Raw genomic sequence first — 72,089 nt, forward strand, 5'->3', positions numbered from 1 at the left:
TGCTCCCAGAGACTCCAGAGTCTTCTAGGGCTCTGCCTCTAGAGCACCCTATGGCTCTGCCTCCCGAGCCTCCTACGGCTCTGCTCCCAGAGACTCCAGAGCCTTCCAGGCGTCCACCTCTAGAGCTGCCTATGGCGCCACCTCCTACGGCTCCACCTCCCGAGCCTTCTAGGGCTCCGCCTCTAGAGCCTCCTACGATGCCACCTCCCTCGGCTCCACCTCCAGAGCCTTCCAGGGCCTCGCCTCTAGAGCCTCCTACGGCGCCACCTTCCTCGGCTCTGCCTCCAGAGCCTTCCAGGGCCTCACCTCTAGAGCCTCCTATGGCTCTGCCTTCCTTGGCTCCGCTTCCTGACCCTTCCTCGGCGCCGCCTCCTGAGCCTCTGCCTCCTGAGCCTCCCTCAGCTCTGCCTCCTGAGCCTCCCACGGCTCCGCCCCCTAAGCCTCTAGAGCTTTCCATGGTTCTGCATCCCTCAGCTCTGCCTCCTGTGCCTCCCACGGCTCCGCCCCCTGAGCCTCCAGAGCTTTCCATGGTTCCACCTCCCTCGGCTCCGACCTCCTGAGCCATCCAGGCCTCCGCCTCTCGAGCCTTCCATGACTTTAACCCTAGAGCCGTCCAGGGCTCCGCCTCCAGAGCCTCCTTCGGCTCTGCTTCCCACGGCTCTGCCTCTCGGGCCTTCCACGACTCCGCCTACCAGGGCTCTGCCTCCAGAGCCTCCTTCGGCTCCGCCCCTCGAGCCTTCCATGGCATCTACCCCAGAGCCTTCCAGGTCGCCACCTCCAGGGCCTCCCTCGTCTCCTCCCACGGCTCCGCCTCTCGAGCCTTCCACGACTCCGCCTTCCACGGCTCTGCCTCCAGAGCCTCCCAAGGCTTCGCCTCCCTCGACGTCACCTACGGAGCCTTCTACGGCTCTGTCTCCTGAACCATCCATGGCCCTGCCACCTGAGTCTTCCACGGCTCCAATCTCCTTGGCTCCACCACCAGAAACTTCCATGGCTCCACCTACCCCGGCTCCGCCCTCGGAGTTCCCCATGGCTGTGGCCCTGAGACCGACTCCCAGGCCCCCTGATCCAGTCCCTGTCCTGAGGCCACCTCCCAGACCCCCTGATCCAGTCCCTGTCCTGTGGCCGCCTCCCAGGCCCCGATCATCCTCCTGGGATCATTCTTCCCCATTTCCTCGTGATGACATCTTGGATCCCACCCTCCTTTCTCACTTCCACGATCGTCCTGCTCCTCGTGGTCGTGGGCGCCCTAGACGCCGGATTGCACGCCCCTTGGGAGCAGCCCCTGGAGGGGGGGTAATGTAACAGTTCAGCCTGACACTCCCAGCACTTTCACTCCACGTTCCCTCTCTCCAGAGTACTAATCACCCGCACCTGAAACCTGTTCCCACATCAATCTGCCTCACAACATATAAGCTCCACTCTCCTTTCACTCTTGGTCTGATCTCACACGTGAACATAGACTCACTTACCTGCTCCTACTCCAAGACGTTTCCTGGCTTTCATCTAACGCTCCTCGCTCCTTCGTTCCAGCAACGTTCTACGAGATTCTCCTCTCTAACGCTCCGGCGCGTTCGAAGCTCCTAACTCCAGTGCTCCAGCATCACGTTCCCGTGATCACTATTCCGAGCTCCTCGCTCCTTCATCCCAGCTACTTCCTATGAAGTACTCCTCTCCAACACTCAGGTGTGTCCAAGCTCTTCACTTCATCGCCCCTTCATCAAACTCCCTTCATTTCCACTCCATTGCACTGCAGTGTGCACTCAGTTTCTCCAACTCCCCTTTTCCTTTCAATAAACTACACCTCCGGGTTCAACACTATCTTCGAGTCTGTGGTTCCGTTACAACCACAGACTCTGTATTTTGGCCGATGGGGCAGTCATACATTTTGGGGATTAACAAATATAAATTGGGTTCTGATCGGTATTATGGTTGGCAGGCTAATTATTTTAAGGGGATGGAAGTCGAATAGAGCACCCTCATTTCCAGAGTAGTGTGCGGAGAAGGGGAGGGTGGATGCTTTTGAAGAGATGTCATACAGAAGGCTGGGGGTTCAGAATTGGTTTGACAGGAAGTGGGCAATTACTTGTTGTTTTGGGGGGAATCTCAGGGAGGGGCTGGGGAGAGAGATGTTTAGTTTTAATTTTATATGATTGTTATGTTTGTTTTTTTTCTTGTTTGTTTTTTGTGTGTATCTATTTGTGATCACAGGAATGATCATGCTGGTTGCCATGTTGTTCATTGTGGTGGTTAAAAGAGCATAAAATGAAGGAATAGTCTTTCTGATTGCCCCATTAACTTGATAACACACTCTTTAATTACAGCAATTAGTATAATCTTATACATGCTTTGATTAACTGGTCAGAATGATATAGTTTAATTTAGAACTACATACTCAGCATTGTTTATGTAGTTAAATAATAAGAACAGAGTTATATTGTTTTATGGCAGAGATGCTCATTCTTTTAAAGTAGCATATCAGTCTGTCTCCTACATAAGTGCCATTATTATTTAATTTATGTGATAACAAAGTCAGGCAGCTAATTATTTGACTTGCCCCTTGCCTGTATTGCTGTGGCTGGGACTGCAGATTATGATTTGGGCTAAATGCCACTGTCTGACCTCTGTGAATGTTAAAACATGCTAATAGCCACTTCATACCTCTGTGCACATGCCCAGTGCTGCCCATCCTTCCTGATTATGTATATCCACTCTCAACACTCAGAATGTCAGCTCTCCATGGAAACCAGACCACTGAAAAGTGCCCAGTCAATGACAGAAGACATTCCATGGCAATGAATTATCAACCGGTAGAACAAGAAAGCAATCAAATGAAGGAGAATCCCAGTATGTGGTACAGTATACAAGGAATTTGCTATTATAGTATTATGTGAATTTGTGAATACTTTTGTAAAGCTGTTACTGCAATTGGGGATAAACAAATGTTTTTTGCCCTGAATTCAACATAAAAAATTATAAATAAAAACTGGAAAAAGTAAAGAAAGAGCACAGGTTTTCAATATTTCTTCATTTTAAAATAAAACTTGAAATATTCAAGGTGGTGAATGCACTATAGTAACTCATATACAGTCTGTCCGAAAGCTGAAAATTGCTGCCTTTGGTGGCTGTATACGGAGATAGATAGGCATCAAGGCACGTCCATACCCCATATTTGCATCACATTCTGTCTACTGAGATGCCTCTATATGGACAGCTTTTGAAGGCAGCATAGAGTAGATCCAACCACCTCTGACTTTCATATCCCAACATTTTGTTTGTGTGGTTCATCTGGTGAATCTTTAGACTATAAAAAGCTTAATATAATAAATACTTACATTTAGAGCATTGTAACAGCACCAATTTTTTTTCTTATTTCAAAATAAGAGTCCATGGTGTGTTTCAGGCTTGTTCAAAGTAAAAAGTCCCGTGTTATGCACCAAATCTTAAAATCTCTGGTTATTAGTGAGATTTTGTTTGCAAAATAAACTGCTTTTGGTAAAGAAGTATTAAAAAAATGTTTTTAAATTCTATAGATCGAATAAAAACTATTGGCCGATTAATCAGTTATTGGCCTTTTACACCAATTTAGCTATCATATCTGCAAAATCCACTATTGGTTGCTCTCTACTAAAAATAAATGTTTTGTTATGGTTTGTCAGTGATAAAGACAAAAGCAGTCTATACTGATACAAAAAGCACATTATTATGAAATATGCACTTGGAAACAAAATTCATAAAATGACAAAAACATCTGAACTCTAAACATGTAACTCATGATATATTAAATAAAAGGTTACCAAGAAAATCTCAGCTCTGTTTGTCCTCACAATGCAAGTGAATGGTGTCCAGAAATCAGAAGGTCCAAATAGCAGATAATGGCAGCATTAAAGAAATCTATAAGACTCCAGTGGTTTAATCAGCCTTCTGAAGCAATCCAGTTGGTTTGGGGTGAGAATAGACAAACATATAATTCCTATTTCTTGACAGCAGTCTTCTTGGTGATCATGATTTCAAGCTTGATTATACTTCCTACAGCAACATCTAGAGCTCTGCACATGCATCAAGCATGAGAAAGTGTCATCAAGCTTGAAATCATGATTCTGCTTAGAGATTGCAAAGGCAAGATGTACAGTGAAAGATGATTTACATTTTGGTCTGTTCTCATCCCAAATTAACTGGCTCACTTCAGAAGATTGAATAAAACCATTAAAGTGGAATGGATTACTTTAATGTTGCATTTATCAGATTTTTGGAGCTTCAAAGGTGTGGCCACCATTTACTAGCATTGAAATTACTTTCAGAACATGCATTTACATGCTGTTCACTTCCCCTCCTCACTGAAATTCTCTGGGAGATTGCATGTGTGTTGTTTATGTGTAAGGATTTTATCATATAATAAAGCTGGTTGTGTTATGCTCGGCACACATGAACATATACACGCTGTTCACTTCCCCTCCTTGCTGGAGTTCGCTGGGAGATGTGATGTATGATGGCATTCACATAAACAATCTTCTCACACAACAGAGAAAATGATTGTTGCGCCTGCTCGCCCTACACCGGCTTGAGATGTATGCTCACCAGAGTTTGTTGGGAGATTACATGCTATTCACTTCCCCTCACTGCTGGTGTTCACCGGGAGGCTTCACGCAGGTTGTTTCTGTGTATTCTGTTCACATAAACTGTAAAAAAAAAAATCTGAAATGTTCTAGTCACAAATATATGCACACATTCATCTCAATGACAGATCTTACCTTGCAGCCACCCTCAGGCTGATTTGCATCAGTAGATCTAAAGGACGCTCACATACTTTCATGTATGAGTTGCACGTCGTCTCAGGCTGTTTTGAAATTCACATTCGAGGGAACAACTTATTAATTCAGAGTCCTTTCCTTGGCTCTGCACACTCACAAAGTGTATAGATGGAGCACACGCTCCGTTGAAGCAGAGCGCCCTGCGCATTTTGAACTACCTCTATAAAGGCCTATTATTAGTCCGATCAGAGGCTCTGTTGTGCGAGCACAGGAATTTACTACTTTTAGGCACAGGCTGCACAAATGGCAATGTCAAACTGGGCTAAAAGCATCCGCCATCGCTCTGTTAGGACTTTTACATGAGACCTCTCCAATGCCGGTACCCGTTGGCATAACTCTCCTGGGCGGTGGGCTCAGCCTTTGACACCTAGCACTTCAGTCATCTGGAAATACTAGCTGTCTCTTAGCCTTGAAGGATTTGCATTTCGAGGTAGCGAATCACCATGTTCTGATTCGATCGGACAGCATGACAGTGTTAGCTTACATAAATGGTGTGCCCCGCTAAGGTGAATGTAATTTTTTAAGCTACATCGTTGTCCGTGAGATGCCTATATGCACTAAGTGGCATGTATTTACAAATTTGTGCTTAATTAGTGGTGAAGACTGCTCCATATCTGAGATCCTTGCATTCCTCCTAGAGCGGCTGGATGCAGATCTCACCACATGAATGCTTCGGTAGCAAATATGTCAGCATACCACGCCCCAGAGGCTGGCTCCTCCATGTGCATACATATTAAATTTTTTAGTTCCTGAAGTGAGCAAGGCGCCAAAACCCTCTCGCCCTGCTACAGTCCCATTTTGTGATTTAAACTTGGTGCTGAAGGTGCTCACGAGCCCCTCGTTCGGACAATTGGAATTTTTTTATTTGCGTGTGCTTTCTCTGAGACCACACTCCTATTAGCTCTGGCCTCAATAAAATGTGCCTCAATATGCCCTGTGAGGGCATTACACATGTATGTGGAGCACACCTGCCAGCTGTCAGATCAGCTCTTTGTTTGTTATGGAGGATGCACAAAAGGCATGTCTGTATCCAAGCATAGGCTCTCTCACTGGATCATAGACGCGATCACCCTCGTGCTCCTTATAACATGAGGGCTACCTGTTATAATTTTAATGCAACCGCCTGTGTAGGTTGTTATCCAATTTTCTCCCATTAGAAGTCACAAGCACTTCCGATAAGAATAACCTACCTCTAGTTATGAAGGGGTTAAATTTATACTGTGTGTATTATGACTCATATATCGCCAGCATAATATTAACTTCCGTCTTGTCAAAATGTGGGGTTATTCATTATTCTCTACACTTAAAATATGTTGTAATAAGTCACCGCCCGTGACCTCATATGCATATTCTTTTACAAGTGTTTTACCACATTGTCGAGAGATGCCTTTTAAACATGAGGTGATTTATTTACAATATTGTATAAAAAACATAGGCTACCACGACCATTTCGTAATTTAATCTGAACATTTAGTTACGCTTTCTCAAACTAAATAAAATACATCCATAAATAAGCAAAGTTACAGATTATTAGTGGTAATCTTGGAAACTGACTTTAACTTCAGTGCTTAACTGTCAAATATCTACAGTAGTAGTTACTTTTTTCCTTCATAGAAGTGACATTTTATTATGTAATACAACTTTTATTTAATCTCTTTAATTTCTACATGTCAGTTCTTGAAGTAGGCTTGGTGCCACGACTAACTGTTCTCTGCTATAGGCTTAATGGAAGGCTACTTGCGGAACAATTCCTTCATTTTACATAGTTTTAATATAATAATGTACAGTATGTCGTGTTTTAACTGTTCCTAACCACACAAAACCTTTGAATTCTGCTGTTTGGATTGTCATGCACTGAATATTTTATTAATGTAATTTAATGTAGAAGGGGGACTGACTATTTTTTTGATGTTAAGTAGTCCTACCTGAAGGAATAAAGGGTTTGTATCGATCTAAATTCTCAATGCGTTTATTCATTCCATCAAACAGAGCACTACTACGCTTAAACAGAACATAGGGAATATTAATTTATGGACACAATAAAAAAAGGACAAACTGGACAATTGGGTCTTAGTTTATTTGTAAATACATATGTTTATCTGCCAACAATATTAAGCTTGTGAATTCCCTTTTGTTACAATGTTACAAACAGGAATAATATAGGAACATGATGTTGTAGGAAACTGTAGGAAAAATAAACATGTAAATTACCTATAGGTTGGAAAATGTCAACCACCTCTGATTATGGTTTAGTTCCTATCAAGCAAATGACAATTTAATGTCGTTTGTTCCCTCTAGTGGTTGAGAGGCAATACCACATCAAGATTCTTATGCTGAATTGGCATACAAGTGACTAAGAGATAGGGAGAATACAGTCACTATAAATTAAGTTATGGAATAACAGAGCTGGATAAGTGGCAAAATAAGGCAGAGAATAAATCAGCACTTAAGAAATAACAGGGTGCCTTTTAACCTAATTCTGAATGGTCTACTTTCAAGAACAGAACATGTGCATCAACTTGAATTTAAATTGTACAGCTGGACAATGTGCATATACATTCTCTAGAGATGTAAGTGTTATAGCTGTGATGGATAGAACAGAAATTGTCTGACCAAAGCAATGAAGTCAATTTTTCCTCAGCTCTGGAAGGAAACACCTGGATGGACAGGCCAAAGGCAAAAGGCACAAAGCCAGACCAGATGTGGCACGATTGCACTATATTGGAAAACCTCTATGTGGTGAGTGATGCTGCTCTGTGGGATAAGATGGATAAAAAGAAGAGCCATCCCTCAATTATTAAAACTTCAAAAATGAGTTTTTGGCCATGCCTAATTTGAAGATATTTGATAATAAGTTGGGAAGTTCAGTCAGGATGGCAGCTGCAAAATTACAAACTGAATTACACAATGCCTCAATATTATACATGGTTGCCAAGGAAAGTAGATTTTATATCTCTTTTAATGATGGCAGAGGAAACAGGGTACAGCTGGCAGAATGGTGTATACTGTAGAGAAAGTTCAGTCGAACAAGAAAGAAAAAGAGAAACATTTAGATTGCCGAGAAATGCCCAGATGTGTAACAGAGGCGGTTAAACTGCTTAGAGGTACTGTAAACAAGAGCGCTGTGAAAAAAGTTGTTACAAAAAGTGTGAAATGCATTCCTCTGTCTCAGAAAGGCAGGTCTGCTAAGACTGCAGAAGACACCTGGAGAATGCACAGCCTTTCAGATTGGCATTGCTGCCAATGACTAAATAATGATGCTTTTTCTAAGACTTAGAAATGTCTCTCAGAAAGTGTGCTAAAGGTCTCTGTTCAAAATGTCAGTTTATGCCTCTGGGTAACTGTGCTCAGACCACAGCTGGCTAAAGAAGAAATTCACCCAAAAATGAAAATTCTCTCATCATTTACTCACCCTCACGAAATCCCAGTTGTGTATGACTTTCTTTCTTCTTCAGAATACAAACAAAGATTTTTAGAAGAATATCTCAGCAGCTCTGTTGGTGCATGCAATGCAGGTGAATGGTGACCAGACCTTTGAAATTCCAAATATCACATAAAGGCAGCATAAAAGTGATCTATATGATTCCAGTGTTATAAATCCTTACCTTCAGTAGCAATATGATAAGTGTGGGTGCTAAGAAGATCAATATTGAAGTCCTTTTTTACTATAAATCTCCACTTTCACTTTCAGATTGTGAAAGTGGAGACTGGTAGTAAAAAAGGACTTAAAAATGACCCACAGAGCTGAGATATTCTTCTAAAACTCTTAATTTGTGTTCTGCAAAAGATAGTCATCCACATCTAATGGCATGAGGGATTATTAGTTGCCCCCTGCCCCCCCTTCAAGAACTATACACTTCCAGAGTGAGGAAAAAGGCTGGAAAAATCACTCAGGACCCCACTCACCCAGCCCATTACCCTTTTGAACTGTTGCCTTCTGGCCAACGCTTCAGAGCTCTGAGCACCAGAAACGGCAAGCACAAGAACAGTTTTTTCCCTCAGGCTATCATCTCATGAACAGTTAAAATTGTCCCATTGAGCAATAATTATGTGCAATACACAGTTTAGTCTTTTTGACATTTATCCAACACATCTACCTGCCTCTATTCTGCCATTTATGCTATTTCATTCCTCTGAAGAAAAAAAGAAAATTTGCACTGTACATAACAGATAACAGATGTGTTAGAACTGTACTATGTATATCTATGTATGTGTGTGTCTGTATGTATGTTTATAATTATTTTTGTATTATTATCTTATGTCTTGCTGCTGTTTTTGTATTGTTTTTGTATTGTTGTGCACTAGAAGCTCCTGTCACCAAGACAAATTCCTTGTATGTGTAATCATACTGATTCTGAAATAAAATGAGATTTGCAAATAAAAAGATTATTTACAAATGTATTATTTAACTCACAAACACAACTCTGTCCAGCATTCACTTGTGGAAGGCAGCTCACATTTGTGAATTCTGACCACCCATCATCTACTCAAGCCAATTAGATAACAGCCACATTACTCTGGTTGAAAATAGAAAATACTATGATTGGTCAATCAAGCTTCGTTTTACCATCAGGGTGGGACCAGAGTTACAGCATTCTCAAGAGCATGGAATCAAGCACTATATGCTCCAAGGCCACAAACACTTAAAGAAACAGACGTCATCAGAGGAATACTGTGACTTTAGGTTTGTATCATTTTCTCTCAGTTATGAACATGTGAAGTGTCTTGTCCAATGTCAACAGCTAAAAATTGGCCATTTATAAAGTGTCCTGATCATTAGCTTTATAGCTAACCTGGCTGAGTGTATGAGTCTGCTATTTTAATTTTAACCAAGTTTCTTAACTGAAACTCCTAGCTACTTAATGGAAAATGTATGTATTGTCAAAACCTTTACTCTTAATGTTACATGGCAGATCCAAACAGATACTACAAAAGATCAGTGGTACAGCTAGTGCCTTAATAAAACATGAATAATATTAGATGTTCTTAGGAGCACAAAAAATAAATTAATATCATGTATTACACAGTGTGCAAGATCTGCTATGCCAATAATTTGGTTTTGCATTATGTTGATGCATGTATAAAAAGCAGTTGTAAGGTAATATTTATTAGAATTTAGCATTTTAGCCCTTTTGTGTGCATGATTTAGGAGTTTCTATTACGGGGTCCCTTCATAAAATACAGCAACATGTTCTGATGGTTATTGCCATTTTTTTTTTTTTTCGATGTTTTTCCAGTGTACAGCCCATCAACTTTGATCACTTGACTCAACTGCTCCAAAACTCAGTGGTTCCAGCTCCAATTCAGGACAACATTTAAAATGTGTAATATGAGATTCTTATTTTTTTTGTTATGTCAGATTTATTTTGTTACAATGTCATGCCTTTAATGAAGTGCAATACAAAATTTTAATAAACCATAACATTGTCTTTAGGTTGACTTACTTGAAAATAAAAATTCTGTTATTTACTCACTGTGGTGAGCAGGGTGGAGCCGAGTGGCATTAGGGCAGAATGAGGTCCAGAAGATAAGAGAATTCCACTTATGTGCCACACCGGTCTTGTGTTCCAGTGAGTGGCGGCAGGAATATTTAAGGAGAGGAAACAGCGGCAGACAGGGAGAGAGAGATGCATGAAGCTATGCATTTGTGTGTTCTACGTGTTTGCAGGGAAGCAGCACATGCAGTTCTTTTATGTTATGTTTAAGTGAAAATAAATGTCTACGTGTTGTGTCAAGCCGGTCCCAGCTTCCTCCTTGGCCGTCTTGTGAACTCGTTACATTGGTGCCGAAACACGGGAAGGAGGAAGGATGCGCTGCTGTCCGGCAGGAAGCGGAGCCGTTGCCATCCGCCAGGGGACGGATTCACCGCTGATGTCCACCGGGAGCCGGAGATTTTATTAACCTTAAGTCACAGTATTCCTCTGATCCATTTCTTTAAGAATTTGCGGCCTTGGAACTTATCTGCAAGTGCTTGATTCCATGCTTATATGAGTGCTGTGACACTGGTCCCGCCCTAATTGTAAAACGAAGCATGACTGGTTGAAGATAGAACGTGCTATGATTGGTCCGAGTAATGTGGCTACTGTCTAATTGGCTTGAGTAGACAATGGGTGGAGTCCACCTATTTGTGGATTGCCTGTGGAAAGAAATGTTTCAGAATTCACAAATGTGAGCTGCCATCCACAAGTGCACAGCAAGAAATCCACAAATAAATGTGCACGATCCATAAATTAATGCTGGACAGAGTTGTGTTTGTAAGTTAAGTAATATATGTGTAAATAATTTTCTGATTTGCAAATATAATATTGTCTATTTGTGATTTCAGTTTATTTGGTGAAACTCCTAACATATATTTGTAAATCTCATTCTTTTTATTTGTGAATTAATTTCATTTGTCTCTGAAACAATTATATCTCCATATTATTATTATTATCATCATCATAATCATCAAGAGGCAACATTATCTGCTGTCAATATATCAACGTACAACTAAACCGGCAGGTGGCGATGCAACAAAAACATATGCGGACTGACACAAGTGAAGAAATTCATCACGGAATTCACACATCCATCTTCCGCAATCAGTAATGCTATAGCTGCTAACAAATTTAGGCATTTAAAAAAGATGAACCGTAGACCTCCAATGATAGTCATAGAACAGGACGGAATGAGCCACAACCAAAAAGACATTACACATACTTTTCAAGTGAACTTCTTCGCTATGTGTCTTTTAAATACTTTTCCATGGGATGTACGTATTTCCTCTCAAACTTGCACTTTCTTTTATTGAGGAATCAATATTCAGGTCGATTTTCGTTCTCTTATTAATATATAAATATTATTATATATATATATTTTTGCAGTCTTTAGGCAGGGAGCTAATAACTTCAAAAACACCAGACATCGTACTGGACATTCTTGAGAAGGTATATAAAATAATGTGAAATACACTTAATGAATTGAAGGGGAAAGTATTTAAGTATTCTACTCATTTTTCGTTGCAGACATGTTTGCATCCCATTTGTCTCAGGAATCCCCCATCTGTGAAATACAGGAGACGCTTCCTAACAGAATTAATAAAAAGGGTTGGCTTTGTTTCTTTTCAGTCATTGAACATACACAATTTATACGGTTCACATATTATTTTTTTGAGATATATAGCTTGTTCACATGACGATATATCTTTAATAGCATGAGATGTTGGATGCGGAACCCCTAGATTCACTGTATGAAGCACTGGGAGAGGTCTTGTGTGCACAGGAGGACGACATGTGCTTCAAAACCTACTTACTGGTAATGTAGATCACACTAAACCTGGGACATAAAGTTGACTTTTATACCATCTAAAAAAAAAAAAACATCTGAAAGTGTTTGGTCACAACAGCCAACAGGAGATGCTGTGAGCCTTGCTGAAAATGTGGCTCTCATCTCTGAGGGCACCACAGGTCTGGTTACATGGGAGGCTGCCTTGTACCTGGCTGAATGGGCTCTTGAAAACACCCACATCTTCAAAAACAAGTAGGACTTCCATTTCACATCTACAGTATATGGCAATTTTATTGTTTACATTTGATTTTAGTGTTTACATTATTATACTTAATGTATGTATTTTATAGCATATGCATCTACTCAAAAGTATTGCACATTTGTGCCATTGCTGACATTTGGGTTTTAAATTGCAAGAACCTTCACATTCTGTTCACCATGTCATTGTTGCACATGCAGGACAGTGCTAGAGCTGGGTAGCGGGGTCGGACTCACTGGCATTGTAACGTGTCGGTCATCCAGCCTGAACAAATACATCTTCAGCGACTGCCATCAAGCTGTGCTCCAGAGGCTGAAGAACAATATTGCAAACTGCTTAACTAACGGTGACAGCAATAGTACATCAGTGTGCGTAGAGGAACTGGTTTGGGAAAATGTTCCTGAAGAGCAGCTGCAAAGAATACAGGCCAACACCATCATTGCTGCAGGTCACATAAAACCCAGGGATATTTATTTTAATAATGTAAACATTATAGATTGGAGCATCATTTGTTTTAATGAATTAAAGGTCTGTGAATCCTGTCTATTCAAATAGAACTATAATGTTTCAAATGATAAGCGTGCCAATGATTTAAGTAATATTACTGTGTTTATTTAAACCAGATGTGGTTTATGATCCTGAAATAATTGCCGGCTTGGTAAGATTGCTGACTAGACTTCTGACCTGCAACTTTCAAGAAAGCCACCCTGATGTTTACATTGCTTCAACAATACGAAACTTACAGACATATGACTGCTTCAAGAAAGAACTGGGTAGGTTTCATATAAAAAATTTTAATAGTCTATTAGATTTCAGTAATGACTGAAACAAACATTCACTAATGCTTGTGTAACCCATCAAACAAAATGTTGCTCTTTTATTTACAGAAAAGGCTGGACTGCAACATGTAGTCATTAAAGATTCTGTTTCTCAAGTATTCCCATACAACCGAGAGTCCACCATAGAAATGATCAAAATTCATGTATGATAAAACTGTGAAGATTCTTTTGTAATAAAGTATTTTACTTAAATATTATTTACGTGGATAGTGTGCTTTTTATTCTTACGTTCAAGTCTTTTCCAGTGGCATTGCTGGAATGCTGTCCCACTATGAGGACAGATAGCATAGAAATATTTACCCTGTGCAAATACCTGACAGTAACTTTCCATAAAAAAAAATTAAAAAAAGATTTGAGAACCTATTACCCAAGCCCAGCACCAAGTTTCTGCTGATGGTCAGTCACAGTGCTCTTTAAAAAGAGGAAGGACATTATGGTCCCAGTTCTCATTCCAGCGCTGCTGCCCACTTTCCCTTAGATTCTTCCTGAAGAGACCCAGTTTACCCTGTTCACTGGGAAAGTCTGAAAACAGAAGCTAAAGAGACATACCAGAATTAGCTGAGCTCAATCAGATTTTGTTTTATTACATAGGAGTATTTATTTTTATTATCAGATAAACATTGGTATGAAATGCACATTGATTTTTAGTGTCTCTTTACTTTGACTCATCTTACCTTTAGCTGTTCCGAAAGCTCATTGGAGTCTTTGAAAATAAGCCCATTTTCTTCATGTTTCACCAGTTCATGTAAGCTACGGAGATCAGATGATAATCAGTAGGTGCAATTGTTCACCAAGTGACACCTGACACATGTTTGCATGAAGTGACCAATGTCATAGGCTGGGTTTCCACATACAGTATTTGTATGCAAATTGTGGGATATTGCATAAAAACTGCTGGACAGAAACAAATGTGAATAAAATCTAAATTCCCATAAAGAAACGTATCCGTACATTTTTTATTTGATAAGAAATGTGAAAACACATTTACTGAATAACTCTTATTGAATTTATTAGGACTAGAAGATGCTCATCAAAAAATTCATGTGACTGAATAATTAATACATAACTGGACTAACCAGCGGAATAATCATCGCATCTGCAATGTTGCTCTGGTCATCCTGAAATAACGGTGTCCTGAAAATACAAAGCCTGCAAAGAGTTTGCAGAGCAAAAAATCTAATACAAACGTGTACTGTGCCAAAGAGCAGGTTTATTGACGCTTTTGAAAATATCTTACAAATCCGCACAGTTAAGTCATAAGGATGGAGGAACGCACACACATAGTAATCCCAGAACTGTGACGTGTCGTTGCTCCCAGACATGAGACGAAGTTCTTTAAACGGTTTTGTCTCCGTGTCCTAAACCGCGAGTATTATATTAATAAAAGAGTCACAGAGACTACAATTTATCCTGATTTTTTTCTTTTGAACACATGGAATGGAACATATCTTGCAATATTATGGTTTTTGCATAAATAGAATTTGCAACTTGGATGGAAACATAGCTATAGTCTTACCACTTAAAGTGTATGGCACAGACTGGCAGACAACATCCAAACATATCAACTACTTTCATTGGAAGGTCAAGACCACTGGAGGATTTGTGCAAGCAGACCCCGAGATCAGCAGAACCTGTGCCCAAAACATCAGAAAAATAGCACACTCATGTAAATATACAGTAAATGTATTAAAACAATAAACCCAACAAATGGTTAAACCCTGAGCTATGAAGTATATATTGTTGTTAATAAGATCCTCGCACCAAGTAAAACTGGATAATCCTCTGCCTCCAGCCATGGAGTACAAATCTTGATATGTTTAAATTCCTTGGAGTCAATCAGCTTCTTGTAATACTCCTTCTGAGGACCTTTACCTGCATTTAGAAATCAAAGTATTTGAAACATGCTAAACAGGCCTTAGTGCCCAGGTCATTAAAAAAATGGGGGCATTTTGTGCATAATAGATTTTGTAGTGCATACCTGTAATTACACAAACCAATAATGGAAGTTTGTCTCCTGCCTCAACAAACTTCTCATAGTCTATTGGACACAGAAGAAAATAAATATTGGAGATTTTCAAGAGATATATATACACACACACACACACACACACACATATATATACAGTTGCAATCAAAATTATTCAACCAAAGACAGTAAAGGATTTAAGCTTTTTTATACAATTGTGGTGAGAAGAATATCATATCAGAATGCTATTCTGAGATGTGGGTTGGTGCTGTTGTGATGGCACGAGGGGGACCTGCACAATATTAGGCTGGTGGTTTTAATGTTGTGGCTGATCAGTGTGTATTTTTATATATATATTTATTATTATTTATTTATTTTAATTTTCAAAAGTTAGGATAGGCTTTGATGTAAATTAAAGAAATGGCTGACATGTATACATGGAGAAATCAATAATAACCTTCAAGTGCTTGTAAAAGAATTGAGAAGTCTTCATCCTCTGTTGGAAGAACATAAATATGAAAAGGGGTTGTGACATTTTAATTAAATAAATAAACGATAATACTTCTATATTTCAGTGTGACTCCACAATACTGACCAGTCCAGCTGGTGCTGCTGATAAGCAGAGCGGGTCGGCAAGCAGAGCGTGTCACAGCACCTGTTTGAGTATTACGCTCCGTGAAGGCTGTTAATTCCATGTGTTCCTTAGAGACCTCAGAACTACAAAATTTCAAATATTTTAATTTCATATCATGAGAAATATGAGCCAATTAATATGGTGACAAAGATTAAATAGCAAAAGAAATGACCGAAATTTTCCTTAAAAGAAAACCCTTCTTATTACTAGGGGTGTGACTATGTAATGACAAAAAATGGAAAGACAAAAATACTTACCTAGGCTTAAATGGTGAATAAGCACCACCCATTCTGACAAACAGCTCATGTTGAAGTTTCAGATGTGTTTCTCTAAATATTGAGGGTGGCTTGTCATATAATGTTGTGGCCCTACAATTGCAAAACTGAATTAACTGGCATTCTTAAACTTAACTTAATTCAGATTCAAATATTAATTCCATTTTATTCACATTAAGTAATTATATAAAACCTCATACAAAACTAAACTTACTCAATATTCCAATTCTTCTTAAGATCTTCCCTCATTGCATTAGTGACACAAAGGTTGTGATCTGAGAAACATCCAAAGAGCTTCTCATACCTAACAACAACACAAAACACAAACATTTCAGATTATTCACAAATATCCAGAGATACCACAGAAAACACAGTCTAGAGATATTTTAGGCATTGCTTTGCTTACCATTTTGCCACCTTAACAATTAGATGATTCTCCCCATGAGTAAGTGCCATTATGGTGTATCCATAGTTGTGCCAGTCTATGATTAACTGGTTTCCCCTGAAACGACTTGCCACCCATGTCACTGCTATAGCTGGCAGCCCAGGGGGGTTCTACAGAAAGAAAGAAAAAAAGTTCTTTTGAATTCCAATTTAATAAGACTTTACTCTTTGCTTAATGCAAGACACAGATACCTGCATAAGGATATAGCCTTGGTCATCAATCTTCATCAACACATTGTACAGCTGAAAACACTGGAATATCACCTTTGAGACATATCTGAAGATTTTAGGGCCAACTGAAATGTAAGACGCAAATTAAATGCTGAATAACTGTGCTTACTCTATTGTGATTGTGCATGCTTATTGGACACCTGATGTGTCTTTTAAGTTTGCATTACCTTTTAGCCCTTTCAGCTCTGAAATGGGGAGTATGTCAATCCTCTCATCCTCAAGAACGTCTTGATGAGGTTTAGTACCTATATGGTCAACATGCCAGTGTCAGGGATGCTAAAATAATAATCGGTAACCATAATACAAAGTATATCTATAAGCCAGCAGTAACAGATTCACTTTCATTATGTATAATATGATGTACAATGGAAATTCGAATATCGTGCATGACGACGAATCAATAATGATTTTGTGAGAAGTGCATGCAATAAAATGTATATACCAAGAAAGCCAATTAAGGTGACATTGTATCCATGTCTGCTGAGAGACAGCGCATGATACTGCATACGAGGACTGCGCCCTATATCTCCCAACACCAACACGCAAATGTTTAAATGAGCAAGTTCATCACGTCCCTTTAATCCACTGGCTAGTATAAAAATAAGCACCACTACAGCGACTGGTAGAAGAGCCCACGATAAGCTTAATCCTGATAAAAGTCCTAAAAGAACCAATGAAACTGTCACTACTGCTACTGCCACATTGGCATCCGCCATTGTTTTCCTGATTATGACGTGGACGAATGTATGGCAGAACATTTAAAGAGACATACATCTTTTTATACCGCAAAAAGACACTGCGTGCTTTTCTTGTCCGTCTGCGCTCTTTTCCATGTTTTGCTATGTGAAATTGCGCTAGACCGACGTCTTTGACAGCTGAGATATTCTTCAAAAAACTTTTTTGTGTTCAGCAGAAGAAAGAAAGTCATATGCATCTGGGATGGCATGAGGATGAGTATATGAGAGAATTTTCCTTTTTGGTGAACTATCTCTTTAAGGTAAGTTAAAAGTTAGGTTAAAACGTTTATTTATTTATGATTTTTCCGGAAATAGAACGCTTTAGGTTGTACATGATGGTTCCCCTTAACGTTCCCTTAAAATCTTTTAATTTAGCCTCTACCTCAATAGATTATTTATTAATTATTAGTCCATAATTAAAATCAGCACCCTGCTCTATGTCAATACCACACGGAAAACTGAGATGTGATTGAGCTCAGCACCGGACATGCAGAATTATTCCAAATTCCCAATGACTTAAACACAGTCGATGTTTTTTTTTTTTAAATCTGTCAAATATGAATTAAATCAATAACATTTAATCTCCCATCTAGAAGTTGTTGTTGTTGTATTTGTATTTGTATTTGTATGTGTGTGTGTGTGTGTGTGTGTGTGTGTGTGTGTGTGTGTGTGTGTGTGTGTGTGTGTGTGTGTGTGTGTGTGTGTGTGTGTTTAAGTAAATCGATAAATGATCTGTCAGTAAATTTAATTTCTGTGTAGGAAAATAAAATGCATGCAGATAAAATCATGCCAGAGGAAGGAAAGAAAGAATGTAAGAAAGAAAGAAAGATATTGTGTGAAATAGGGAAAAAATCCAGCCAACGCTAAACGCTGTTGTGAACAAAATAAATAATATTCAAATGTGATACTCCAGGGATAACAGCCCTAAATCTCAGTGGACCTTAGCCATGTGATGGGTTTGTATGAATATAAAAATTCGTAATTCGGACATTTTAGAAGTGCTTCTACAGGGAGAGAGAGTTCAAATAAAAAAATTCTCCAAAAGTCCCCATAATGACATGTCTTTGTGTTAAGCCTGTGTTTTGAGACAGCGCCCCTGAAGGTGTGTCTGTGGTACTGCATCTCCTTATTATTCATGTTTGTGTATCGGTATTGCAGCTTTTGATTGGTTGACCGCTAGAAGTCCTCATCATTTCTGGCTTTGTCAAACCACTATAAGGCCCATCCACACCAAGAACGATAACGATATAGTTCTAAAATAGTTCTAAATATAAAGAAATAGCAGAGTCCAAACCACAACTTTAACAATAAATACACAGAGAAACAATATCATTGGAATCAATTTCAGAACGATTAAACTGATAGAAAATAAAGTACCTGCACTGGTATCTGTACCTATACCTGTACCTGTTTTTTATTTTTTACTAAAGAATAGTCAAATAGATGTTCTTTTAAGTGCAGCATGAATCATCTATTTTACCATTCAGTGCAAATAAATGTTAAAATTAACAGAAGTCCAAAAATTAACATTTCTTGAAATAATAATAACAACAACAACAATAATAAACACATTTTAAATAAAAAGAAAAATGACATAACACCACGTCTTTTTGATGACCCCACTTCTCCCACTTCTCACTTCTCCCACGCGACCCGAGCCACTCCCTGCTGCGAAAACGACCACCTGCGGATGTGAAGACGTCGTCAGGTAAGACTAATGATACAACTCAAAGCACACAGCTACTCTTCAACTCTAGAAACTGTTTTAGCCAAGTTTAATTTTATATTACATTGTTTATAAAGTTTGAAATATTCTACAGTTAATTTGACGATTGTGATATTAATTAGCATTAGCAGTTAGGCTAATCAAGAAAGCGAACCCTGTCAGCATTTATTTAGCGTTTCCTCATAAAACGTGAGAAATTAACTATTTATTATCGAAGAATGATTATGTTTGGCATTATATAACACAGTAAAAAATTCCGGAAAGTTATCATGCTTTACCTACAAGTCAGACAAATAAAGATAAGTAATAACTAAACAGCTTAGTTTGCATTTGCATTTGAACTGTTGACACCGAAGGAAGGTAACGCTTGCGTAAGGGTACGGTAACTGTAATCAATATTGTCCTTGTTCCTTTGTCTGTCCCATTTTTTTTATGCTGCTGTTAGTTAGGAATGTTGCTGTAGGTGTCTGTAGAGGTTTCACCTATATAAACATATAGTCTGTACATGTTTGCCATATCATAATGTTTCTCTTTGGTGTTTGAGGAAGAGAAAAGAAGCATGTTTCAAATTGATTATGTTAAAAATACTAAACACACATTTAATGTCCAAAATGTTTTTCCTGTTTCACTGGTACTGCTTACTACTGGCATGTAAATAGTTAAGAATAATCACTATTGCTAATATTTACACCCTCTATAACAAATACAAGTCGGAAGGACAAAAAGTGCAGCAGGAGGGAAGATTGCGAACAACCTGGTAAAAGCACACAAACACATACACCAAGAACACTGTGCTAGGTAATCATGTAGATAAAGAATCAAAGTTGAAATAATTTAAATATGTGTTTAGATCTGTCTAGGGGAGGCTGAGACATTGTATGAAGGATCTTAATCTGTATCAGGAATCAAGCAACTATAGTCAGATTTTGAATTTCATTGTTTTATATACAAATTGATATTATGGAGTGGAATTTAACATCAGGATGTGCAAGCAATTAAAACACAATCTTACTAGGATGGTAACAACACAACCTAACAGAATGAATAAATTGCCTCCCTAACTAAAACAAAAGCAGCATAAACAGCAGCCCATCACTTTTCACTCAAAAGATTAGTAATCATTACAACAAGAAGAGGGAGATGAGCTCTGGCCATCATGGTGTTCACCCCAGGGTTCGGGAATCTGTTTTCCTCTTTTGTAGTGATTCTTGAAAATTCTGCTGAAAGGGTTGATGCAAGAAGGAAACAAAAACGGGTTTGGTCTCAAACAGAAATCGCTGCAGTAATGAGACATTTCCAGAACCACATCGCAAGGGGTAAACTCACCAGTAACATTGAATGCCAACAGTGCAAGAATGCTGAGCATCCTGCTTTGGCTAGTCACTCTGTCCAAAACATGAGAGACTTTGTCAGGAATCAGGGCTTAACACTAAAATAGAAACAATTGCAAAATACTGAAGTATTTTTTGTTATTGTTTATTTTATTAGGTTTATATGTATGAGAAGTGTTTTCAACTTCTGTTGAAGGATTTAATGTGCTTTCAACAATGTTAATTGCTACTTTTTATGTTTATGAAAGGTTATAATATTTACGTTCTCCACCTCCATGCATTTGAGAGAGTTTTTTTTTTTCTTTACACACAGGAAAAATGTTTGTGTATTTTGTGATGTGTAATATTATCAGGGCAACTACTGTAATGTTGTTGAAAACAAGCACTAATTAAACTTTGTTCCTTGTTCACTGACTGTGCATACTGTTATATGTCCTCATGTCTGTTAAAAGATCATATGGTCATGTGGATAAACAGTCATATCACACAAATAGTAGGTCCTTGAATGCACTCTATAAAATGTATGGTTGCATATTTACATCACTATACAAAAATATCATACATGCTTTTAAATTGTTGGGTCTGTTGGAGTATGTCCCCACAGGTGTGTGATGTCTTTACAATGCACAGTGCTGGTGTACTGTGTGTGGAGTCAAATAATTTGTCCTCATATATCAGATATGCCCTTTTAATGCACAATACCTTCACTTTTGTGTTTGTGTTTAGCCATGTTCCATTAATTCATGTTTGACCCTTTAATACACTTTAATGACATTTATGTGTGTTGTACAGCCACTGTCCTTATAAATCCCATTAGTCCTTCTGATACCAGTTTGTGTTTCGTGTAAACAAACTCTGAAGTGAAATATTTGTTGTATGGTTCAAAATAGATTTTTTGATATCCACCACATCTCTGTAGAGCAAGGGGAAAGGGGTGTCTCCCTAATACAGCAACAGACTGGTTTGGGGTGCAGTGTCCTTGTAGTTCACAAAAGTGTGTGTGTGTGTGTGTGTGTGTGTGTGGTGACCAGTGCAGTTAGAATAAAGCTTTCTGTAGACTTAAGACATTTATCGTGTTTTGTTTTATTTATTTTTTTTAATCTTGACCGAATTTATGAACTTTGTTCTTACCACATCTTTATTTCAGGTGTGGCCTGAGAGCGCTAGCTGCTGTATTTTTTTTTTTAAATGCCTGTTTGATACTGCTGATTTACAATCTTGCTCATATGGCTGTCTCTGTCAGCTGTGGCCGCTGCTGTCTTTCTGAGTGTTTTTGAATGATTCTGCTCTGTGGATCCATTTAATATTTTTGTCCTTATGAGTTTATAAATTAAACCAAAAGGTTTGTATTCTAATTCACTGTGGTGAATCAGTTTGAAAGATTTCAATTGTTAATTGTGATTTTAATCTTTTCTGAAGTGTTTTTTTTGGCCGGTGTATATCCACAGTCATATTTCATGTTAATGTCTGACCTGCTGTGATACTGAGGCTTAACTGAAAGGGGAGTTTATTTGTTTGGTATTTTTCGTTTTGGGTTGTCATTTGCTTTAAGTGTTTATGCACTGATTTGATGTGTGATTAGTCCTTTCTTTTAATGTTTGCTTTATAGTGTCGTATTGACTGGGTATTTTAACTGGTAAACTGTCAAATGGTACATTTTTAGAAAGCCTTTAGTGGAATTTAATTGGTAAACTGTCAAATGTAGAAGTAGCAGGACAGTGCCTCAATTTTCCAAAAAATATACAATGTAACAAATCCAATCCAGTGATTACCAGTTCACTGTTTTTGTAATTGTTTAATTCAATAGGGATGAAATGCTGTTTTTCAAAGCTGAGGCACTAATTAAAGTTAAATCTCCATAGGACAATTACCTTTTTTTTACACTCTCCTCAAGTGTATGGGAGAGATATATCTGCCATCATAGAGCAGCCTCTGGAGGAGGACTGCATGCACATCGACAAGAACACTTGCCTGAATAAAACTCTCTTCTATGAAGTCACAGGATGGAATGAGTAATCCTTAAAAGATATGCTTGCAAAACTTCATATCTATTTTGGAAGAGGAGATTGAACAGATACTCAGCAAAGACCACAATTTTCTCACTAGCATTTTAATGAATGTGTATTTATTTATAATTTCATTCTAATAATCAAAAAGATTTCATGGATGCATTGTTGTTTGACTAATAAGGTGTCTTAAACTAGCTTGTAGTCTGTAATTTCTAAGCTGCTGTTTTTGGATTGAAGTCAAACATGCATTTTAAAGAACGCATTCTCTATAATAAGGAACCCAAAAGGGTTTGCTCCATCCAAAAGCTTAGTTAAACTGAGAGAATATATTCAGCAAAGAAGGGCATTTAAATGAAATGCACTAAGCTTTGTTTGTGCTAAAATAAGAAAACATTCCCCAATTTAACAGCAGTGTAATACTAATTGCCTAAAAAACACAGATATATGAAACACATTAAATTGTACATTTTGGTTATTTTTCTTAAGAATAAAAATATGATAAAAGTATAAACTGCATGTAATAGGTTTTCTTTATTTCTTATGACTATATTGTCATTTGTCTTTCTGACTACTTGCACTTAATTGCCCTTCAATGTTTCATGCTGTTTTCACCTAAACAGCGTGAGTGAACCTATCACACCTTTACAGAGAATAGAAAATATAGAAAATAATAAATACCCAAATTAAAATAAAAAGCTTGATAAGAAGACCTAATATACAACTGAGCATAGCCTTTAGATTAAGGGCCTCTTCCTTTTGTCTTGCTCTGAAAAGTAGAAGTTGAGAAACCCTCCTAATGCACTCACTGCAACTCCTGTCATATAACTTGAGCAGCCATTTATGAAAGGAAACACACAAGAGTCAGACACACCATGCACGCGCACACACACACACACACACACACACACCTCTTCATCATGTTGGAGCAGAAGATTCTATGGTAGTGTTCCACAGTTATGTTGATGCGAGATAATCTCATGTCCCCCTTGAGCATTCTGGAGCACTCTTTCTGAGAGGGAACAAGTGTCAAATTGAAGACAAACAGATGGATGTTCAAATATGTTGTATAATAAGAATGACATGCAAATTACAGTATATTAGAATAACACACGAATTACACAGCAAAACATACAAAATCAAACTTTCGAACTATCTACAATAAATACGTTTTTAATAAAGAGTGCAAGAACAGAATATATATAAATTCATAAATACTCAACAACTGCAATACCTGTGGAGAGAAGAGAGGGAGAAAAGAGAAGAGGGGGAGGACGACAACACCACCAGTAAACACAGCCCAAGCTAGGCCTCTTCGCGGAACTGTTCACACTCAGCTGAGTGCCAAGACTGAAAACAGTTCCTATCGCGAACCAAGCAAAGTCTTTTGCCATTACATCCAGACGCGCAACAAGCTACTTTAGTTTTATATTCAGTCCTACTTTTCCGATAGCATAGCCAACATCTCTTAGAGGACTCTTCAAATTTAGAGACATAGGCTGTGTGGAGTAATATTGAAGGAGGGACTACAGGCTTTAGTGTTTGCAAAGGGAAACTTCCACTGAATTAAAAGTATATTCCCCTCAATCCTTCACCACCTCATATCCCCACAAGCTGTCTTAGGTTCCCATTTTTTATGTCTTAACTGTTTCTGCAAGAAACAGTTTACGATTCAACCTGGAAGTCCCACAGGCATTCCCATTTCTAACAATTCTTATTTATAAGTCTTATTTAGAAGCGATCTCACGTTAACCAAAGCTAACCTGGTAACAGTTGAGTCGATAGTCACCAGTGATGCATGTAGCAACGAGCAAAGATTTTGCAGATTCACTCCACCTTTCTGGAGACACGGATACCGGTGCTGTGGGATCTCAACGACAGAGTCTGGAACAGTTCCGCGAAGAGGCCTAGCTTGGGCTGTGTTTACTGTTGGTGTTGTCGTCCTCCCCCTCTTCTCTTTTCTCCCTCTCTTCTCTCCACAGGTATTGCAGTTGTTGAGTATTTATGAATTTATATATATTCTGTTCTTGCACTCTTTATTAAAAACGTATTTACTGTAGATAGTTCGAAAGTTTGATTTTGTATGTTTTGCTGTGTAATTCGTGTGTTATTCTAATATACTGTAATTTGCATGTCATTCTTATTATACAACATATTTGAACATCCATCTGTTTGCCTTCAATTTGAAACTTGTTCCCTCTCAGAAAGAGTGCTCCAGAATGCTCAAGGGGGACATGAGATTGTCTCGCATCAACATAACTGTGGAACACTACCATAGAATCTTCTGCTCCAACATGATGAAGAGGTGTGTGTGTGTGTGTGTGTGTGTGCGCGCGCATGGTGTGTCTGACTCTTGTGTGTTTCCTTTCATAGATGGCTGCTCAAGTTATATGACAGGAGTTGCAGTGAGTGCATTAGGAGGGTTTCTCAACTTCTACTTTTCAGAGCAAGACAAAAGGAAGAGGCCCTTAATCTAAAGGCTATGCTCAGTTGTATATTAGGTCTTCTTATCAAGCTTTTTATTTTAATTTGGGTATTTATTATTTTCTATATTTTCTATTCTCTGTAAAGGTGTGATAGGTTCACTCACGCTGTTTAGGTGAGAACAGCATGAAACATTGAAGGGCAAGTAAGTGCAAGTAGTCAGAAAGACAAATGACAATATAGTCATAAGAAATAAAGAAAACCTATTACATGCAGTTTATACTTTTATCATATTTTTATTCTTAAGAAAAATAACCAAAATGTACAATTTAATGTGTTTCATATATCTGTGTTTTTGGGCAATTAGTATTACACTGCTGTTAAATTGGGGAATGTTTTCTTATTTTAGCACAAACAAAGCTTAGTGCATTTCATTTAAATGCCCTTCTTTGCTGAATATATTCTCTCAGTTTAACTAAGCTTTTGGATGGAGCAAACCCTTTTGGGTTCCTTATTATAGAGAATGCGTTCTTTAAAATGCATGTTTGACTTCAATCCAAAAACAGCAGCTTAGAAATTACAGACTACAAGCTAGTTTAAGACACCTTATTAGTCAAACAACAATGCATCCATGAAATCTTTTTGATTATTAGAATGAAATTATAAATAAATACACATTCATTAAAATGCTAGTGAGAAAATTGTGGTCTTTGCTGAGTATCTGTTCAATCTCCTCTTCCAAAATAGATATGAAGTTTTGCAAGCATATCTTTTAAGGATTACTCATTCCATCCTGTGACTTCATAGAAGAGAGCTTTATTCAGGCAAGTGTTCTTGTCGATGTGCATGCAGTCCTCCTCCAGAGGCTGCTCTATGATGGCAGATATATCTCTCCCATACACTTGAGGAGAGTGTAAAAAAAAGGTAATTGGTCCTATGGAGATTTAACTTTAATTAGTGCCTCAGTTTTGAAAAACAGCATTTCATCCCTATTGAATTAAACAATTACAAAAACTGGTAATCACTGGATTGGATTTGTTACATTGTATATTTTTTGGAAAATTGAGGCACTGTCCAGCTACTTCTGAACCAAGATACAGCTCCTGTATTAAAGGGACTTTTTTGTAAAATCATAATAGCAAACCATCTCTTCAGTGAATATACTTACATTCACAGTGCCCCAGGAACTGAATGCACTCCTGCAAGATCTCTGAGCATGATCATGTGTTTGGCCATGTTTTCCAGCTGTGAGAGGAAATATGTTTTGAAATAGTGACCTTGGTTTTGATCTTAACAGGTCTTGTAGCTGTAAAAGTATTATACTATTAACATTTTTAGTAGCAGAAGCATCTAAATGAGTCATGGGGGTTCAACACCAAAAAGAAGTGCAGTAGCAAGCCATGAGAGAAAAAAATGCTGTAACACTGTTTACACAGCTGGTTACAATAAAGACCTTTTCAATAGCTATTTTTAGACTGACAAAATTCTGAGCATCTTGGTAACTGATCTGAAAGGTCATGGGATGTCCTAACCAAAAAATAACAATAGCAGCCATTATGTATATATATATATATATACACACACACACACACACACACACACAGTGAAACAAGTGTGTATATATATATATATATATATATATATATATATATATATACACGTGCAAGTGAAAATGTCCAAATTGGGCCCAAAGTGTCAATATTTTGTGTGGCCACCATTATTTTCCAGCACTGCTTTAACCCTCTTTGGCATGGAGTTCACCAGAGCTTCACAGGTTGCCACTGGAGTCCTCTTCCACTCCTCCATGACGACATCACGGAGCTGGTGGATGTTAGATACCTTATGCTCCTCCACCTTCCATTTGAGGATGCCCCACAGATGCTCAATAGGGTTTAGGTCTGGAGACATGCTTGGCCAGTCCATCACCTTCACCCTCAGCTTCTTTAGCAAGGCAGTGGTCGTCTTGGAGGTGTGTTTGGGGTCGTTATCATGCTGGAGAATATCTGCGGCCCAGTCTCCGAAGGGAGGGGATCATGCTCTGCTTCAGTATGTCACAGTACGTGTTGGCATTCATGGTTCCCTTAATGAACTGTAGCTCCCCAGTGCCGGCAGCACTCATGCAGCCCCAGACCAAGACACTCCCACCACCATGCTTGACTGTAGGCAAGACACACTTGTCTTTGTACTCCTCACCTGGTTTCCGCCACACACGCTTGACACCATCTGAACCAAATAAGTTTATCTTGGTCTCATCAGACCACAGGACATGGTTCCAGTAATCCATGTCCTTAGTCTGCTTGTCTTCAGCAAACTGTTTGCAGGCTTTCTTGTGCATCATCTTTAGAAGAGGCTTCCTTCTGGGACAGCAGCCATGCAGACCAATTAGATGCAGTGTGCGGCGTATGGTCTGAGCACTGACAGGCTGACCCCCCACCCCTTCAACCTCTGCAGCAATGCTGGCAGCACTCATATGTCTATTTTCCAAAGACAGCCTCTGGATATGATGCTGAGCACGTGCACTCAACGTCTTTGGTCGACTATGGCGAGGCCTGTTCTGAGTGGAACCTGTCCTGTTAAACCGCTGTATGGTCTTGGCCACCGTGCTGTAGCTCAGTGTCAGGGTCTTGGCAATCTTCTTATAGCCTAGGCCATCTATATGTAGAGCACCAATTCCTTTTTTCAGATCCTCAGAGAGTTCTTTGCCATTAGGTGCCATGTTGAAATTCCAGTGACCAGTATGAGGGAGTGTGAGAGCGATGACACCAAATTTAACACACCTGCTCCCCATTCACACCTGAGACCTTGTAACACTAACGAGTCACATGGCACTGGGGAGGGAAAATGGCTAATTGGGCCCAATTTGGACATTTTCACTTAGAGGTGTACACACTTTTGTTGCCAGTGGTTTAGATAATGGTTGTGTGTTGAGGGGACAGCAAATTTACACTGTTATACAAGCTGTACACTCACTACTTTAAATCGTAGCAAAGTGTCATTTCTTCAGTGTTGTCACATGAAAAGAAGATATAATCAAATATTTACAAAATTGTGAGGGGTGTACTCACTTTTTGTGAGATACTGTATATACACATTACATATGTTAGCCAGCAGGTGGTGGCAAAAGATAATTTTGGTGTGTAATATGAGCCAGTTAGTTGACTTGAATCGAATCCGCGCCAGTGATTTACATACAACAGCTCTTCGTGATCGCTTACAACACTTACTACACTGCACTACTAAAGCTAGGAAATAGCTTTAACAGCTTTAAATAAACAACTTCAGCATTATGGCTCATCACAGCTGAGAGACACAACAGACTGATTATTACACAATGGGTAATGTTTGAAATGGCAGAAATTACATAAAATATAACTTATGTTATGTTAGGGCATTATTAAAAATGACTTTTGCTGTTGCAAAAATTGCAATAAAATTACAGTATGCTGCATATACAGTATATGCAGAGAATATTAACATACTTTTACATATTCAGAGACAAATACTTGATAAGAGTACAATAGGCATGTAGGCAGTGAAAAGGCAAAATTACAGAATGTAACCCGTTTTGTAACCACTCAGTTTCCCAGCAATTTCGTCAAGTTTTCATTGGAAGGCCCATGTCAGATGAAAAAGGCACTGTCATTAAAAAAAACAATGCTCTAGATACATCACTAGATACTTGTGAACTCCATAAACTCATTCATGTTAGACAGCTTACCTCTTCAGGTGCTGTTTGACATGTGATCATGGCATCCAAGAACTCATAGAGGTCCTATAATCAGAACAAAACATAAGCCTTAAAGTCTTGATGCAACACAACTGTATGAATATGATACATGTAGCCAGATCTGACTTTGTCAATATGAATAGGACAGCTCTATAATTATCAGCTGGTGTGCTATCACTTGCAAATGAATTATGGCCAGAGGAATCCATCAGTGTAAATGCTATTATTGGAACAACTATCTGCAACACTAATTACTGAAGTTTAAAATGCATCTTTATGATGCATTTGCATAAAACTGACAGTCAGTATGTTTACATGCGCATTTATAATCGAGCTACTGCTGTTTTTTGTGTAGTTAAATCTTCATCTAGCTGTCCAAGTATAAATGACACAATACATATTTCAATATTTTAAGGCAGGAGGTCAAATATGTCAAGTTAAATACATGTCAACACAATCTTTCGGGCATGTACAGGTACACTCACAACACAGAGGTTAATTGTGGTTCGATTAATGTGTATATGAGCTAATATCGCTGGACTTCACAAATATTTTTCAACATTTTGACACTTTAAAAAGACATTTTATTGTTTCAGTCCAACAGAAATAACAATTTTTAAAGTGCATGTAAACATACTGAATGTAAAGTGCTACAGAGCTGATGGAAAATAAAATTATATCAAGTACGGTATGAGAAACTTGTATGGGAGATTTTCAGCCAGAACATCTGCAGCAATATCAAAGTACTACAGAGAATGAAAATAATAATTATTATAATAATAAAAACCTAATTAAAGCAATCATATAAAGTGTCTTAAAATAAGCAAGTCATTGGCATCATAGCTCAAGAAAACATTCTATTCTGCTTTCAAAGAGATAACTTCATATGCAACTTTAATTATAGGACTTATGAGACTTCAGAACAGAGTTCTAGAGTAAAGTGCAATCATCTCATATTTACGCTGCCAAATGTAACAGGAGGGAAGGGGTTTGCAGAAGGATAAAGAAAGTTTCTCAAAACCTTCTGTAGGCTTGGAGTCCATATTCATCAAGGCCTGGTTGTGAAGGGCGACAGAATCCAATTCCTAAATGTATATAAAAAATTAAGAAACCCATTCTACAGATAACAGCATACATAAAGTAAATCACCACTGTAACATTATGTTTCACTAGAGGGCAGCAGATGGATAAACACACTTGTGCGTTCTTCAAAAGAAATGTAAAATGCTCAGCCTAATTGCTTCTTTGGATGAACTAAAAATAAATACTTCAGTGCAGAAGGTGATATAATGTAACTTATTTCAAATAGTAAAACTGCATTGCATATTTGTTAGTTAAATCAACCTCTGTCATTTAGAAATGTTTGTTGCATTGCCCTTTCATTACTTCATGCAGCACCCGTAATTCTCATTAAAATCTGGTTCATTCCTTGACCAGGCCCTTGCTAAAGAACCAGTGTTTAAAAATACCTTTCCTGCAGGGAGAAACAGTGTATTTAATGAGTGCTTACATAAGATGGATCATTGCTTGGACTCATTAACTTCTTCTAGGTGTCAGCACAAACTAGTACAGCGACATGTCCCTGCAGCCCAACTTCTTTCCAGCCAACAGGTGTGGGCTTATTGTTGATACAATACAAATGCCAGCACAAAGGGATTATACTTCCACCAGAATAACAAGAACCTCTCCATTGTTAGAGTGAGACAATCTTAGGAGAGTTTGACAACATTAAACTTCTTGTGAAATTGACTGCACATAGCCTGTCAATATGGGATTAAGAATGTGAAATAAATCGTATGGCTAAAACATTGATTCACAAGAAGCTATCCTGCAAGAGCGAGCACGCTCAGATCACACAGCATAACTAATGAGGAAAATATTCTCTTTACAGGCATCTTGTAATAATTATTTATTTCAATTGCAATAGATATGTAGAAGAAAAAAACAGAACACAGATCTGATTTAAAGTGATAGTTCAGACAAAATAAAACAAATCTGTCATAATTTATCCACCAACATGTTGTTCCAAACATGTATTACTATTTCTTCTTCTGTTTAATACAAAAAGAGATGTTAGGCAGAATGTTAGCCTCATTGTCCCTAGCATGTCCTTTTGTGTTCAATGTATGAAAGAAATACAGGTTTGACAATAATGTCAGAATTTAGATTTATTGATCTATCCATTTAAGACACTGCTGGAATAGGTATACTTTCAAAGCAGTTTAAGTACCTCCTCTGATCTGGGGGGCATATCAGTCACATATCACATATCAGTGCTTCCTGTGCTGCAGCATCTGCAAAAAGACATAGATATATAGAGCCAATATCGCCAAGCTGAATTTGCATTTCCTCAAGTTTAATAGTAACCACTACACTAGACAGAAAGAAGAGAGCAGTGTATCACCCCAGGCTGAATAACGATGTCAAATGCCACTATGAACCCGAGGAGGCCTCACATTCTTTTAATGGATTTGTGGAATATTATGAAACATTAATCTATTTAGAGCACATCTAAAAGTGTTATAGGAATTCCTATCACAGTGCAACATCAGGTCAGCCTTTTTATGTGTACTCACAGTTCTTCAGCTGGTATTCAATAACTGCTTTCAGATTAAAAGCTTCGATCAAAGGGGTTTCATGTGGGACAAGGGTGTTTTCTACACTTCTTACATCAATGCCTTCTGTTGTCATGCCAATACTGAGTTCTATAGAAACAGGAATACGTTTTAAACATATCAAAAGCATTGGCACTATAAAGATGCCAATCATTTTGCATTTATATATTTACCGTGTAACACTGTCCACCATGCAAGCAACATCTAAAAGACTTTACGCTGCACATACTTGGATGCTCTCTGATTCCATGTTCAATGATTTCTGCAATATAATTGAGTGCTGAAATGTCCTGCTTTAAACTGTAGTAACAAAGTGCTATATTGTATGCCAGGTCTGTAAGAGAAAAAAAGAATACGCCACCCAGCTCAGCTACAGTTTTAGAAACATTCCACCATGTCAAAAAAAGATCTCCACACCACATCAATTTCCATAAAAATCAAAATGACTACCCTCAAGCAGTGTGGTCATGCAGTGTGGTCAGCCAGTCAATGTGATGTTTGTTACTATTGGCAAAATAATGTTTTTCTGTTTTGTCTATTAAGCTCAACCACAGCACACACATACACACAGTTATAGTTAATGTGAATCAGTGAAGCGCATGCCTCACCTGGCTGGTAGCCCAGTACATTCATAGAGGACATAAACTTTTTGCAAGCCTCTTCAAACTCTCCCTCCTTATAAAGCAAACACCCAAGGTCTACATCATAATCTGGATCATCCGGAGGCAACTGCTCAACCAGAGTCTGGAGACACAAAACCAAACATTCCATCAAAATAAATAGTCAATCCAGCTGCATTCTTTGGTCAGACGGTGATTCATTTTCCACATAAATATCTGAATATCTAAAAGTATACCCAAATCAGGGGCTTTCGGTTCATCAGTATTTTTTCATTCCTGTTGCAGCGTTCTGCAGTCTTCTTTCAAAATGGTTACCAGTTAGAACGATTAATAATATAAACAGTTAATAACATTATTTTTTAAATGACAGTACTCTGTGCTAAGGGTGGGTAATATACCAGTTGCATTGTTTCCAGATCTCACAAGAGAAAAAAGGCACATGTTTCGGAAAAACAAGCTCAAAATAAGGGACTTGCCTCACACAAAATAATTGAAAACAAGTGAATAATTTTGTTTCCATGTGGTGAATTTTCAGGATATAAATCATAACAAGCATAGTATACAGTAAAGTCTTTTAAATAATTGTGTTCTTAATATTACATTTATAACTCAAAATATTTTAAATATCTAAAATCAATTAATAAGTCTCTCTCTCCTGCATTCTTGCCAAACACACGTTTGGATTAAATTAAACGTCACCTTTTGCAGCTGAATGCTTTTTAATTGTTTAACATTTGTTTTTAAACTAGTGGATTTCTTCAGAATCAAAGCACATGCTTATGTTCTACAAAAAATTGACAGCCACTTCACGACAATACTTTTATCAAATTATTAAAATGGTCAAGGTTTTAGTGTTTTGTTACTGACTTTTAGAATCACAAACAATATTCCATACATTTAACTACAAATGACAATCCAGCACTGTATGAAGCTTAGATCGACAGCATTCATGTTTAGAAAATTATAGAAATTTTTCTACACCAAATTTGGTCTAGACACAAAAAGTAAATTTGGCAACAGAATGTCTAGGTTACGTATGTAACCTCCATTCCCCGATGGAGGGAACGAGACATTGTGTCAGAGAAGCGACACTAGGGGTCTCTCTTGAGCGCCGATATTCACCTCTGAACTATGAAAAAAGGCCAATGAGAGTTGGCACCCAGTATTTGCATGTCCCGCCCCCGGACATACGGGTATTTAAGCGGCGCAAATACGGGAGTTCATTCAGGATTTTTCTGAGGAGCCGGAAATGGTCCGGCCACAACAGTGGCTCGGCTCAGCAACGTGGCAGGGGAGACACAACGTCACGTTCCCTCCATCGGGGAACGGAGGTTACATACGTAACCTAGACGTTCCCCTTCTGTCGCTCTCTCCATGTTGTGTCAGAGAAGCGACACTAGGGGTCCACTTATAAAAGTGCCATGCACTGAGCCGTGTACATGAACTGCTGATACAGGAGCGAGCAGGTATTCTTACGTGCAGGACGACCAACTGTATCAGGCTGCACGTACCCTTCCCCAATGCCCCATTTAAGCCATCAGGATTCCTTATCGTTACCCTGGAGGGGGGAACAAGGTGCTGGCCACCAACCTGGGAACAGGCCAAGCCTGGCCGGGCCCTTACACGCATTGAGGGAAGGGGGTCTTAGCCCATTTCAGGGCGGAGAAGACCCTGCGGAGGCCACGCCTACCCGAGAGGGGAGGCAAGTTTAAGTGGCAAAACCATCAGAGGCCTGACTTAGGGCCTATGTGGAAAAGTTGGTGCTGTGGTGGATCCAGCCTCACAGAGGGGGGAACATACAGCACGGCAACCGAGGCAGCCGTGACTGCCTAAGGGAAACACGGGAGTCCGCTCGCCAGAGGGGACAGAACCGTGGTGTTACACACAGGGGGAGTCCGAAGGAGGCCTTACCTGTGGAGCACCTATACAGTACAGGGTAGCTTGCGGTACCCGCAGTGGCTTGGATCGGCGAGTTCCTCCACTGAACTGCGACCCACGAGGGCTAGGGAGGAATCAACCAGTGTCTCAAACCTGGGATCTCCTGGGAATGAAGGCGCACTGTTTCCCCTGGTTAGGGGGAAGGGCGCTAGGTGCAAGCGATTCACCCGGTCAGATCGTGGGCATGCTACCGAGTTCTATGGGCTCGGTACCTGAGAAAACACGGGACGATACTGACTCAACTCGGAGATTGTAGAATCTCGCAAAAGTGTTAGGTGTTGCCCAGCCCGCTGCTCTACAAATGTCTGCTAGGGCAGTGCCCCTAGCCAGTCCCCATGAGGACGCAACACTCCTGGTGGAGTGGGCTCGGACCCGCAAGGGGGGGGCACGGCCTGGGTGTGATAAGCCAGGGAAATGGTGTCGACAACCCAGTGGGCGAGTCTCTGCTTGGAGACAGCTGTCCCCCAAAGCAGACGAAGAGCTGCTCAGAGCGTCTGGTGCTCTGTGTGCGGTCCAGATAAATACACAAAGCGCGTGTACTGGACACAGCAGTGAAAGGGCTGGGTCTGCCTCCTCCCTGGGCAGCGCTTGCAGGTTCACCACCTGATCCCTGAAGGGTGTGGTAGGAACCTTGGGCACGTAGCCCGGTCGCGGTCTTAGGATCACGAAAGTGTCTGCCGGACCAAACTCCAGGCAAGCGTCGCTAACAGAGAACACATGCAGGTCCCCGACCCTCTTGATGGAAGCAAGCACGATCAGCAGGGAGGTCTTGAGAGAGAGGGCCCTGAGTCCAACTGAGTCAAGCGGCTCGAAGGGGGGTCTCTGGAGTCCCGTAAGGATGACCGAGAGATCGTAGGAGGGGAACAGGTTAGGCCGGGAGGGAGTTATCCTCCGGGCACCTTTTAGGAACCTGACGATTAAGTCGTGCTTACCAAGAGACTTGCCGTCTACCGTGTCGTGGTGGGCTGCGATAGCGGCGACATACACCTTGAGGGTGGAGGGGGACAGCCTCCTCTCCAGCTTCTCCTGAAGAAACACGAGCACTGACCTAACTGCGCACTTCTGCAGGTCTTCGGCTCGGGAAGAACACCAGTCCGCGAACAGACGCCACTTTAGAGCATAAAGATGCCTGGTAGAGGGGGCTCTGGCTTGATTGATTGTATCTATGATGGTCGATGGTAGGCCGGCTAGATCTTCCGCATCCCATCCAAGGGCCAGACGTGGAGGTTCCAGAGGTCTGGGTGCGGGTGCCAGAGCATGCCCCGTCCCTGAGAAAGAAGGTCCTTCCTCAGGGGAATTCGCCAGGGAGGGGCTGTCGTGAGAAGCGTGAGGTCCGAAAACCAAGTCTGGGTGGGCCAGTAAGGGGCTACCAGAATGACTTGCTCCTCGTCCTCCCTGACCTTGCATAGCACCTGTGCAAGAAGGCTCACTGGGGGAAATGCGTACTTGCGCAGCCCCGCAGGCCAGCTGTGTGCCAACGCGTCTGCCCCGAGGGGAGCTTCTGTCCAGGCATACCAGAGCGGGCAGTGGGAGGTTTCTTGGGAGACAAACAGGTCCCAAATCAGCTGGACCGACTGGGGGTGGAGCCTCCACTCTCCGCCAGGCAAGCCTTGTCTTGACAGCGCGTCCGCTATCACATTGAGGTTGCCGGGGATGTGAGTGGCGCGCAGTGACTTGAGTCGCTGCTGACTCCAAAGGAGGAGACGACGGGCGAGCTGTGACATGTGGAGGGAGCGTACTCCGCCTTGGCGGTTTATGTAGGCTACGACCGTGGTGCTGTCTGTCCTGACTAGGATGTGTTTGTTCCGAATTAATGGGAGAAACTTCTGCAGGGCCAGAAAAACAGCCAGCAGCTCTAGGCAGTTGATGTGCCAGCGCAGCGGGCCTCGGTTCCACCGGCCTGTTTGGAGGCGTCGGTTGTGACCAGAATGCGTCGGGACACCTGCTGCAAGGGTACTCCTGCCCTTAGAAAGCAGAGGTCTGTCCAGGGTTTGAAGGTTTGGCGGCAGGCAGAGGTAACTTTTACATTGTGCGTGCCGCGGCGCCATGCTCGTCTCGGGACTCGAGTCCGGAGCCAGTGCTGAAGTGGTCTCATATGCATCAACCCCAGCGGCGCGGCCGCCGCGGAGGATGCCATATGCCCCAGGAGCTGTTGGAAACGTTTTAGCGGGAACACGGTGCCTGGGTTGAAGGAGGCGAGGCATTTCAGCACTGACTGAGCACGCTCGTTGGAGAGACAACAAGGAAATAGCTCTATAGAGTGTAAAGTATTTAACAAAAAATTCTCCTCCCGGCCCTCCACCGGGGAACGGAGTGGTCTTACCAGCTCCAGAGCTAACGTCTCGGTCTCTGGGTCTGTCATCTCAGGAGCACCTGGGAGCCTTCTGGGTCCTCAAGGGGGTCCGTGAGATGATGGGCGTCCAACTTCTGCGGGGAGCTCAATGCTGGGGCTGAGAGCTGGGCCCACACACTTGTTAGTTGAGGCGGGGCACCACTTTCTTTCTTTCTTGACAGCCGCAGGAGGACGCCCTCGGCGAGCAGACAGGGCATGGCCCCTGGCGGCAGGTTTGCGGCTGGGCAGGATGCTTTTTTTTGCTTGAAAATAGCCTTCGTCTGTTTCTTCACCACTGAGGACTGCTGGGTGAAGTCGTCAAGTGGTGTCGCCGAATGGACGGAGCTGGGAGACGGGGGCGTTTGAGAAAGCGTGCTTTGTCTGCCTCCCGTACTACCTGTCCATCATTGCGTTTCTGGACCACGGAGTGGCCATCGCCTGTTTGAGTGCAGTTACTGCAGCACGTCATGAACAGGACCACCCAAGTGCAGATTTTGAAGTGCCCTGGCCCGGTGGACATGCAGGAGGGGGCCATGGCGTGCAGGGGGGAGCGGTCTGGGACCGTTCTACCACCGATGGTAGCGAGAGCGGAGGAGCGAGGAAGCTGGGCTTGCTCAGCTCGTCATGCACATCCGGGAAGGAATCTGGGGGGGGGGTGCGGCTGTGAGCGGCGCACATGATTGCGGAACTAATTAAGCCCGGGGAAGCATAGCGGACCTTCTTGCGTCAGGCTCATACTGGGTGGAGACCCGAAGGTGGCGGTCCAGGTGAGTTATCGGCATCTGACGCCGCTGTTACACTCTCCGATGCAGCTGTGATGTCATCATCCAATACCGGGGAGCTCGAGGGACCGGACGGTAGGCTGTTAAGCGGACTGCACTAATCCCGAGCTCGGGGGAAACAGGCAAGCGTGCCGGGGAGGCGGGAGGTTTTCGAGGGGATTTACCCGGCGAAAGCGTCCCATTATTCTCCCCAGATTGTTCTCCATCGCCCGTGGCGCCTGCCTCAATCCCGTAGGAAGGAGGCGAGGCGCGGGGGGGCGGCTGAAATGGCTCTCTCTCACTACAAGAGAAAGCAGAGATCGCAACGCTGCCGCGGTTATGTTCTCACACTGAAAACATAACCCATTGGAGAGAATGCTCATCCCGAGCGCGGACGGAAACAAGCAAGATGGCGGGGGGTTTTCGAGGGGATTTACCTGAAATGAAATGGCTTTTTCTCACTACAAGAAAAAGCCTATGACCGCAATGCTGTCATGGCTATGTTCTCGTACTGAAAACATAGACCATTCATAAAAACGCTGCCTGCGTGTGATCGCAACCCAGGAATGCAAGGCAGTTTTTATAGCCGTCAGAGGTGGGTAGAATCAACGCATCCAGAAACTACACAGAGGTGGAAAATCGGCTTTAAAAAGACGCATCCTGAGAAGGACGTTCAACGCCGCTGTGTTTTGCTCTTTTAGAGCAAAATTCACTCTTTTAGAATAACTCTTTCGAGTTGTCTGCGCTGTCGAAGCGCCCAGGGGCAAGAATGCACAGCCGTGCACGAATAAGAGATGTTAACTCAAATGTTTTATACAGTGGCCAGCAAAGCCCTGAGAAAAAGAAAAATGTTCAGAAGCAAACAAGAAATTGTTCAAGTCAGTTGGTTTGACAAAGACTGTCCAGATCTCTGAGCTGGAACTTTGTTAGTTTGCTCGATTTCCAGCTGATGGCCTGTTATGTCGAGCAAACTAGGGAAGAGCTCATCTAGGAATTTCACCATATCTCATCCTTCTTTGTCTCAGGAATTCCAACAATTCGGCCGTTGTTTCACTGGCTACGATTCTCTAAGTCCTCCATTTTTTCCCAAATGCGTTCCAAGTCTGTCTCGATCGCTAGCAGTTTAGCAGCTAATTCCCACTCTGATGACTCCAGATAATCTATCCATTTCTCGACGTCTGACACTCTTGTAACCAATTCAGATAATTTCATCTCCATGGCAGTGATCAATTGACGCATTACAGCAAGATCCTCAAAGTCAGCAACGACCTTCGCCAGCGTTGCCGACATGCTTGACAGTTGACACTGAATCTCTCCTGCCGCACCGTCCAAACTGAATCCCTATTAGGGGTATCAGCTTGAGCATGTAAGTGTCTTTTAATGTCTCCAGAGCACAAGGATTTTGAATTCTTTGACATTTTGTCTTCATAGAAATGTTATGGTACAGGGTGACCACCGAAAGATTCTATTTTTAAATTATTTAATCTCTTATTAAAGTACACTTTCCTGAGAATTGGAAGGAAAATCAAATTTTCAAAGAATGGGACAAGTACAACCCAAATAACTACAGGAGCATTACAGTAAGCAGCAACCTCGGGAAACTATTCTGTTGCTCTATAAATAACAGATTAGTGAATTTCATTCAAGAACATAAATAAATGTCAAATTGGATTCCCGCATAAATAGCGACCAACTAATCATATCTACACACGCCACTCACTTATACAGAAATACGTTCAACAAACAAAACAATGCAAAATATTTGGTTCCCCGTCTGTTGCTCACTTCGACGATGTATAGACTGAAACGACACTAGGGGACTTTCTTGAAGGCCTCGGTTACCGCTGAACTTGAGAAAAGGCCAATTAGAATTTGGCAGACATAATTTGCATGTCCTCCCTATAAAGAGATTGAATCATGCCTCTGTTCATTCAGATTTCTTCTTCGGAGCCGAGCGGTTGTGCGATCAGCGAGCTGAGATCACTTACTGTTCCACTCACCTCTGCAGAACTTATGCTGTTGGATCTACGGCGCATATCAGCGGCTTTCTCCTTCTCTGCTTTCTCCTTTTCTCCTTCTTCTACTTTATTAAAAGAGTTTATTTTCTCTAAAAGAGCAATACACAGCTGCCATTGAATACTTTATAAAGATGCCCTTCCGCCCTTGTGTAGTTCCAGTATGCGGTTGATTTCTCTCCGCTACTAATGGTCACAGACGTTGCCTCGTGTGTCTGGGCCGCGATCAAACTGAGGCGTCGTTTGTGGATGGTTTGTATTCTCACTGCGAGAGCCTAACCATGGAAACTTCTTAAAGAGGAACGCCACACCAGCCGCCCCCCCCCCTGCATCGCTCCTTCTTACCACAGCATTGAGGATGACCCGGCTGGCGATGGAGGCGATTTGGCAGCGGGCTCGTTTTTGCCGGGTAGAACCCCACAAACCACCTGTTCCCGGCACGCTCCTTGACTTTCGTCCGAGCTCGAGGTGAGAGTGGCTTCTGTCTGTTTACTCCCTCGAACCCCTGAGCTGGATGATGAGTTCACCACTGCATCGGAGAGCGTTCTGGCGTCTGATGTGGAAGACTCGACTGGGCTGCCACCTTCGGGTCGGCAAGACCAGTCTGAGGCTGATGCCCAGATGGTCGACATTTTTGCCCGGGCTGCCGCTCACAGCCACGCTGTTCCTATCTTCCCAGAGGTGCACGATGAGCTGACGAGGTCGTGGAGGACACCTTTCACTGACCGCAACTGACCTCCTTGCTCCTCCGCTCTCACTAATCTCGATGGCGGGGAAGCCCACGGGTACTCGGATGTCCCCCATGTGGACAGAGTGGTTGCGATCCACCTGTGCACCCCGAAAACGCCGCCACCTGGCAGGATCGCCCGGTGCTCCCCTCCAAGGCCTGTAGGATGACGTCGTCACTGACCACCAAAGCCAACAGCACCACTGGACAGGCCACCTTCGCCCTGCATGCCATGGCCCTCATGCAAGTTCACCAGGCCAAGGCACTCAAAGATCTGCACTTGGGTAGTCCTGAACCTGACGTGTTTCAGGATCTGCGCTCGGCAACCGACCTCGCCCTCCGGGCCACGAAGGTCACAGCATGGACACTTGGGCAGGTGATGACCACCCTCATGGTCCAGGAACGTCATCTATGGCTGAACCTGATCGAGATGCGGGAAGTAGACAAAGCTCGCTTTCTCAACGCCCCGTCTACCAGCTCAGTCAATTCAGCGACACCGTTGGCGACTTCGTCCAGCAGTTCTCTGCGGTGAAGAAACAGACAGAAGCCATTTCCCACATCATGCCCCTCCGCTGCTCCAGTGCAGGCCGTGCTCTGTCTGCTCGCCGAGGGCATCCTCCTGTGGCTTCCAAACATCAGGAAGCGCACGCCCCCATCTTAGAAACGCCCTTTCTACAGCTCTTCCTTCATAGTAGCCAAGAAAGGCAGAGGCTTAGGACCGATCTTGGACTTACAAGTTTTCAACCGGGCCTTGCACAACTCCCGTTTAAAATGCTCACGCAAAGACACTTATAACTTGCGTCCGGCATCAAGATTGGTTTGCATTGGTAGACCTGAAGGACGCGTACTTCCACGTCTCTATCTTACCTCGACACGACCCTTCCTACGGTTTGCGTTCGACGTCCAGGCGTATCAGTACAAGGTCCTCCCCTTCGGTATGTCCCTGCCCCTCGAGTCTTCACAAAGGTTGCAGAGGCAGCCCTCAGCCCTCAGCCGTCTAGGGCTTTAGGTCAACTGGGAAAAGAGCAAGCTCGCCCCGGTTCAGAGCATCTCTTTTCTCGGCATGGAGTTAGACTTAGTCTCAATGACAGTGCACCTCACCATCAAGCGCACGCAGTCGGTGCTGAAATGCCTCACCTTATTCAAGCCAGGCACAGCAGTTCCTCTAAAACAATTCCAGAGGCTCCTGGGGCATATTGCATCCTCCGCAGTAGTTGCACCACTGGGATTTATTCATATGAGACTGCTTCAGCTGTGCAGGTTTTGCGTGTCTATTTGGACTGCACCTTGAGCTTTAGATGTTCTGAGCAGCTCTGACTGCTTTGTTTGGAGACAGCGATCCCTTTTCACTGTCCACCAGAGGCTTTCCCACTGGGTTGTTGATGCTATCACACCCAGGCCGTGCCTGCCCCCTTGCAGGTTCGAGCACACTCGACGAGAAATGTGGTATCCTCGTGGGCACTGGCCAATGGCACCTCCAAAGTAGACATATGCAGAGCAGTGGGCTGGGCAACACCCAATACCTTTATGAGATTTTACAATCCCAGGGTTGAGTTGGTCTCGTCCTGTGTTCTCTCAGGTCCGAGCACGTAGAACTCGGGAATGCGGAACTTCTGACCAGGTGTTCTGCTTGCACATAGCATCCTTCCCCTCCACTGAGTTTATCATGTGCACTCTTTTCCCCCAGGAGAGGCCACTAGATTCGTGCTTCCTGGATGTTTTATCTCCCTAGCCCTCTGGTCCGCTAATTCAGCGGAGGAATTCCAAGACCAGACCCACTACGGGTACTAAAAAGGACAAGCTGCACTTCCTCACACACTGCAGTAAATATGAGACAAATTAGAAACACACACTTTACACAAATATCTCATAATCTACCTGAATTCAAGGACATAAGTAATTTAGACAACCTCTCGTCTTATGGGAGAGAAGTAGAGTGTGTTCAGCTGGCAGTGCATTATATGTCCTCCTGTCATCATACGAGGGAGAGAGACTGACCCCTCATGATATTACAGCTCTATTGAAACTGCTATTTTCATTTCCTTTTTTTTACTCCCTTTCTCATTGCTCTCTGTATTTTACTTTGTCATCTGTATTTTATTATCATTATTATTTATTTATTTTATATACATGTTTTTATGTTTGTGATATGTTTATTACTCAATGTGTTGGCAACATTGTACATCGGATAGTCATTCCAAAAAAGCCTGTAAACTATCCTTGATTAACGTTGTGGACCTCAGGGGAGATCTGAAATTCAAGTTAGTTGCTTGCTCGTACAAGCCAAGTGCTTGGAAAAGTTGTGTATGATAGTGAGGGAATGTTTTTTAAAAAGGAGGGAGTGTCCTTGGGACAGGCACCAAGGGTGGTGTAGCTCTGTTTGGTAGATACGAAGGTACATAACTCCAGAAGCACATTACAGAACCCACATTTTGCCAAACTTTCTGACAGGTATGTATGCAAGCATGGATATTTAGAGCTACAAACTTCTGTTTCATTCCAAAAGGGTAGATTGTTTTTTATTTTATTTTAATTGTGCCTTTTTACTCAGTGAAAATATTTAATATGGTCTTGCTTATGAAATATATAGAGTAGGGTTTTAAATATATTCATAGTTTTATTCCTATACAGTTACAATACATTAATTTCTTAATATTTCTAAATTATTTTATTGTATGTAATTATGAATTGTGTCCTGAAATTGCAAATATTGGTGTTTCTTCACTTTACACCAATATAATTTTTTTGGGATTATGATTAATAGTAAGTTTTGTAGCACAAGATTTGATTGAACTCTCAGTAAATATAGGCTACACATCATCTGCCTATGAATGCCTAAAAATCTGAAAGAGAATGTTTAAACATTTGTTCTGGGAGACAGTAGACTTTCAGAATATTTACAGTGCAGATTAACACAATCAGAATTTCTAGTTGTACTTGTGTTGGTGACAAAAGGAACGAGAATGAGTTTCAGGGATAGTCTGTTGCTCCTGACTGTGGCCGTGGTCTTAGTCTGTGGTCAGAGGAGACGCCCTGCAAAAGAAGAGTGGAACTACCGTGATGGGGGTGAGCTGATTTCTTTTTGCTTAACAAAAACAAGCTGGTTGACATTCAAATGATGTATGCCTTGATATTTTCTCACTTATATGTTTTATATATGGTTTTATATTGGCAGAGGCTACTTGCACCAAGTGCAAATAGCGACAAATGCTTTTTGCACTCCAGTGCAAATAGTGGCAGACACTATTACACTCCTATTTAATACTAACATACAGTGTGGGTCATCACTGCAGCATTTTTATTGTGTTTATTTGGAGTCCCCCACCCCTAACCCTACCTTACAAAAAAGAATGACGGTTTTACTACAGTAACCATAGGTTCACAATTGTATTTTTCTAGGAAAATCATAGTAACCACAACATTAAACATGGTTACTATATTATCAACAATCAGTTTATTAACACCATGATAAACTGCACCAATACTATAAAACACCCTGAGCCAGTACATTGGCACACGAGGGCACTGTTTGTCAGAAACTCCTTGGTTTCCACAAGACTATTGGAGCGAAAATAGTCACTTAATTCTCAGTTCTTAACTTCCCTTAACGTCTAACCTGTTAACATGTTCAACGTCTATGACCCAATTACAAAATGCCTGCCTTCATTTGACCTGCAGCTGACACCAAAGAAATGTGTTATGGCTGTCTTGAGTTTGGTCTCAGCAATGATGGGCTATGTGTGCTTAGTGTAAAATAGACACTCAAAGCTCAAAGCCCTCTCATATATATATGAACCTAAATAATAACTAGGCTATTTTGCTGTTATAGAGTGCAGTAAAATCAGAAAATTCAATTATATTGCTTTTTTTTTTGTTCTCAGCTGAGAAAGTAAACATGCGAGGAGTTGCAAACTTGACTCGGGTCCTGGATGATTGGAGGTTTGATATCCTGAGCCAAATAAAGGGACTTCTACGAAATGACCACCAGTCCTTGCTGCCAGACTACTCCAGGTAATATTATGAGGATTAATGTCCAGTTGACAAGACCATTATGAATTCCCATGCTGGTTATTTCTTGTTTGGTGTTAGTTAAGCTGATCAACCAGCATTGGCTTTCATTAAGCTGGTTGACCAAATAAATCTAGCTGGTTAATCTAGTTAAGGAACCTGGTGGGGACACCAACGCACCAGTATCTAAAACACAAAATGCTGGTCTTATCTGCAGGGGTGTTACATCAGATTTAAGATTAGGCCATTTTTACTTTCCACAAATATAAAACAGCAGGGAGGGGCAGATAGTTGTTATTATGGTTTCTGCAGCTACGTCAAAATCCCAAGCATGTGGACTGTTTTCTTTTCAGAGCTGAACATTTCATTAAGCTGGACAGCTGGAAACTTTGCAAAATTGTATGTGCTTAATGCTTGGCTCCAATTGGTTTGGAATCTAGACATTATCATATTCCACAGGGCGCTATGCCATCAGTAACATAATCGAAAGTGTCCATTAAAACTCTGTAGTGTTTTGGCATAAATTCATAGCTAGCAACCATAGGTAGAGGCCACATGGAATGGCTGTGTGACAAGCAAATATCCTCAAAGATCATGAACAAAACTACACAACTATGTTCACTTGCAATGATGATTAACATGGTTTGTGCTGACCACAATGTGTTTTGTACAGTGTTTTGCACATTTGCTTTTGGAATTGTGTTAGGTTGCCACTCAATGTCCAATGTAAAATTTTTGTCCTGAAGCAAAATCAGTTGGGAACTACCATGTACATCTCTCTAAAGCTCTTAATTTATTTCTCTCAATGATGGTTCTCAGGATCCAACCTCTCTCTGAGGCTTTGGATGACTTGTACAAAGAGTTCAATGCCCTGAAAGCACATCTTGGTGAGCTGACCGAAAAGTTTGTACCACTGGAGACCTTCATTGATGAACTAAAGACTGAGAGGGCCAATGCAAACGCATCAACTACCAGTCAAGTGCGCAGAAGGGTTATTAAGAAGAAGACTCTTGGCTCCTAAATGTCTTGAGCTTTGGAATGCAGCTGATACTCTCCTGAGCAAATGGCTATGATGTAGATTTGCTTAGATTCTATTTCCTTGAGCTTCTCAGCCTTTGGCCATTTGTTATTGCATGTTGCTGGAAACAGGTAATAAACAATATGCTGAACATGGTGAATGTCACCCTCTGCGGTTTGGGCTATATTTGAAAGTAGCAATTTAAAATGTAAGGGCCCCCACTCAAATCTAACTAGTCAAAAAATGGTAGACACAGCTGCAACAGGACTGACTTTATTTTTATTATACCTTGCATCACTCCTAAACTAAATGTATTATTCAACATAAGAGCATTGCATTTCACTAGCAATATTAATCCTGTACTCAGAATTATTCAGTTTGAGTAAATGTAAATATTCATGATTGTCAGTGTAGTTATATGGTATTTGCAGCACTCACAATGATCAGTGACTCATGCAGTTGTAAACTAATTATGTACAAGCTACGAACATTCCAAGCACACAATAAATTGTGTTTTTTCATTGTGTATTTATGCATATAATCTGATGAGCATGGTAATTAGAGGCTTAATTTCTCTTGCAGTCTCATGTAAGCTATAATAAATTCAGTCTGTTGTCTTCACTCCTAAGTTTCGGTGTGTTAGCTGACTTAAGACATAATTAGCTTTCAGCATAATAGTGTGATGTTTGTTTAGTTAACTGTGCATGCTTTCATCAATCCAAGTCCTTGTCTTTCTCAGCATCTCTCAACACATTATATGAGAAGTGCTTAAAAAATATTTTATTTTCACTTTCTGGTGGAAATAAAAAATATATATATAAATATTATTCACATATGGATCACCAAAAACATAATTTAGAATTATGTTAGAATAGCATCTTCTGAAATTACACAAATATGGACCAAAGGACCAAATTAGTCATGAATCCTGGGTTTAGGGGACACATTATAGTTAGACTCTAGAAAATGTGTTGATAGACACATTGTATATTTCATGTTATGTACTGTGCATTTTTCTGTTAATATGTGCTTAAAATATCTTTTATGATTCTTTACAGTTTACCTAAAGCTGCTTTTTTGTTTTGTTGCCATCTGTAAATTCAGCTAATATATATATATTTTTGGAAATACAAACTTATTAAAAATATTGCAAAAGATTTCCTGTGTTTGTCTTGTTTCATTAATCCATTCCAAATACAATTCACAAATATAATTTATTTATTTATTTGTAAGACCAGGCAGCTCTCAAAAAACACTATTTATATGTCACATATTCTATAAATATGACACATTACAGACAAATGTATTTAATTTAATTTAATTAATTTCATGATTGAGACTCACAGATGCCACAGTGTGCCCACATGTGGAGGAAATACTGTGTTGTGTCTCTTCTTGACCACATACTACAATGTGGTTAGGATGCTGTGGCCATTAAGTTATGAGCAGCTCAAATGTTTCAAGTAAATGTTGAGTTACCATACCAGATTTTATCTCTCATATCGTCCATGTCCCATAGGAACAGCATGTACAGATTGTTGCGACAGTGTCAGCAAAATATATAAAAATAAATGTGTTCACAACATACACCTATTGATAGCAACTAAGCATATATCTCAGCATGAAGTCTCTCAAATTCTTGAAAAATTATGAAGCATCAGACTCAAAGGAGAGCAGAAAAACACGTTACGTAGCCCTATATGGTATATCATCTTATACAAGTTTCTTGAGTTGTAAATATATCTTTTATGACTGTCATTTATCAGTGGTACAATTAACTTAAATATTTCATAAACATTTTTGACAATATCAAAGTATATTCCTTGGTTGCTCATCCACATCAAAATATTGTTTTATAATGTACCATCATACAGTATAATGCCTCTCTGCCTATATGGTTATTACAGCCCATGCTAATAATTACTTTTAACAGAGCTACTTCTCTTTTATTCTTATCTGAAGTACTAACTGAAACATTACTTTTTGTTTTCCTTACTTTATATTTGTTTTCTGAGTGTTAGACCTGCAATGTTTGCTTGAGAGAAAGGATACACAAAGTTTGATTTGATTTGAATGTATTATGTAAGACTTTCAATGCGTTAACAGATATAAATTGCAATTGCATTTGCAGATTGATAAAATTCACATACTGTATTTATTCAGCCTCGTGAAATACTAATATGTGATCACTTGTGATTTAATTAAGACAGGCTTAACAAGAACTTTCAAACCAGGGTCAGAGCAAGACATTTTAACAATGTCATAAATACTTTTATTACCTATATGTCTTGAACATTATGTATGGATTTAACCTTGAATCATGGAGGACTTATAGATCTGGGGAAATGTCTCTAAGGGGCATCTACTATATTGATTTCTTAGGCATTTACAGAGTGTAATCAAAAGCTCAATTGTAAAATGAGATGATGTTTTTAAAAGTTGGGAAGAACCGGATCACTGGAACATCAATAAAGTTCCACTTCTATTAGTTTCTGTTGAGCTGTTTGGTGTGATTCAAGGCCACTGCACAGTCAGAGGACAAAAAAGCACCTACTACTGCAAGCTATGTGAACTGCAATGTATTTGTTAAATGAATTATAACCCTAATTCCCTGAGAGGGAATGAAACGCTGCGTTATCACTATAGGGACATGTCCCGTGGGCTCAAATAATTTAATTCCTAGCTCACACATACTGTTTCCCTACACATTATGGTGTAAAGGTATATTGTTACTTAACCTATACCGTGTACATATACACTCTAAAAAATGCTGGGTTATTTTTTTAACCCAACCGCTGGGTTGAGACTGTTGGGTCATTTTATTGGGTTATTTTCTCAATGTTGGGTAGTTTTTTATGTAACCCAACGCTGGATTACCGGTTGTGACCGTTGAAACAGTGAACTCACCCCTCCCATCGACGCCTCAAACAAGGCTTCAGACCAACAACTCTGCCTTCGCGGGCATTTTGGATCACCTCAGAAGATCGTTTTTCAGCAAGGACAGCTGTTATTCGGCGAAAAAAGGTATGTTTTAGAGTATTTAATCTAGAAAACTATTACTGTACCCCAGAAAATGTAAAAGTATGCAAAATAGGGCGATTCACACGACACAAAAAGTCTTGAAGTAACCCCTAGCTTCGTTCTTTTGTTTAAGGTTAGGCCTAACATTATAACGTTACTTTGTTATAACGTTAACGTTACAGCTTTTCCCTGCCTTTTGAATAAGTCAGATACCTCTTTTGGCCAACATTTCCCCTGAAATATGTGACTTATGTGAGTCATTTAGTTCACTAACGTTATGTGTCTTTATATTGGGTTTTTTAAGGTCGACTGTCGGTACGCGAGCGTCGTTTGCTTTATGATACGACATTCGCGTCAGCCGTTTATAAACTATCGCCTTTTTTGTTTCAAATGATCAAAATTAGAGAGTACGTCATGAGTTCATCTTCCAAACCGGGTTTTTGTCCAGTCATGAAACCCTAGATTGAGTCTTGAATAGCTGCTAACAGTTAAGTGTTTATAGTCGGACTTGTTGGACCTATCTCTACTGCAGAGTAACGTTACTTTAGCTGAGTAAGTTAAGTTACCTAAAGCTAACGTATGTAATATATTCATATCTATAAACAGAGAGAAGTAGCGCAGGCTACAATGTTCTTCAGACATAATAATATGCAGTTTTACTTATTAACCACTAGACTAACAAGCTTTAAACAAGCTACAACACACACACACATTTAATATCTTAAGATGTCAGTTTGATAGACATTGCACAACCTTAGTTTATTTGTTAAACTTTTGTGAACAAAAGCATTGAAACTTAATTTCTCCTCCTATCTCAAATTTGTTCCATCACCATGTCCCTTTAGGAGCTCCATAGAATGTGTTATTCATTATATGTGCCTTTGCAAATAAAGTATTTAGTTTTGGTCACGTTCCTACAGGATACAAACTTATTTTGTGTTTTTAGGAAGCATGGTTCAGCCCAGGACGAGCCATCGTCCAGCTACTGGATTCCTGGAGGAACGCCTAAGAAATATCAGAAAGAGATCACGCCGTGAAAACTGCTCAAGCCGTAAAATCTGTGCAAGCCGTGAAAACTCTGCAGGCCGTGAGAAGGATTCTCAAGCCATGAGCAGCATCTTGGATATACCAGGTAAATGTTTAAATTTGTTATCTTTTACTGTTATCTGTTTATTATTTTGGCAAATGCTCTTAATTTCATTGTTAAAATTATTTTTACTTGCAGAGCCAAGTATTTCACCAGACAGGGCAGTGCAAATTTCTGAATGGCTCAAAAATAATATGTGGCCAGCTGACAAAGTAGCAGAATACATGAAAGAAACAGCCATCCATAGGGCTCAGTGGATAAGAGCTAATGGGACAAAAGCGATTGAGGACATAAATTGTGAATTCCCTCGACTCCTTGATACTCCAGGCATGGTAGGTCCAAATCTGTGCTCTTTTTTTTTTTTTCTTTCAGAAAGTCATAATTCCTTTTGATTGTCATTTAAGCTGGTTGATGGCAAAAAAAAAAAAAAAAAATGATCACGATACTTTTTCCATATTGTTCATAACAATATTTATCATGATATATAATTTGATGATGCTGTCAACTTAAAGAGTATCCCAACAATAACTGAAGCCTGGAAAAACCAGAGGGTTTATTAATTAAATTAAACTATAAAAATATAGTTTATAAACAAAAGTAAGATAATGTAAACTTAACTGTGCAAACATGCTTAAACATGCCTTAAAACAATAAAAGTTAGATTGCCTCAAATAATGTCAGCAAACATCTATGAAATGATCCATAAAAACAATTAAATTTTTAAAAATGTGATTAAATTGGCCTATCATGCATATTAATGAAAATAAACTACCATTGTTATATTAATCATTTTAAATCGATCTATATTAATCTCTCATATTTTAAAATGAGATATCAGGTAAAAGTGCTTTCCTTCAGAAGCACATACAAGTTTTTCACATGTCCTTCGGGAGGGAATCACGTCTTATGTTAGCCTGGGAAAACCCAGACAACTTCCAGCAAATTTAGATTTGCTCTGCAAGTAGTCTGGCAAAGAGCTCATTCAAGCCCATTTCTAATCCGGCAAAATAGCGGCACCAATCAGAAACGTTGAGGCGGGCATTACACGATGACGATCGCTCTGATTGGTTTTAGGTCTATCCAATTGCGCCCAGAGGCATTTGAGCGACGTCCGTTGGTGAAGCGCAACTTTTAAATGCATTATTATATTCAAATTGCAAACACATGAGGACAGTCTCCATGAAAGACCCACTGGCAGATGAACGTGATACTACCTTTCTCTCCGAAATGGTAGGAAATTAAATTAGATTTAATAGAGGATTTTAACTGTGACACAATGATTGACGGCAGTTTACGTGACAGATCCGTCTAATAAAGATGACGAAGTTAGTATGTCCCAAAGCTTGCCTACTTTTTTGCTACACATTCAAAACTAAATACCTTTTCTTCACAAAAGAGTACATACTTTTATGGCGTAGTGTAACTTAGGTGAATTGGGACGCAGCATATGGCTTTACACGATGACGATCGCTCTGATTGGTTGGTTCTCTTATGAGAGGTTCTCTCGTATTGCGTAAGCTAGCTTACGCTACGGGAAAGATTCATCTTTTCTGAGATATTGAAGCCAAAAAATTATCCTTAATTTTTGTATCCATTGTCAACGCAGTGCGGCAGCTGCAGACCTTGAGCGGGCTAGCTAGCGAGCTCATAGGTTGCCCTGCGGCAACTGCTGCAGCCTATAGACGAGCTTGGGCGAACTCGCATCCAATGAGAGGCGTCCGCACGCTCACTGCAACAAAGCCCGCCAAAATGGCCGTGACTAGAGTGCATATAAGCGTAGTTCGTAGGCTAGAACCCTGATTTTCATCTCTTCAGCGAAGCTCTTCGCATCTCTGAACTGGAAGCCGCGTCGCCGTTCGAGGGGCATCAACCAAGCGTGGACAGCGCTCGAAGAAGCCGGCCGTCTTCGCCACCTTCAGCCGTCCTGCGAGCTACGCCATCCGGCGACGTATCCTTTTTTAAAGCAAGCTAGTTCTTATGAACTTCACAAAAGAGTACGAGCGTCTTTTTAAAGATGCCTCGCTCCACTTGCGCCTCATGCCGCGCCCCTCACAGCACCGGAGACCGCCACGTCATCTGCGCTCTCTGCCTGGGACTGGGGCATGCAGAGCTCGCCCTCGCTGAAGGCGGATGCGATCTCTGCGAGGAGCTTCCGATGTCCACCCTGCGGGCTCGACTCGAAGCGCTCAGGACCGAAGCCGCCACGCCGCCTTCCATTCAGCCGCGCAGTAAAAAGCGCCGCTCTCAAAGGCTGCCGGAACCAGTGGTAGAAGCGATTGCCTCGCCGGAGCCCCTCCCTCGAGCATCGCCTTCACCCTCCCCGCCCACCCGGGACGCGCAGTTGCCGCCGGGCCATCTCGGACGAAGAAGCGGAGGATAAGGGCTGTTCCATCATGGCTTCGGACAGCGAGGAGTGGTCAGGCTCACACACCTCCTCCTCAGCCCAGGAATCCAGCAGGACCCACGCCGGAGTCGAAGGGGAACTAACGCGCCTCCTCACACAGGCCATTGACCGCCTCGGGCTCGAGTGGTCACCGCCCCCTGAGCAGGCTCCCAACAGACTCCACGCCGCACCTTTGCCCGCCCTCCGCGAGATGGCGGTCTAAGCTGGTGCTCCCGTCTAAGGCCTGCAGAACTACTTCCGCCTGTGTTGGCCGCGCCTATACCGCCGCCGGCCAAGCCGCATCTGCTCTGCATTCCATGGCCGTCTTACAGACAGAGGCTATTTCAGATCTGACTAGCCGACTTGGGAGAAGCTGAACGCACTACGCGCCGCTCTCTCTGTCCGGTCTCTTCGGTTCCGCGGTGAGTGGCATTGTTGACCGTTTCTCGAAGCCCAAGCCATGAATCTCTTTCTGCCTCGTCGCGCTAGCTCCTCTGCAGGCCGCCCACGTGACCAGCCTCCTGCACGAGCCTCTTCACAGCGCCCAGCTCAACAAGCCAGACTTCTCAGCGTCGACAGGGCGGCCGCCCTCGATCGCGCTCAGACAGCCGCCGCAGACCGCCGCCCCCCTGCGGGCCTCGGCCTAAGATTGTACTGAAACCTGAGCAACCGAAGTCCTCCTAACGTTGTTGAGAAAACGACGGCTCAGTCCCGCCACGGCCGGACCACCGTCAAAGCTTCGCTCCCTGTCAGTCCCCTTCTCTCAGGCTACTGCAGTGGTGGATTCAGCAGCCAACAAGCCGGCGATACTACCCGTTTGCCTGCACTCAAACGCCGTTTTCACGGCGACCCAAAGAAATCTTGTAAAGAGTAAACATGCCTTATGTGTAGAAAATGTGCCCACAATCTAGTGTTCACCTCTACACACAAGCATTACACGTTCCGTGTCCCCATCAGAGCACACTCAAAAGCGGTTACGAACCACTCCAGTGTTAGAGTCAATAAATGCGACTCCAGCGAATACATCGCGTGCGCCCATTCTCTGCCCGCTCTGTCACACGGCCAGCAAACACTTCTCTGTATGTAAGTCCCGTGCCCGTGGCTATGCTTGCGCATCACTTAACAGGCGTGACTCTTTCCCCATTCACCTCAATCGGAAGTCACTCACAGAACAGCCTGTCCATGCTGTCTGCGAGCAGTCCAGCATAAGCACAGTAAGCGCGCTCACACATTCTGTTCAGCGGCTGTGTGCGGCAATCAGAGCGATTTGGCCATTCACCCTCTAACATTACGCTTCAAAGCGTGGGAAGATATTCCAGGGATATCCGAATGGGTGTTAAGCACAATAAAACAGGGCTATTTGCTACAGTTCGATCGCCGTCCTCCTTGCTTCAGAGCTGGCTCGAAACTACTTTGAACACGGAAGCAGCGTGCATGCTTCGTTCAGAAATAGCAAACCTTCTGTGCAAAAGGGCCATAGAGAGAGTGCCGCCTCCCTGAGCTGAGTCGGGGTTTTACAGCCGTTATTTTCTTGTCCCCAAGAAAGATGGCGGCCTCAGACCAATATTAGATCTCAGGGTTTTGAACAAAGCGCTTGCAAAAAGACCGTTCAAAATGCTTACAACCAGCAAACTCCTCGCGCATGTGCGCCAGGGGACTGGTTTATTTCTCTCGATCTGAAAAATGCATACTTTCAGATTCAGATAAATCCCGTCACAGGCCATTCTTGAGATTCAGCCTTTGACGGCCAGGTTTATCAATACACCGTCCTTCCGTTCGGCCTGTCCTTAGCACCCGTACTTTCACGAAGTGCATGGGCGCTGGCGCTCGCACCCCTGCGGAGTCAGGGTTTGCGAATTCTGAACTATTTGGATGATTGGCTGATTTTGGCGCAATCACATACGGAGCTTCTGTCTCACAGACAGTTCTCCTCAGTCATCTGAACAGTTTGGGCCTTGCAGTCAATTGGACCAAGAGCTCACTACAGCCCAGTCAGGCAATTTCCTTCCTTGGAATAGAACTAGACTCAGTGGCAATGACGGCTCGCTTATCTACACAGCACGCGCGCCGTGTGCAGCGACTAGCCGCGTCATTTCAGATGAACAGCCTCACACCTCTGAAGAAATTTCAGAGAGTGCTAGGCTACATGGCCTCAGCCGCAGCAGTACTTCAGCTGGGTTTACTGCACATCGCCCGCTTCAGCATTGGCTAAACACCCGCGCGTCTCGCCGGGCTTGGGCCACGAGCCGCCAGCCCATCAAGGTGACTCAGACCTGTATTTCAGCTCTGCAGCCCTGGACAGTGGCGAATGGTATCAGCGGGGAGTGACAATGGGAGCTGTATCTCGCCGAAAAGTCATCTCGACAGACACGTCCAACACGGGTTGGGGCGCGGTCTCGCGAGGGCTCTCCGGTTTTCGGCCTATGGTCAGTTCAGGAAAAGCTCCTTCACATAAATTGTCTGGAAATGATAGCGGTCGAGTGCGCGCTCATGCGCTTTCTCCGGTCATTCAGGGTCACCACGTCCTGGTCCGTTCGGACAACAGATCTGTGGAATCCTACCTAAACCGTCAGGGCGGTGTCAGATCCAGGAACCTCTTCCATCTGGCCGAAACGCATACTGAGTTGGTCCCAGTGCCACCTGCGCTCGCTGAGGGCGACGCGCGTGCCAGGCCACCTGAGCGGCGGCCCGGACAGACTGTCCAGAGACAATATTCCCCCAGGGAATGGTCCCTGCACGCTCAAACAGTCCAGGCGTTATGGCACCTATTCGGCAGAGCGGAGATAGACCTCTTTGCGTCCAAAGAGAACTCTCACTGCCCAATATTTTTCTCGAGCGAGGCGCGCTGGCCCAGGACTGGCCCAGGCGCCCGCTTTACGCCTTCCCTCCCGTCTCGCTATTGCCACAGGTAATGCAGAGGATCAGGAAGCAGCGTCACTCGGTGCTCCTCATAGCCCGCGTTGGGAGAATCAGACATGGTTCCGGAGCTTACGCAGCTGTCACTGACAGCGCCGTGGCCCATCCCAGTGAGAGCAGATTTCCTCTCTCAAGCTCGCGGCACAATCTGGCATCCCCACCCAGAGCGCTGGGCGCTGCATGCGTGGGTGATCAACGACTACCCGTCGCTCTGCCAGAAGGAGTAATAAACACCATCATACACGCTAGAGCCCCTTCCACGAGAAGACTCTATGCGTTAAAATGGTCTGTGTTCTCAAAATGGTGCACCGACCGAGACCTGGACCCGCGGACATGTGGGGTGTCGTCGCTGCTCGTATTTATACAAGAGCTGCTGGATAAGGGCAGATCCCCATCCACGCTCAAAGTGTATGTGGCGGCCGTTGCGGCATTCGCTGAACCCCTGCACGGCCAGTCATGGGGTAAAAACGAGCTGGTCATCCGGCTTCCTCAGGGAGCTAGAAGGATGAACCCCCGCGCCCCCATCGGTTCCTATCTGGGATCTTTCTATAGTTCTCGAAACTATGAAAGCCCCCTTTCGAACCACTTCAATCCGTGGATTTGAAATACCTTTCACTCAAAACCGTTTTCTGACTGCCCTGTCATCAGTCAAACGTGTGGGAGACCTTCACGCGCTGTCTGTCAGCGCTGCGTGTCTTGAGTTTGGACCAAGTGACTCCAAGGTCATTTTAAAGCCTAGACACGGCTATGTTCCCAAGGTGATCGGTACTCCTTTCAGAGCACAGGTCATTTCCCTATCGGCGCTGCCAGCACCCGATAGCGAACGCGACGCCAATCTCCTTTGCCCGGTCAGAGCACTGAGATTGTATACTGCGTGCTCTGCCGCTTTCAGACGCTCTGAGCAGCTTTTCGCTTCGTTCGGAGGGCGCACCAAAGGTCTTGCCGCCTCGAAACAGACACTATCTAGATGGATAGTGGACGCTATTGCTGCTGCATACGCGTCAAAAGACCTGCCATGCCCGTTGGGCATTAGGGCTCACTCCACTAGAGGCATGGCATCCTCGTGGGCATGGTCCAGCGGGATTTCCATTCACGACATATGTGTTGGCAGCTGGGATGGACTTCCCCCTCCACCTTTGTCAGATTTTTACAATATGGAAGTGCCCGCTCTGCAGGCAAAACTACTAGCGGTTTAATACGCTACAGCTCCCCTGGTGAGCTGCACTGATGGGACACATTCCACACAGACCGGCACCGCCGCTCTGTCGTTCCCTTCCCACTATGTGCTTATGTATTACACAATCAATGACCCGCATTCTTGCCGGCCAAATATTATTTCCCCACTCATAAGGGCTCCCCGGGTCCCCCTTAATTCCCTGGGGCTCATACAGTGGATGCTTGGCGCACGGCGTTGACAATGGGTTCCCGTGAGCGTAAGCTAGCTTACGCAATACGAGAGAACCTCTCGTAAGAGAACGTATCGGTTACCTAACGTTACCTCGGTTCTCTCTAGATGAGGGAACGAGTATTGCGTAGCCGGCCGTGCTCGCGCTACGAGCGACTTTTCGCTTCAGTCAATGAAAACCAGGATTCCAGCCTACGAACTACGCTTATATGCACTCTAGTCACGCCCATTTTGGCGGGCTTTGTTGCAGTGAGCGCGGACGCCTCTCATTGGATGCGAGTTCGCCCAAGCTCGTCTATAGGCTGCAGCAGTTGCCGCAGAGCAACCTATGAGCTCGCTAGCTAGCCCGCTCAAGGTCTGCAGCTGCCGCACTGCGTTGACAATGGATACAAAAATTAAGGATAATTTTTTGGCTTCAATATCTCAGAAAAGATGAATCTTTCCCGTAGCGTAAGCTAGCTTACGCAATACTCGTTCCCTCATCTAGAGAGAACCGAGGTTACGTTAGGTAACCGATACGTTTTAGGTCTATCCAATTGCGCCCAGAGGCATTTGAGTCCCCTTTGGAAATGAGTTATTAATGAAGCTTTGCCAGACCATAACTCAGTTACTACTGAGAATGGTCTGGTTTTTACCAAGTTAGTCTTATGTTTCAGTTTTTACAAAAATAACTTGAATGAGAAAATAAAGTGTGGGTCATGCTTGATGTTAAAAAGAGTTGTCAAGCGCAATAAGCCACAGAAAAATATCTCAGTGTCTTACTCGCACTGACTGACTTAAAACTTAACTTTTTGACTTTTTACTTAAGCGCGTGCTTAGAAAGCCTCATATCTTTGTCACCATGTGATCCTCAGTTCAGTTTTTTTAGCAGTATTCGGAACTACGCTTGAACATCAGATACACAAACGTTTTCACAAAAATGAACAGCAGTTTAAACATTTTTTTTTTTTTTTAAGTTTTTTATTTTTGTATACAGTATAATTGTGCTTCAAATAAAACAAATATTTACCTACATCTTATTCTTGTTTAAAAGCATTTACATAATATATATGAATGTATATGGAGCGTGATAAAAAGTTAGGCGCACCAGTGCAACCAAGGCAAAGGTGTGTTCCGGGTTTAAAGGGATAGTTCACCCAAAAATGAAAAGTCTGTCATTATTTACTCACCCTCATGTTATCATTTAGTCACAGTCTGAAGCCCTGTAACATATATATTTTTTTTTTCCAATCTCTTGTGTGGTATTAGCTGAAGAACATTGTGTCTTTTAGGGATATATTTTTAAATTGGGAAATTCTGGAAAATTAATAATCTTAAAAACCAACTTAAAAAAGGTTTGAAATGGGTTAAACACTCTCAATAAAGACGGAAGACAGGGCATTGCCTTTGAAGTGTTTAAAATAAGCTAATGCACTATTGATTTGTCACTTTCAGATTTCACAAGACTTCTCTATATTATTCCCCGACCATGCAGAGAGAATTTGTCAAAATTGGAAATTGAGTTTCAAAGACAAAATCCTTCACTTCGCCAGCCAGGAGAAAAAGGCTCAGGAGCTTCTCCACAATGTAGAAAATTTGTTTCCAGGTACAGTTGTGAATGCAAGTTCAGCTCCAACCCAAACTTTATAATAATAGAGTCTCTGCCTTAGAATAATGACAGTAAAATAATTAATTGATACAAATTATTAATCTGCACAGAAGTCCAAAGTGACATTGCACTCAGGCTGCTACCTGTGATACTGCCCACCCCTGTCTACAAAAACGGGATGAAAATGTTCAAACCAAGCTTGGAAGAAAATATCAAGTCTTTCATTGAATTCAAGAATGTAAGTAATGTAGCATTGCACACATCACTATACAGACCATACTAAGAGCAACTTAAAATGGCTAAACATATCAACAGTCATTTCAAAGTTTGATACAAAAAGCAGAAAAATGCTGGGAGTGCTTCTTGGGTGTAAAAGTGTGTAAATACTTCTGGTGCTCTTCAGTGAAGGGATCCACATATATCTTAAGAATATAAGATTCTTACCTGCTCAACCTAAGTAGCTGTTATTGATTACTGGTCTTAACAAGGAAGTGAGCTGTTTGTCAAACACTTCAAGCCCTGACGAAGGCCTTGCTGGCTGAAACGCGTAGGCATGTTTTTATTTTATTAGACTAGCCATGGATTAATAAAGGCTTTTTAACCTTCATCCTCCTGAGTGCCTCAGGCCCTTTTCTTAAGTCATTTCAAAGTATCAATTCTCGTATCGCACAGAGAAGGACAACAATATATCGCCATATCGATATTTTGTCCCACCCCTAATTTTGTATATAATGCTGCATTGTGTTGTGAGTTGTATGTTTTTAACATTCTTTTGTTTTGAACAGGTTGGGACCAACATAGTTGAATACTTGGCAGGTGGCTGGGCTCACTAAACCCTTCCCCTTCGTCCTTGGTCTTGGGGATGACAGTCAGTGCCATCAGGCCTTTGTAATTGTTGGCAAACAGGCACTATACAGCAAAACACTCTCCTTGGTGCTGTGGACACATGCTTTAAACTTTTTTTATGTTTTGGACATCCATTTCCCAAAGCAGTGCGCACCAGTGTGGGAATTTTTGCAGACTGTTGTCTACAAACTCCCAGGAACAGAATCCCCTTCAGTAAGACTGCTCCGTGGATATTTGTCATGTTAAGCAGTACTGGAACCAAAAAAACTAACCCTCTCTAAAATGTTATGAGTTTATATGAAGAGGAAAATTGTCAGACTAATGCATATATCTAAAGCATTTTACTTGTGCCACTGTGTTCTTGTGCCACTTTGTTAACCTTACTCTCTAAAAAGCTATGAGTTTAAATTAAGATTAAACTAAAAGTTTAAGTGTCAAACTAATTTATAAAGCACTTGTGCCACTTTGATAACCAATGTTAAAAGTGAAGCTGTAATTCAATGTTAAAAGTGAAGCTAATGTAATTTAATGTTAAAAGTGAAGCTATAATGTAATTTAATGTTAAATGAGAAGCTAATGTAATTTAATGTTAAAAGTGAAGCTAATGTAATTTATTGATGTTAATTATTTTTTAAATATTTTTCATTATTTATTATTTATTTATTAAATATTTTTTAAATATTTCTAAACAAATTGGAATGAAATGTTTTATATGCTGTTTTATTGTTCATTGAGCATGAAAAATTGCCTTTTTTCTATGAATTTCTTTTTATATTACATTTGGATGTTCTTTCTTATTAATAAATCTTCTCCTTTTGATTATTACTGTTTCCTCTGGTAATTCTCTGCACTCAGTATTTTCAAACCTATTTCAGGTTTGTTTTTAACCAGCAATGTAGTAATTTTTAATCAATAGTTGAGTTCAATTAAACAATCCAGCATGTTGGGTCAAAGATTTAACCCAACCAACTGGGTTAAAATAACCCACCGCTGGGTTAGTCCATATTTGACCCAGCGTTGGGTTGCCAAAATAACCCACATTGGGTTGTTTTAACCCAGCAATTTTTTAGAGTGATACTACCAAATTCACTACATATATTGGTTTGAGAATTTGGGCACTTTAACTGATTACTGTTTATTTATGCATTGTGGAACGCACTGACCTTCATATGCATCGATGAAACTGCTTTCATTAGTGTTGACCCAGATAAAAAAATCACTGGTGTTGGTTGCTATGGCGACGAAAGTTCAAAGAAGTCCTAAAGAGATTCTTCCGGGGCAACTAACTGCACATGCGCAACCTGCCAACGCTGTTACGATCCTGTGTTGTCTGCCCCGTTCACTGTCCTTGTCTAAAAAAACTACAATTCCCACAATTCCCGGACTCCCTCAATGCCTGCACTCATCATTGTTCTCACCTGTGTCTCGTTCAGTCTTCATTGTGTCTGTGTATTTAAACCCTGGTTCTTTGTTTAGTCCTTGTCGATCGTTGTTGTATGTTTATAATGTTTTCTAGTGTTTCTTGATGTTTGTTCATGCCTGTTCATGTTTTCTCCTGAGTGTTCGTTCGAGGATTACCTTGCCCTTCGTGGATGTTATTTTGTGTTTGAGTTTGATTTTTCCCATCGTGGACTTTTCGTTTGTTCCTGTGTTTGTTTATTTTGTTGTTGCAATAAAAGACCGCATTTAGATCCCAACCTCCCGTCTGCCTTCTCCTGCCTTTCCTGCAATCATAACAGAAGCCATATTGTCAACACAGTACGGCTAAGCTAATAGCATATCACAGCACCGCTAACCTAACCAGTAGCGAACTTTAATTGAAACCCCTAAATACGCTACATTTAATATTTTACATGAATCTGCAACTGCTTTTAACCATATGGTATTGAAAACTGTTCAGCCAAGCCTTTCACTTAAACTCCGGAAGATACGTTATTTGCCATTCTTGGAATGTCTTCTTGAAACCGGTGTAGTCAGAAATTGTTAACAATGTCTAAGTATGCTTTTATACTGTAGATGTTCATTCTAGCCTGCTTTCAGAACATACATGTCTTTCTTGGATATCTTTATATAACAAGGTCTGTATTAGGGTCAACCCGATGAGAGAGGGCATGTCAGTAAAATGCCGTGACAGACAAGCTTTAATTGAGTCTTGACTGAGTCAGAATTAAAATGCACATCTTGACCAAAGATTTAACAAGCTCTTGGAGAAGTTAATCCAAGGATATTGGAGGTTTTACAACTATAGGCTGCCAAGAAGATACAATCTGAAGAATTATGTGACATCTCTGTCTGTTTCCATCACCAAAACCACAAACTGCAACAACCTCAGCCTGAAAGGCCAAATCAAATGCATTAAATTGTAACAAATCCATTTTAATGCAGAAAAATATATTTCAAGCCTTTGGTTTATCTCTGACATGTGGGTTTGTGAGCTTGACTGATTGGGAGCATTTTGAATGTAACAAATTCAGAGGTGTAACATGCTACATTTACTCCATTACATTTGTTTTTGTGCTCCACTAATGTACTTTCTTTCGGAATTTTTTGACGCTATGTAGCAATAACAGTAACTTGACCAGCAGCTGATTGGACAGATGTGACCCAAGTCACATCTATCCAATCACCTGCTTAGTTTTTTATGTTTCTTATGGGCCAATGAGGGTCTTTTTTTGTTCGCGCTGAAGTAAATTTTAAATAAAAATAAAAAAGTCTGGCCAATCCAGGGCCCCTGCACACGTCGGGCCCCTAGGCTCCAGCCTATGTAAGCCTGTGCGTTAATCTGCATATTACTTCTGAAAATATGGATTTAACTACTGGAGTCTTATGGAATAATATTTTGCTGCCTTCATGTGCTTTTTGGAGCATCAAAATCTTGGCCTACAGAGCTAAAATATTCTTCTAAAAATCATAAATTGTGTTCTGCAGAGAAAGGAAATCATACACATCTGGGACGGCATGAGGGTGTCCACACCAGTGTGACACATTGTATTATGTGGAACACAAAATATGTTAGACAGAATGTTAGGGACGGACCGTCTCGGTCACCATTCACTTTCAAAATATGGAGAAAAAAAAACATTCAAACCTTTTGTCTAATATCTCCTTATTGTGTTGCATGCAAGAAAGAAAGAAAGTCAATGGAGAATGATGACAGAATTTTCATTAATAATAGTAATAATTATGTAACACGTGTTAAATGTGTATTATGTAATGGAATATAGGGTAGTAAACGTCTATTTTGTAATTTGAGAAAATAACGAGTTACTCACTACTTGAGTTCTCCTTGATTTGGATGCTTTCTTACTCTTACTCAAGTAATTATATATGTTAGTACTTTTACATCTACTTGAGTATTTTTTTTTTTTTAAAGTAATAGTACTTTTACTTGAGTACAGTTTTTGGCTACTCTACCCACATCTGAACAAATTAGAGACATACTTCAAGTACAGCATTCTTGTTATCTTTGCCAGGCAGACTTACTGTAAACATCCAGAAGCCAAGAATTATTTACGATTTTCGGTATTAAAACAGCTGGATACTGTCAGAATGTAAATGTAATATAAAACTTAAAGTAAAAATATATATTACTAAAAGTGTCCAATATCACAAGCTCATGGAACATTGTTATTTTTAAATACATTTGCTTCCACTTATTTAACTAAGGCTAATTCTATAAGCTTGATTGGTCAAACCACCCCTATGCCTTACGTAAGTGTATAAAATACAATGTTTATATACAGTTCTAAACACATATAGGTCTTGAACTACAAAAGCAATCATCGCTCTTTAATTTAACAGGATCTGGACTCCAATCATTGTAAAATCTCTAGCCAATAAAAAAAATGTATATAGTCACAATAGTCCTTCTTGCAGCTGTATGAAAATAAATCCTTGAAAGATATCTATCACATGGAATACATGACATTTCATATAAAATGCAAATTTAATTAAAAAAAAAATAAAAAAAATCCCATAAACTGATTAGTAAAACTGTCCCAAAATATTAATTGTTTTCTACTTTAGTCAAGAAATGGGGATTTTTACATTTAATTCGTTAGTTGAAGCAGTGTGATATATAATCAAGATTAAGACATCGCTCAATCCTAATATCATCATATATCAGATTTCATGGAAATTTAAAGCTGCAGTCTCATAACTGTGGAGGTGTTTTAAGATAGGTCATAAAGAGCCTAAAGGGTCTCTTGTGAGTTTTTCAGATGTTTGTTACTTTAACTGGATATCTTGGGATAATCCCTCTTTAATCAATCACAAAAATCTAAATAAAACTTTGGCTATGGAGTGATTGAATTTAGCCAGATACGAAATCCAGCTTTTTACATTAGAGGTTCATGGTCCAAATCATGAAAGCAATATTATTAAACTACTCTTCAGGCCCAGTGTCAACTTGAATGGACAATATATATATATATTTATTTTGTATTTATTTTATTTTCTTCAAATATTATACTAAACAAGTGTTGCATCCTCATGGGCACTGGCCAGGGACACCTCCCTAGCAGACATATGTAGAGCAGAGGGTTGGGCAACACCCAATACCTTTGCAAGATTTTACAATCTCAGGTCCCCTCAAAACCCGTGTTTTCTCAGGTCCGATCCAGTAGAACTCGGTAACACGCTGACAAACTGACCGGGTGGATCGCTTGCACCTAGCGCCCTTTCCCTCTGCTGAGGTAAAATCATGCGCTCTTATCCCAGGAGATCCCACTAACTAGGCTCCCTGGATGACTCCTTCCTAGCCCTGTGGTCCACGAATTCAGCGGAGGAATTTGCCGACCACATTCAATGTGGGTACTCAATCTATCCTGTACTGGAATAGGTGCTCCACAGGTCGGGCTCCTACGTGGACTTCCCCCCTGTGTGTATTTTCCGTGGTACGGTCCCCTTGCAAGCGGACCCACGTCTCCCTTGGGCAGTTCCCACTGGCCCCTGGTCGCCGTGTTTGTAGCAACTCCTCCCTCCCAGTGAGGTAGGATCTACCACCACGCCATTCTCCACATGTGACCTAAAAGCCCATGTGATGTATTTCACCACTCTATACCTCCCTCAGTCTGGGCAAGTGTGGCCTTCGCAGTGTTTTTCCCCCCTGAAAGAATAGGAAAACTGGGAAAGATCGCCTTCCCCGATGCAATGATAGCATTAAGATGGCCCCAGCTGCTTTAACTCTATGCGAGAAACATAGAGAGAGAAAAGGCGCGGCTGGCACGGCCTGCTCCCATGCTTGGCACGTCTCCTTGTTCCTCCCTGTCGGGGGTAAAGAACCAGAAGGCTTTGACGATTTTATGAGGCGTTGGGGAAGGGTACGTGCAGCCTGACACAGCCGGTCGCTTTGGCACGTAAAATACCTGCCTGCTCCTGTGTAAGCAGTACATGTACATGGCTCAGAGCATGGCGTGATTTAAATTGGACCCCTATTGTCGCTTCTTCAACACAATGTCGAAGTGAGTGACAGACGGGGATGTAACCTCCGTTCCCTGATGGAGGGAACGAGACGTTGTGTCCTACCGGCACTTATCAGTCAAGCAGCTTTGCATGTGTCAGCAGAGATAAGTTATTACATTTTAAATAAAGATTACAATGACAATAACAATAATAATTATAAATATGCATGGATCAATTATTCACAATTAGACATGCATTATTAAGAAAGTAAGTAGTGTCCATTTTCATTCTATGCCAACTTTGAACGTGAAATACAACACCAGACAGTAATTCACACTTGGAAGTGTTAAATAAGTGTTCTGGTTGACTGAGAGAGATCATCATTTTCAATTACAGTGGAGGGTGAGAATGGACATACATTACACAATCTTACAGTGTCTCAAACAGCTGTGCTCGGGATTAACAGAATAAAAGGGAGATGGAACAGAGATTAAGTGGTCTCCCTTATTCACAGCTCTCAACTTCAAGACCATCTTTGCAGTGTTGTCAAAAGATTACAACAATTAGAAATGATGGTGATGAGAGAGAATTCCGGTGATACTGAACAGTCATCCTGAGCTCCAGACAAATTGCTACAAATATCGATAAAAATTTGAAAATTCAACATAGAGCACCTCCAGACAACATCTAGGAAGACATTGTTGATATTCAACAGTTTTGTTATTCTTTTTTATTTATATATTTTTTTTATCCTGTCACAAATCTACGAGCACCTGTGGCGCATCTATTTATAGCCCCTGGTACTGGCGCATCCTGATGAGGTCATCGGCAGAGGCTAGAAATTCTAGTCAATTTCATTGACGTGTTGCACTATTCACAGCTGGTCACTCCTAAAAGACGTTCCCAAAGCGCTAAATCAGCGCAGCATCTTGTTCCGCTTTTTCAGGGAACAGGAGTTACAGTTAAGAAACCCGAGACGTTCCCTCATTAAACAAATTTAATAAAATGCGACCGTGATTCAAGTTAAATACTTATATGGCATCAATTATCACACCAAAAAACAGTTATGATAGTTTAGTGAAAACAAATGGAAAGCAAATGTTAAAACTCTGTAAAGGTTTGGAGCTGTATCATTAATGCAGAACCAGGGCAGATTCTCTTGGTAGAGTCCAGATCAGAATTCTATTATATTAAAAATGCTGGATGATTTTATGTCCACTGATTTCACCCCAGATATTAATGGAATAAATTACGCAACAAAAAAACTAATCATATATTTGAAAAATTGGCTTATTCATCTAACATTATAAAAACAAAACAAATATAAAACAAATCAACAAAAATTTTTAAAATATGTGTGGTTTGATAATGAATGTAAATGTTTCAGAAAAGAACTAAGAAGGATTTCTAAAAAAAAAAAAATAATGAACCAGGCAATAAAACAATAATGGTCTTTTACTCAAACTGTCTGAAGAATTACAGAAGTCTTCTATGCAACAAAAGAGAAAAATATTTTAAATACAAAACTGATTAAATTAATGAATCAATTGACCAAAACACTTTTTGGAATCACTGTAAGAAATGTAAAACCCCTAAATCAGAAATGTCCCTTCAGAGTGGTTCAATTTGTAAATCTTACTTCTAAAATCTTTATAGAAAACAAAAAGACCTCAACCAGCCTCAAAGAAAAATACAGCAAAAACTAGAAGATTGAAAGAAAACAATTACCTTTATACCTTTATAGCAGTGTCAAAAATAATAGAGCAATTACATGAAAGAAAGCATGTGGACAAGACAACATTACCAACGGAATGCCCAACATAATCAAAGCTTTAGTCAAAATATTAAATCTGTTTTTTGGCCTGGTATCTTCCCTAAGGTCTGGTCTGAATGACTGATCACCCCTATAGTTAAAAAAGGAGATAAATTTGACCCCACTAATTACTGCGGCATTTGTGTGGGCAGTGCCCTTGGGAAGTTATTCTGCAGTATAATAAATAGCTGCATAGTCACATTCATTTCAAAACACAACAGCCTAAATAAATCACAAATTGGCAGTGCAACAGTGCACATCTGACCACATTTATTCTCTTCATACTCTTAAGTAAGAAAAAAAAAACATTACTCAATTTGGCATGATTTTTTATTTGACAAACTTCTTCAAATTAGCATTGATGGAAAAACATTTTACATTATACAATACCTGTATGCAAACAGTAAATGTCCAATCAAAATGAGAAATCACAGAACAGTGTTCCTCCAGCAGGGACATGGAGTGAGACAGGGTTGCAGTCTGAGTCCAACCCTATTTAACATCTATATAAATTATTTTGTAGCAGCCTGGAACAGTCCAGTATCCGTTGCCTCGCACTACATGACACTGAGGTCAAATGTCTGCTGTATGCAGACAAATTAGTCCTGCTGTCTCCAACAGCAGAGGGTCTTCAGCAGAGCTTGTCCCTGCTGGAGGAGTACTGTCAGAAGTGGGCCCTTACAGTCAACCAGAACATAACGAGAGTCATAGTATTCCAGAAGAAGGCCAGATCTCAGGAAAACGTCTCAGGTTATGACTATAATCCTTGTTCTCTGAGAAGGGAACGAGACACTGCGTCATTGAAAACGACTCTTTGGGGAACGCTCCTTAGCGTGCGCCTCTGAAGTATGAATGAAACTATTCCAATCTTGATTGGTGTTGCGTCATGACGTAACATGTGACGGCATAACCGGATGCATAAAAGTGACGCCGGCACATACACACATTAGCCTAGCGATGAAGCAAGCCGCTCTCAGGCCTTGAGGGGCGTGGCAGGACGACGCAGTGTCTCGTTCCCTTCTCAGGGAACAAGGGTTTTAGTCATAACCCGAGACGTTCCCTTCCGAGGGAACTCGCACTGCGTCGTGGAAAACAACTCTTTGGGGAACGAATGCCCACTAGGCCACGCACCGAAAAAAGGCCTGCCCTAGGGTGAAACTGAACTCAGGCACTCAGCTAGGACGAGAGCACATGTGCGCCAGGCGTACTAGGGAGGTGCAGACTATAAAACCTGATGAAAGTGTGAGGGGTAGCCCAACCGGCTGCCTCACAGATCTCCTGGAGGGGTACTCCCGATAAGAGAGCCCTAGAGGACGCCATGCCTCTAGTTGAATGAGCCCTTACGGCCAAAGGTGAAGGCAAATTGTGCACCTTGTAGGCCGAGATAATAGCCTGAACAATCCAATTACTAATGGTTTGTTTCGAGGCAGGGAGCCCCTTCCTAGGTGACCCAAAACACACTAACAGTTGGTCCGACCTCCTCCAGGAAGAGGACCTCTCGAGGTAAAAGCTCAAAGCTCTGACAGGGCAGAGCAAATGGAGCCTTTCTTCTTCTGCCGACACATGAGGTGGAGGATGAAATGCCTGCAGGACCATAGACCGTGCCGTGTTAGACGGCACCTTAGGCACATAGCCAGGTCTCGGGTGCAAAATGGCTTTAACTCCGCCAGGGGCAAACTCCAAGCAAGCTGGCGTCACTGCCAGGGCTTGAAGATCACCCACCCTCTTTAGAGAGGTAATAGCTAAGAGAAAAGCCATCTTGAACGTCAGGTCCTTGGGTGAAGCCGACTGAAGGGGTTCGAAGGGGGCCAGGGATAACCCTTCGAGAACCACCGCCAGGTCCCAGGCAGGAACCCTGGACCTGGTTGCCGGTCTCATCCTCCATGTACCACGGAGAAAACGAATGACCAGCTGGTGCCTCCCCAGAGGCCCATCACTCAGTGGTGCATGGAACGCCGAAATGGCAGCCACGTACACCTTAAGTGTGGAAGGGGAGAGACCCGCAGAGAAACAATCTTGAAGAAACTCCAGAACTGAAGCCACCGGGCAGTTAACTGGATCTAATTCATGTTCTCTACACCAAGTGGAGAACACATTCCACTTGAGGCCATACAATCTCCTAGTAGACGGAGCCCTAGAGCTAAGTATGGTTTCAACCACCCCCGCTGATAGACCAGCATTTAGGTACTGAACCCCCTTAGGGGCCAGACCCACAGTTTCCACAGCTCTGGACGAGGGTGGAAGACTGTGCCCCCTGCCTGAGACAACAGATCCCTCCTCAGAGGAATCTGCCATGGCGGAGCTATCAGGAGTGAAATTATGTCTGAGAACCATACTCGGGCCGGCCACATCGGGGCAACCAGAAGAAGACTGATGCCCTCTTGGCGGACCCTTTCCAGGACTCCCGGGAGCAGAGCGATCGGGGGAAATGCGTACAGGCGAAGCCTCGGCCAAGCCTGTACCATGGCGTCCAACCCCAGTGGGGCTGGATGTGAGAGGGAGAACCAAAGTGGACAGTGGGACGTCTTTCGAGACGCGAATAGATCCACTTCCGATGGTCCAAATTTGTCCCACATCAACTTCACCACCTCTGGATGAAGTCTCCATTCCCCGGGCCTCAGCCCCTGCCTCAACAGGATGTCTGCTCCCTGATTCTGAACCCCCGGAATATATATTGCTCTGATAGACAGTATTTTCCCTTGGGACCAAAGAATTATCTGATGCGCCAGTCTGCACAGAGGGCGCGATCTGAGTCCTCCTTGTCAGTTCAGATAAGCTACCACTGATGTATTGTCTGAACGTACTAGGACATGGTAACCTTTGATGTCTGGAAGGAAGCTCCTCAGAGCCCTGAACACAGCCAACATCTCTAGACAGTTTATGTGCCAAGAATGATGATGGTCCTGCCACAGACCCCTGGCAAAGCGGCCGTCCATGACCGCGCCCCAGCCAGTGAGGGAGGTGTCTGTCGAAATGGTTTTCCGGCGATATGACGCTCCCAACACTGGCCCTTGGGACAGGAACCAAGGTTTCTTCCATATTAGCAGAGAACGAAGGCACCTGCGCATTACTCTGATTATACGAAATGGATTCCCCTTGGGGGAAAACCCCTTGGTTTTCAGCCACCACTGGAGGGGCCTCATGTGTAGAAGGCCCAAAGGTACAATGCTGGATGCCGCTGCCATGAGGCCCAGCAGTCTTTGAAATTGCTTTACAGTGATGGCCTGGCCTAGCTTTAACCCGGCCACCATCGCCATAAGGGACTCGATACGTGCAGGAGACATGCGTGCCTGCATCGTAACCGAGTTCCACACAACGCCCAGAAACGTTGTGCACTGGGAAGGTTGTAACACACTCTTTTTTGTGTTGAGTCTCAACCCCAAACTTCGAATGTGGCCAAGAACGACATCTCGATGCCGAACCGCCATTTCTTGAGACTGGGCCAGAATGAGCCAGTCGTCGATATAATTCAGTATACGGATGCCCTGAAGTCTCAGTGGAGCAAGAGCTGCATCCATACATTTGGTGAATGTGCGGGGAGATAGTGCTAGGCCGAACGGAAGAACCCGATATTGGTAAGCTTCGCCCCCGAAAGCGAACCTCAGGAACCTCCTGTGACATGGAAGGATGGATACATGAAAATAGGCGTCTTTTAGATCTATCGTGACAAACCAGTCCTCGGATCTGATCTGACTCACGATGACAGGAATAGTAAGCATTTTGAACCTGAACCTCCTCAGAGACCGGTTCAAAACTCTGAGATCTAAAATCGGCCTCAACCCCCCATCCTTTTTTGGAACTATAAAGTACCGGCTGTAAAAACCGGACTCCCTGTCTGAATGAGGAACATGTTCTATGGCCTCCTTCAGCAGCAGAGATTGCACTTCTTGTTCCATCACCTGAGCCTGCCCCGGAACCACTGTAGTCTGCACCACCCCAGAGAATTTGGGGGGGCGGTGCCCGAACTGCAGTCTGTACCCTGATTTTATTATATGCAGGACCCATGCAGATATGTTGGGATGATGATTCCATGCTTCTACAAAATCTACTAAGGGAACCAGGCTGGTCTCGGGTGTTTTTCGCGCACTGTTCTCGACCTCCTGAAGCGGGATACCGGCAGGATTTGGTCGATACAGTTCTTGTGACCACAATTTATGTGTGTTTTTTATCTTTTGACGCGAACGGCACGGTGTGCGTTCCCTGGAAATTGGTGTGGCCTGAAGCGTCAGAGACGGCGGGAAACCGACACCGATTTCCTGAGGGCTCCGCTGCGAGAACAACCTCGGTTGCTCTGCAGCGGGGGTTTGCAGGGGGTCAGCCCTCCGAGGTTCTACCACCCTGGTTAGGACCTCTTCCCCGAAGCCCTCCTAGCCTTAAGGACGTCCCTCAGGTCGGCCCCCTGGCTGGAGGGCTTCCACTGGGAGCGTTTCCTCTGTTGCCAAGCTCCTGGAGGAGGGGCTCTAGAGGAAACGCTCTCCTTTTGCTCTGCGCGTTGCGAGGAGCTGACTGAAGGCTGGGGCTGATCTGTTTGCCCCACCCTACTTGATTTAGACTTGGATTTACGGGGAAGAAACTGCTTGAATGCCGCAGATTGTTTCCTTGCCTCCTGAAACCTGTCGACGTCCGATGTAACGGCGTCGCCGAACAGGCCAGAGGGCGAGAGCGGGGCATCAAGCAAAAAAGCTCTGTCTTTTTCTTTTATTCCCGACAAATTTAGCCACAGATGCCTCTCCGTGGTCACCATAGCTGCCATAGAGCGGCCAATAGCGCGGGCCGTCTCTTTAGTGGCCCGGAGAGACAGATCTGCGGCTCTGCGCAACTCCGCGATATCTTCGGGAGTTGGCCCCTCCCCCTCGTCTAAATCTTTCAGGAGATCGGCCTGGTACGCCTGCAAAATCGCCATTGAGTGCAGGCATGAACCAGCCAGACCTGCCGCCATGTAAGCCCTGCTTATTAATGCAGATGTATCTCTGCAGGGCTTACTAGGCAGCGCCGGGGTTTTAAAGGAAGATGCCGACTCAGGAGAGAGGTAACCGGCTAAAGCCTCCTCCACACCAGGAATCTTCCCATAGCCCATATCCCGTGCCCCTAAAACATAGCTGTAATCGACCACACTGGGGGTGGAGACACGGGACGAATGTGGTTTATCCCACGATCTCGAGATCTCTTTGTGGAGATCGGGAAAAACGGCAAACCCCGGCACTGGGGTTGTGACGTGTGCTGCAGGAAACGCTCGTCTAATTTGCTTCCGACGTGCGTTCCCTGCTCATTTTGTGGCCAGCTAATGTTAAGTCTGGCCACAGCATGCGTCACAACCTGAACCAGCTCCTCATAAGCCTGGCTGAAACCCGGCGTGCTTGGCTCACGGTCGTCCACATCAATGCTGAGCATTTCCACTTCCTCGGAAGCAGAGAGCTCGAGCATTGGGACCTGATCGTGGGCAGAAGAAGCCGCGACGCGGGCTTCTGCACCACTCACAGTAGGCTTGGGATCCTCAAATGAAGAATGAGAAAGTGCCGGAGCAGTCTCATTCTCATCTGCAAGATCCCGCTGCGAACCCCACGATCTCAATCGCCGCGCTGCCTCAACAGACGTGGGACCAGAACCGTGGGGAACGCGAGCCTGACCGTGCTCATCAAAGCACGCCAACCGGGAGCGCAGCACTCTCAGGGGTAGTGCTTCACAGCTTTCACAGGCAGATCCCTCGAGAGCTGCCTGTGCGTGCTGCGCTCCCAAACAGTTCACACACAAATCGTGCGTGTCCCTACCCGTAATAAAACGAGGGCAGGGGTGCACGCACTTCTTGAACTGTTCGGTGGCAATAATTCTTTTAAATAGGACAAACAACACCAAATAAGACAAATAATATACATAGAGCGCTTGCTGAAGAGCGAAAGCTAATGTGTGTGTGTGCCGGCGTCACTTTTATGCATCCGGTTATGCCGTCACATTTTACGTCATGACGCAACACCAATCAAGATTGGAATAGTTTCATTCATACTTCAGAGGCGCACGCTAAGGAGCTTCCCCAAAGAGTTGTTTTCAACGACGCAGTGCGAGTTCCCTCGGAATGGAACAAAAGTTCACCTACAAAGTAGAGGTCCTACAGCATAGCACCAGCTAAAGTTATCTGGGCATCAATCAATTTGCATCTGGGTTTTGGTCTGGCTGTAAAGCATTGAGTGAAAAGGCTCGGAGGGCATTTTATGCAATTAAATCACGATTCGGCCATATGAAATTACCAATTAAACCATGGATTAAATGATACAACTCAATCATTATGCAATTCTATTATATGGATGTGAAATTTGGGGTCTTACATTTTCAAAATTGGGATAAAACTGCAGTAGAAAAATTAAGTTGGAATTTGCAAAGAATATTTTGGGGTACATAGAGGCACTTCCAATACCAGCTGCAGGACTGATTTAGGCTTATATCCCATAAACATTGAAAAACAGAAGAGATCTGTTCAATTCTGGCATCACCTCCATCAGTCTGATCTCAAGTCTATAAAATATAAAGTCCTCCTCACCTTTGAGATCCCACCAGTGTCTCATCCTCTAAATACACTGGCTCTTAAACTAGTTAATGAAACTCAACTCGTGATTGATTCCAGATACAACTCTTAAATCATTATTAAAGACATTGATAAATAACTGAAAGGTACCCAAACCAACTCCAATGTTATTCGGCCCTAAATAGAACTACAAAATTGTCAAACTACTTATCAATTAAACAATTTAAGGGGGGCATGGGTAGCTCTGCAAGTAAAGATCGCAAGGCTTCCTAAGCAACCAATTGGACGGTTGCTAGTGTGGGTAGAGTCACGTTGGGTAAACCTCCTTGTGGTCACTATAATGTTTATCGCTCTCAGTGGGGCACGTGGTGAGTTGTGCGTTGAATCCTGCAGAGAATAT

At 42.1% G+C, this 72,089-nt stretch overlaps 3 protein-coding genes across 3 annotated transcripts; 2 read left to right on the plus strand and 1 right to left on the minus strand.

Moving 5' to 3' along the window:
* Positions 1–11,365: 11,365 nt before the first annotated feature.
* eef2kmt (eukaryotic elongation factor 2 lysine methyltransferase) lies at positions 11,366–13,337 on the plus strand. Its single transcript, XM_052132146.1, has 8 exons — positions 11,366–11,562; positions 11,675–11,737; positions 11,816–11,896; positions 12,003–12,104; positions 12,196–12,329; positions 12,537–12,784; positions 12,960–13,109; positions 13,224–13,337. Exons 1-8 carry the CDS (start codon positions 11,437–11,439, stop codon positions 13,322–13,324), a joined length of 1,005 nt encoding a protein of 334 aa, XP_051988106.1. The 5' UTR covers positions 11,366–11,436; the 3' UTR covers positions 13,325–13,337.
* LOC127647716 (chitobiosyldiphosphodolichol beta-mannosyltransferase-like) lies at positions 12,633–17,443 on the minus strand. Its single transcript, XM_052132145.1, has 14 exons — positions 17,168–17,443; positions 16,893–16,970; positions 16,687–16,790; positions 16,457–16,605; positions 16,265–16,354; positions 16,033–16,143; positions 15,737–15,858; positions 15,599–15,637; positions 15,154–15,213; positions 14,937–15,047; positions 14,692–14,806; positions 13,850–13,925; positions 13,543–13,710; positions 12,633–12,747 (listed from the first exon to the last, which is right to left on the minus strand). The coding sequence occupies exons 1-13, from the start codon at positions 17,439–17,441 to the stop codon at positions 13,573–13,575; spliced, it is 1,467 nt and encodes a 488-aa protein (XP_051988105.1). The 5' UTR covers positions 17,442–17,443; the 3' UTR covers positions 12,633–12,747; positions 13,543–13,572.
* A 30,197-nt stretch (positions 17,444–47,640) lies between these two features.
* On the plus strand, positions 47,641–58,548 carry LOC127648409 (uncharacterized). The gene is made up of 6 exons (XM_052133075.1): positions 47,641–47,734; positions 48,678–48,863; positions 48,957–49,150; positions 56,957–57,107; positions 57,221–57,348; positions 57,896–58,548. Exons 2-6 carry the CDS (start codon positions 48,683–48,685, stop codon positions 57,941–57,943), a joined length of 702 nt encoding a protein of 233 aa, XP_051989035.1. The 5' UTR covers positions 47,641–47,734; positions 48,678–48,682; the 3' UTR covers positions 57,944–58,548.
* The last annotated feature ends 13,541 nt before the right edge of the window (positions 58,549–72,089 follow it).

Source organism: Xyrauchen texanus, chromosome 8 (genome assembly GCF_025860055.1).
Source record: "Xyrauchen texanus isolate HMW12.3.18 chromosome 8, RBS_HiC_50CHRs, whole genome shotgun sequence".
In the NCBI taxonomy this organism is placed as follows: domain Eukaryota; kingdom Metazoa; phylum Chordata; class Actinopteri; order Cypriniformes; family Catostomidae; genus Xyrauchen; species Xyrauchen texanus.

What these genes read in the sequence shown, in the direction of transcription:
- eef2kmt (XM_052132146.1), top strand. Translation starts at nt 11,437, where the DNA reads ATGAACCGTAGACCTCCAATGATAGTCATAGAACAGGACGGAATGAGC. An exon ending in TAACAGAATTAATAAAAAGG is followed by an intron (nt 11,897 to 12,002) that starts GTTGGCTTTGTT and finishes TATCTTTAATAG; the next exon opens with CATGAGATGTTGGATGCGGA. An exon ending in ACCCACATCTTCAAAAACAA is followed by an intron (nt 12,330 to 12,536) that starts GTAGGACTTCCA and finishes TTGCACATGCAG; the next exon opens with GACAGTGCTAGAGCTGGGTA.
- LOC127647716 (XM_052132145.1), bottom strand. Translation starts at nt 17,441, where the DNA reads ATGGCGGATGCCAATGTGGCAGTAGCAGTAGTGACAGTTTCATTGGTT. An exon ending in ATTGGTTTGTGTAATTACAG is followed by an intron (nt 15,048 to 15,153) that starts GTATGCACTACA and finishes TTCTAAATGCAG; the next exon opens with GTAAAGGTCCTCAGAAGGAG. An exon ending in TGTGCCATACACTTTAAGTG is followed by an intron (nt 13,926 to 14,691) that starts GTAAGACTATAG and finishes TGATCTCCGTAG; the next exon opens with CTTACATGAACTGGTGAAAC.
- LOC127648409 (XM_052133075.1), top strand. Translation starts at nt 48,683, where the DNA reads ATGGTTCAGCCCAGGACGAGCCATCGTCCAGCTACTGGATTCCTGGAG. An exon ending in TCCTTGATACTCCAGGCATG is followed by an intron (nt 49,151 to 56,956) that starts GTAGGTCCAAAT and finishes TGTCACTTTCAG; the next exon opens with ATTTCACAAGACTTCTCTAT. An exon ending in CTTTCATTGAATTCAAGAAT is followed by an intron (nt 57,349 to 57,895) that starts GTAAGTAATGTA and finishes TGTTTTGAACAG; the next exon opens with GTTGGGACCAACATAGTTGA.